At 41.9% G+C, this 72,089-nt stretch overlaps 1 protein-coding gene across 1 annotated transcript; it reads right to left on the reverse strand.

Annotated features, from left to right (window-relative positions):
* Nucleotides 1-19,365: 19,365 nt before the first annotated feature.
* On the reverse strand, nt 19,366-43,763 carry atxn10 (ataxin 10). The gene is made up of 11 exons (XM_079734751.1): nt 43,641-43,763; nt 41,323-41,508; nt 40,841-40,926; nt 40,478-40,574; nt 39,609-39,773; nt 38,786-38,866; nt 36,774-36,930; nt 36,233-36,341; nt 26,084-26,268; nt 21,865-21,928; nt 19,366-21,031 (listed from the first exon to the last, which is right to left on the reverse strand). The coding sequence occupies exons 1-11, from the start codon at nt 43,745-43,747 to the stop codon at nt 20,850-20,852; spliced, it is 1,419 nt and encodes a 472-aa protein (XP_079590877.1). The 5' UTR covers nt 43,748-43,763; the 3' UTR covers nt 19,366-20,849.
* Between the last annotated feature and the right edge of the window lie 28,326 nt (nt 43,764-72,089).

Consider the following 72,089-nt stretch of genomic DNA (forward strand, 5'->3'; position numbering starts at 1 on the left):
AACAAAAATATATTACCAAGACAAGGTGCTAGGTTGCCTGATGAATAAGAATGTTATTCCATAGGTCACAGAGGCCCCCAGCTCCGTTGCCATGGAGGCAATTGGATTTCAAAGAGGCCTGGACCATCTTCTTTCAATGGCTGTGGATGTTGGTGTCATAACCACTGATCGAGCTCCCTCTATACGAAAAATTATGAGGGAGAGCTATGGCCACATCCGTCATGAGTTTGACACATGGCATGTCAGTAAGGGTAAGTGACACATCTTAAACAACCCATATTTTCACACCATATCTTTTGTTATTTTTGCAGTTGGTAAAATCTACCCTTTTAGTTTTTTCTAGGCATGAAGAAAAACCTTCTCACCCTAGGCAACAAAAAATAAAATAGAGATCTACTGCCATGGCTAAAATTGATCTGCAATCACCTGTACTGGTCCTGTAGCTCAAGTCATGGTGATGGAAAGGTAAGAAGGAACTTATGTATTGTCATTGGGCAGGGGCACCATAGTGCCAAAGACTGCACCAAAGCAATGAGTGAAATGTTCAAATTGTGTAACCAAAAACCTAAATTACTACATTACATCTTCCAGGAATGTGTGCGTCGGTGGACGTCACTGCTGCACGACATCTATGGTGTGCATAGATGGGAGGAGGCTGGTGTTGAACATACATGTCGTCACGCACCATTGACGGAGGAGGAACAACGAAAAAAGAGGTGGTGAAGTCTGATTCTCCAGCTTTCCGGGCTGTGAAAGACTTAGTCCTGGGAAAGAATCTTCTGCGTGACTTGCAGCAGATGGTCATTTTCAAGCACACTGGTATGCCTTCAAAATAATTAACTTGAGATTTGGAGAAATGTTTTATTCCTATAGCTAAAGTAAGTTTACAACTATGCATGATTATATGTAGCAGTACTCTACTGTACCACTTGAATAACAAGACACTGTAGTTCTAGAAGTGGTTGTTTTAAATTAACTAACTTTTTGAACTATTTCTGAACACGTTATTATGTAATTTTGCCAAATATATTTTGATGGGTTAAATTGAACCTACACAGGGTCCATTGAGGTATACCACTCAGATATATGACACCATGCTAGCCCACACACAACTGGCAGTTATGGATAATAATGCAAATGTTGGCAGGCCACAGGCTAAAACAGCAGAAGGCCTGATAAGTCTGAGCTCATTGCAAAGTTTACATCCCGGTTCAAGGATCCTTGAAGCTTGACAACAATTATTTGTTTACATTTACATGTTTTACAGATTATTTTTGTATATAATAATACAATTATTTTAAAAAGAAAAGCAACATAGTTGCCGCACACTCAATCTCTGGTCTTGCTTATTTGATAGTGGCAATGTTTTGTATTTAGTATGTTAACAAACTAGTTATTTAAAAAACTTGGTTGCCACACACTCAATCTCTGTGGTCTTGTTTGTTTGATAAGGCCGAAATATTGGCATTAAACAAGACCAAAGAGATTGAGTGTGCGGTGATGAAGTCTAATCGTTAATTTACCTTTCAAGCACCTCTGAGATCACCTCTTGCACAATAAACAAGTTCTTGAAATACAAATTACTTTTATTGATAGGTATTATACAAATATTTGCATGAGCATTAGACTGTGATAAAACTGTCCATTATTCACATGAAACTTACATAATTGTCATTATCAAAATGGTCAGAATATTCTGTGAATGTCTTCTGCCTCCTTGAAACCTTGTTACTCTCCAGTGAGGGAGGGGTACTTCTTCCTAATGGCTTTCCACACACAGCTTGGCAGCACTCTCCTTACCCTGCGGCCAAGGCGTTCTCCCCTAAGGGCCCACTCCAAGACTACGCGATAGGCAACTAGTCTGCATTGAGGGGAAGGGAGACAAAAGCAAGGGTCAGAAATAGGCCACTGTGGTCATTTAGGCAACTCTAACACATTGGCTTGGTCTACGTAGCTTGCAAACACGCGTTACCGTTCATGGCACTGTATTTAAATAAGAATGCGTATGCCATTATAACATCCTTGGATAAAATTGCAAAAAGTGAGCACTAGCAGTAGTACCACTCTACCAGTACAAAACGAGCTATGATGAAAAACTAGATCAATAACTAGTTGATCTAGTTCGATAACTGTCCGTCTTGTCCCTCCAGAATCGGTCGCCTCTTATTTTCGGTAAACGGAAAAAAGTTCCCAGTACGGCGCGGTTGACGAGGAATGGGGAATCCTCCATAGCAGACACAGAGCGTGTTTCTATATTCATTGTGTCCAGGGCACGACGAAAAAGGTCACACTCCTGGCAGCATAAACATTCTGCTTCGGTGCCCGTGGGCTCACAGTACCCACAGGCACACCAAAAAATCCCTGCACACCGAGAGTGGTCTTCTTCCACCTGCGCATTCGGCAATCGACTTGTGTGGACTTTCTGTAAAGTCTGAGGTTTTTGGTTAGGGTTAGGGCTGGCTTTTTTCCAGAGACCCACAATTTTCACAGAGTAATCCCAAGATGCACCCTGGTTGAAGGTCTACAGGACAAGTTTCTATCACTTGTCAACTAATTTAGATAAAGTTTTTGCAACGGCTTATTGCCAATACGTTTCAATGGAGAATTTGATGATGCTGTGTGAGCCTTTCCTGTAGGGCTGGAGCCCCGAAGTTGATAATCATATGCGTCCTTTGAGACTCCCTTTGATATAAAAGAGACCCCAGGTCTATAGCTTACCTGTTAATGTCCTTGACTCACTCACCTATTGTATCACTTCCTATAGGCCTAGGGCTTTGGCCTCCTAATTGATAATTGTAGTATATTTGAATGCCCTCTTTCATATATATGACACCACCACCACTGGGACGTGGCAACAATTCTCCATATCCATATGGGGGGGGGGGGGGGGGGGGGGGGGTGCTTGTGGACAGTAGGGGTACACATCAATTGCAAGCACACTCAGGAGGAGGAATGACCTCTCACACATGATACTTAATTGTTTCAAATAACCCTGCCTCGTTAAATCAATATGCTTGGTGCTTTGCTTTCAAAAATAGGTTATTCACCTTATTCCGCCCGTAAACAAGGGGGGCGCCATATTGGTTCCGTTTTGTGTTCTATCTTCCGGTTGAGCAACTCTGTCCATTATCGTACAGTGGCACAATACATTAGCAATTTTAGTCGAGATGACCAGCATTATTTGTTCCGTGCGGGGCTGCCATAACAACTGGAATAAAAGACGGGTGTCCTTGCAACAATACTGTGTTGTACACGGGAAAACCAGGGCAGAATGTTGTGGGGCAACCTTCAATCTTCATCCTCCGCCATCCAGCGATGAGGACCGGCGTATGTGGCTAAAGGCGCTAAATTTGAAGAAACCTCCGAAAAAACCCTACTCTGTTCTTTTCATTTTGTGGACGGCAGACAACCAAACCAACACCCATACCCCGAGAAATGGTTGGGATATCTTATTCCTCCGGCGAAAAAGGCTCATCGGATGCTTGCGAGGCTCCAAGGTAAGATAACATTTTAGCACTAACAGCTATCAATATCGCTAGTCGTTAGCCAGCTAGCGTCTAGTGAGTATGATCAGCATATACCCATAACTATGCCTTGGATTGACCTCAAAAAATGAACAGCATTACAACATAAGATCAGGTCGAGGCTTTCTAATTTAATATCCAGGACTGGTTATGTTGAAAGGCAGTAAATGATTAACCTTATCGTTGATAACTTACTGATGTCTGATGCTGTTATTTCTACAGAACCCTCAACCAGCTCTGCAATCCAGGAGACTGATGGGTTGACTGATGGGATGACAAACCGTGATGCTTCTACACAGGGGAAGTATACATTCATGGAAGATCACATCTTTGCTGTCAGTGGCTCACTCCATTGTCCTCTCCTCCATGACCAGGCAACACAGTGCCCTGAACAACATCTTGTACACACCAAACTTCTCCGGAATGATCGGCTGTGTATACTGTAAATTGGGTTGTCAGTGGATGCCTTTGAGGCTTTATCCGACGACCTGAAAGAAGGATGCAGCATCTCTCAGCTACATCCCAAGGATCAACTGTTGATGACCCTGATGAAGCTTCTGCTGAATCTACTGCAGGACGACATCGCAGAGAGGTTCAGAGTGTCTCAGTCTGTGGTCAGTAGGATAATCTCTCAGTGGCTGGACTTCATGGAGAAGATGAGGTGCTATTTTCCATGGCTGCCCGAGAGAGGATCCAGGCAACGATGCCACAGAGCTTCAAGGAACATTATCCATTAACCACATGTGTAATCGACTGTTCTGAGACACCTCTTCAGAAGGTTCACAATCTGGACTCAAGAGGCAAGTCATACAGTCATTACTATGGACATAATACAATCAAGTTCCTCATAGCTATTGCACCATGTGGTTTGATTATGTTCATCTCTTCAGCATATGGTGGGAGATGCAGTGACAAGTTCATTACAGCCAACTCAGGGTTTCTGGAGTATCTGCATCCAGGTGATGAGGTGATGGCTGACTGAGGATTTGTTATCCAAGATCTTCTGTTTGAACGTAAAGTCAAGCTCGTCCTGCCAGCTTTCACCAGAAGAGGCCTTCCCTTGCCCGAAGAAGACACCACCAACACGAGGCGCATAGCCAATATCCGAGTGCACGTTGAGAGGGTCATACGCCGCCTGAATAACTACAGAATAGTCTCTCAAACAGTGCCCATTTACCTTGCCCCGAAATTTGACAAGATTCTGAGAATCTGTGTAGGTCTATGTAATCTTCGTGGGGACTTTATACAAAAAGATGAGGAATAAGATGTTCAATCAGTTATAAGTTAAATCAGTTGTAATGGCTACATGGTTAAAATGCTGTTCCTCTTGTTTATATTGTTCATTTTTACAAATCTACAACAAACTTATATAACAAAAACTAATTACATTAAAAACAATAGCCAATAAAATGTACAAATAGTAGTTAAAATATGTACAGGTATTTAAGTAGTATAAAGTAATCATTTGAATAACTGCATATAACGCTCACAGAGCAACAGGCAACCTTCATTATATTCGTCTGAAACAAAAGGAAGCATGTCTCTGAAATAGAATGCTCTTAGTTTAGCCACAGTCTGCACAGAAAGCCTCATCATATGGGATGTGAAGCATTACCTGTTTTGAATGAGACCAAATCAGTAACTTGCATGGCTTTAGCTTTGTGCAGAACAAGCCAATTTGTACTTGCATGTAGAAGCCGCGGGTAACAAATGACTCCTGTGGCCACCGCCGCATGTCATCCACCCACTCGGTGGAGTTCATTAACTTTGGGTGGCAAAGTACAATCCCTCCATCCAAAATTTTGACATGTTTTTTGTCTCTACCCACGTTAGCCTCTCCATCTTAATTCACCGGGTATTTCAATGTAGCTATCTAGCCGTAGCTAGCCGTCCGGAATTTTCAACACAAAGTGGAAGACAATAACATTTAAAAAGGGGCGTGGCGAAATAAGGTGAATAGGCTGTTTCACTATAAAATCTGTCCATGCGCATCTTTCAGAGCGATGATACAAGAGGGAATATGCAAGTTTCTGCCGGCGGTCCGCTGCCCACTCTCGCGGGAGACTCGGGTCTCGCGAAGCACCGAATTGCTTTACGGCACTACAGACCCACAAACACGGAACCGGCTCGATATAAACACAAGTAGCGAAGGGATTGCTACATTCATCATGGATCAGCTGACTAAAAAGAGCTGGCCAAATAATGCAGTACCCTGCACGAGAGCTGCTAGTCAGCATATATTTGTCGGTTAAAGAACTGTTACGATACTTGAACCTCCATTATAGCTTTAGCCATGTTATACCTTTGGTGTAGTTCACCGCTTGTAAACATGTTTGTAAAAAGATTGCTTTGTATTTTTTCTTAGTTACAAGCATTGGCAAACAGCATTGTTATGAGGCTTGAGGCTTGATGACCCAAGACGGCTCGGCCTGCCTGCCCCGGTACAGCCACCACCCACATCCGAACTTGCACGGGTACAAGTCCAGAGAACCCTCAAGAAGATGTTACACAATAGCCGTAAGGTAAAAAAACAAACCATGAAGAACTGTCAATTGCATTTCTTTCAATATCCAAAATAAGTATATTTTTCTAACCAAAGTGTGTATTATTGAACAAATGAAAGAAAGGTGGTGCAAACATCTTATTTAAAAAAAAATGGAAACATTTTAAAACCATATACAATTATATTTATTTTCAATGATTATTTGCAGGCATTTACACGTAAACGTAAATGTGTCCCTAATTTTCCAGACACAGCATCTGCCTATGACAACTCTCCTGCGGGGATTAGCGACAGCATACCGTCTCGATCTCTGAATCCATTTCCCTGTAATTCCATACACAAGGGACGTACTTGAGCAGATACATAAATGTACGATTGCTGCGCAAATTGTTTATGCTATTGTTATGTATTATGTTGGCCAACACTCTTACACTTGATCGTTCTGTTCAACAACCAAAGATAAAACAATTATAATCTAGGATATAACATCTCCCCGTCAACTATAAAAAAAGGATGGGTTTATTGTAACACATACACCCTGTCAAAATGTATAACCTTGTCTACTCTTTATGAACATCTACCTCGGACATGGCTCCACGCATTCGCCAGCTTCTTTGAAAACAAATGCACATGGCTAGCATAGAAGTGGATGGGGAAGGGTCGTCGACGAGTTGTTACGACAGTGTTGCAAAATATCTCCTCTGAAGCGCTCAATGCGAGCGCAAACCAAGAAAACAGCGAAGAAGTAGCCAAAGTTGCATAGTTCCCCTTTAAGGGACGTGGGTTTAAAAATGTGATAAATCGGATAGTTGTTTTGACAAATCAATAACTAGAGAGTGCGCTGCGGAGCCCAACCCCCACCTTTTGGAAAAAAAAATCACAGATTGAATTCTAATAGGTTTAATATTTAATTAATTAAATATATAATATATATATATATATATATATATATATATATATATATATATATATATATATATATATATATATATATATATATATATATATATATATAAATAAACAATTATTTAGTTAGAAATATTATAAGTAGACCATAGCTTTTATTCAATTATCGTTAGGGTTAGGGTTAACAAGATCTGTATCTAAAATTCAGCCTCTGCTGGCCCACAAGATCGTCTCGTTGTCTTGTTACGCGCTTTATAAGTTAATTATATTTAAACTATTATAACCATGGAGTCTATATTTTGTTGGAGTTTTCATTACATTCTCTCTCATTATATCGATATAAATACAAAGTGGAAAGGAGAGAGAGGGAGCCATAGAGAGAGACACTGATGCACTGCGGAGCCAAGTAACTGATGGGCTTAAGAGGGCCTCTCCGTATATATATGCAGTACAGTCAGGGCAGGGTACACTGACTGTCATAGGCACCGGAACCTATGAGGCCGTGGGGCCAATGTCCACCCCACTTTTCGTGGATAAAAAAATTATATATATTTTTTTTTTCAGCCTGTATTGATGAACTATTTTGTTTCTTAGTAATGTTTTGGCCTAATATTGTTGCTATACAAACAAACAGAGCATTGTCTCTGTTTGTCACTACCTTATATTGATTGAGTCTAAAACGTTCTCAACGATTCAGCCAATGAGAATAGTACAGCAGGTGGCAATCGCGTTGCCATGGCCCATGGGTAAACAAATGATAAGGCACCACCACACAAGTTAACTAACGATCGCTGTAGGCTTCAATATCAAGTAAGCACTTTATGTTTTATTTTTCTCTACATCACAATTGCATGCTTTAATAAAGTATTGTTTTTACCTACCATTACGAGTCTCGTTTGGTATAGTAGGGAATTCGCACAATGGCGCTGTTGCTGCTTGCATATGGCTGGTTCAGAATACACGATTTCCGTCCGATTTTGCCCCGATTCGTTCGTCGCAGACAAATTTGCGAGTCGTAGGCCTACACGATTTTGAAAAGTCGGCGATGAGACGAGGTCTTGTAATCTGACATGCTTGCGATCTGCAATTTTTTCGTCTGCAACGTTCGAAAACCCCACGTTGAAAGTTTGGCATGCCAGAAATTTGGGTGAATCGCATGACGTTTCCATTGTTGACATGGAGGGAATCCCGTGAACAGCTGGAGTTCACCGGCAGTGTTTACTAACTAGTAAAGAACTAACTAGTAAAGTAAAGACTAGTAGAAATGCGCGGTTGGCGCTCATACCCGCGGAAACCGTGGATAATCCATGGGTTAGGTGGATTGCGTGAAAAAAAGTAATACTTGGAGGAATTGCGGGCGGGTCGCGGTTGAACTAAATAAATAAATAAATAATACGCAGGTTAACATATTGACTAGACAAACGACAAATTATAATTTTCTATAATCTCCCTGCTTCTGAAACCCCCACCCAGCGCTCGTCCACTGGTTTTCCATAAGCATTCCACTGTGCAATCATCCTGCTGCATATGCCCTCACATACTGTTATCATTTCATGCTGGATGCTTTATTCTTTATAATAATCAGGCTACAATAAGACCCCGTTGGCTATGTTCGCTGACAACAGGGGACATTTCATAGTGGTTGGACACTTTAGTTTTTTTTTGTCGGGACGCGGAACACGCAACTCAAAATCGGGATGACATTACAGCTCATCTGCGCATCTCTAATAACTAGACTTCACTGCACTACGCAGAGGACCGCCATCATAATGCCTAGTATAGGAACTCGGGATCCATTGTTATTTACAATTTGTTGCTGCGTTGATGCTGCGTGAAGCACTGCATTAAACACGACTAAAGTTTCTACAGTCAAATCCAAAAGCCATCTATAATGATGATTGCGATGATGATGAGAATTATGACGATGATGATGACAATGAAGAAGGTTATTATGATGATTCAGTGTTTACGTTGGGGTGACGACAGATTATTTGGATCACAACGGTCCTTATTCACCTGGCAGCCATTTTGGCCCGTGAGGGGTACACAAACCCGGAAGTCGGACTCCGACGCATAAGATCCATGGAAGATTCAGCAGCACAAGCGATGGAACCTCCAGTGTGGACCACCAATCTTTCCTGTCTGCCTGAATTAAACATACAAAATGTGGAGCAATGGGCCAGTACCGACTTTAACATCCCTCGGGCTGTGTTACTCAAGGGATACAGTAACTGGATCGAAGGTTTTATCCACGACATTGAAGGTAAGAATGGCATTACTGCCTTTTTTTTATAGCTTGTTATGCTAGAAGTAGTTAGCTGTGATATGGAGTTGTTGACTGTCTGTACTATGTTCAATTTTATTTAACACTGAACATTTATTTAATCCACAGGTGAATAGGAGCCCAACACAAATATTTGTGAGGGCTAGGTCTTTTCCTTTTGTGCAGAAAAATTAGGCACCTTACATCATACAGGTATCAGGTGCTAAGTGGACAAACTGCTCAGTTCGCAGAGCAGTGCCACAGTTAAACCAGCTTGCTAAAAGTTCATTATGAGTTCATATCCACAATGTACCTTTCCCTGTCTGACCGAAAATAACATGTTGATTTTATCTCATTAACATGTTATCTGTAGCTGATGTAATATCACATAAGCCTCATTGATATCTACTCTAATATTATCTTGTTTCAAATTAGCAAAGCAAGACAGAGCTAGGTGAATGTTGCTACTGTTGTTGACAATGATAGTATAATGACAGTATAACTATCAGGTAAGTGAGGGTAAGGTAAGCATTAACATTCATGTTAAGATAAGAGTTGCTCAGTTCTTGGAGCAGTGTATCCAGGGTTGAGGAAGGTTCTTCAAAATGTAATTAGCTTACAAATCACTTGTCTGTTTTAAATTGACATAAGATGGAATGTCACAACTTAAAATAACACATACAGTGGGGCAAAAAAGTATTTAGTCAGCCACCAATTGTGCAAGTTCTCCCACTTAAAAAGATGAGAGAGGCCTGTAATTATTCATCATAGGTAAACCTCAGCTATGAGAGACTAAATGAAAAAAAAAAATCCAGAAAATCACTGTCTGATTTTTTTAAGAATTTATTTGCAAAGTATGGGGGAAAATAAGTATTTGGTCACCTACAAACCAGCAAGATTTCTGGCTGTCACAGACCTGTAACTTCTTCTTCTGAGGCTGTTTACCTGTATTAATGGCACCTGTTTGAACTCCTTATCAGTATAAAAGACACCTGTCCACAACCTCAAACAGTCACACTCCAAACTCCACTATGGCCAAGACCAAAGAGCTGTCAAAGGACACCAGAAACACAATTGTAGACCTGCACCAGGCTGGGAAGTCTGAATTTGCAATAGGTAAGCAGCTTGGTGTGAAGAAATCAACTGTGGGAGCAATTATTAGGAAATGGAATACATACAAGACCACTGATAATCTCCCTCGATCTGGGGCTCCACGCAAGATCTCACCCTGTGGGGTCAAAATGATCACAAGAACGGTGAACAAAAATCCCAGAACCACACGGGGGGACCTAGTGAATGACCTCCAGAGAGCTGGGACCAAAGTAACAAAGGCTACCATCACTAACACACTACGCCGCCAGGGACTCAAATCCTGCAGTGCCAGATGTGTCCCCCTGCTAAAGCCAGTGCATGTCCGGGCCCGTTTGAAGTTTGCTAGAGAGCATTTGGATATTCCAGAACAGGATTGGGAGAATGTCATATGGTCAGATGAAACCAAAATATAACTTTTTGGTAAAAACTCAACTCGTCGTGTTTCGAGGAGAAAGAATGCTGAGTTGCATCCAAAGAACACCATACCTACAGTGAAGCATGGGGGTGGAAACATCATGCTTTGGGGCTGTTTTTCTGCCAAGGGACCAGGACGTCTGATCCGTGTGACGGAAAGAATGAATGGGGCCATGTATCGTGAGATTTTGAGTGAAAACCTCCTTCCATCAGCAAGGGCACTGAAGATGAAACGTGGCTGGGTCTTTCAGCATGACAATGACCCCAAACACACCGCCCGGGCAACGAAGGAGTGGCTTGGTAAGAAGCATTTCAAGGTCCTGGAGTGGCCTAGCCAGTCTCCAGATCTCACCCCCATAGAAAATCTTTGGAGGGAATTGAAAGTCTGTGTTGCCCAGCGAAGGCCCAAAAACATCACTGCTCTAGAGGAGATCTGCATGGAGGAATGGGCCAAAATACCAGCAGCAGTGTGTGAAAACCTTGTAAAGACTTACAGAAAACGTTTGACCTCTGTCATTGCCAACAAAGGGCATGTAACAAAGTATTGAGATGACCTTTTGTTATTGACCAAATACTTAAATTCTTTAAAAATCAGACAATGTGATTTTCTAGATTTTTATTTTTTCATTTTGTCTCTCATAGCTGAGGTATACCTATGATGAAAATTACAGGCCTCTCTCATCTTTTTAAGTGGGAGAACTTTCACAATTGGTGGCTGACTAAATATTTTTTTGCCCCACTGTATCTACCTCTAAAATCCATACTGTTCAATCTTAATATGAGCTTTGCCACAACCCTGACTTTTTTGTACAATGAGTGTCCAAGATATTATCTTTCAAGTATCTTTCAAGTTGTGTTGGCATGTATCACAGCTGTAAACAACCTACCACTACCAGCATGTAGCTGTAATATTTTCATGGCAGAACATTGAAATGCCAGATGTACCTATATATATATATATATATATATATATATATATATATATATATATATATATATATATATATATATGTGTGTGTGTTATTTATTTGTTAATAGCAACTCTGAAGTGTCAAGTGTCTAAAGTTTGATTATCTTTTCAGGTGGAGCTGTCACTTGAGCAGCCATTCATAAGGGAGACGCAGTGCAACTGCAAAGCTGGCTTGGGACAGTGCAATCATCTAATCGGGCTGCCCTACACTCTCGCTCACTTCGCCAAGATGGGCTACACATCTGTTCCCCTAACTACTAGCAAGACGTCACTGCCTCAAGCCTGGCACGTTCCATCAAGAACGCAAGAAAAGTAGGATATTGAAATAGCATATTTTTTGGTTTGATTAAATTGATAATGCAGAATTCTACACAGTTCATTCAAAGTTCAGTTCATTTCTTTACTGAATGAACTGAACTTTAAGTGTCATTGCAGTAGAAACATACAACGAAATTGGAGTCTTAAAGTGCTAGAGTGATTCTGTGTGTGTGTGTGTGTGTGTGTATGTGTATGTATGTATGTATGTATATATGTATGTACCAGGTATGGGAATTACAAGTTTCTGTTGAGTCCGGATGGCTACAGGAATGAAACTGTCTTTGAGTCTGGTGGTGTTTGCTTTTGCAGATCTGTAGCGTCTGCCAGAGGGTAGCAGTTTGAAGAAGTGGTGGGCGGGTTGGGTTGAGTCCTTTGTGATGTTTAAGGCTCTGTGGTGGTAGCGTTTGTTTGCAATGATGTCCAGGGAGGGCAGGGGGCAGCCTATGATTTTTTGTACTGACTTGATGACCCTCTGGAGGGGCTTTTTTCTGCCGCTGAGCACCCTGTGTACCACAAAGTGATGCCACAGGAGAGTAAAGCCTCTGAGTGGCCTTTTTGGTTGTTGTTGTGGTGTTGACTGTCCAAGTTAGGTCGTCGGAGATGTGTTTTCCCAGGTATTTAAAAGAGTGCACTCTCTCCACTGGGTCTCCGTTTATGAAGATGTGTGGTGGATCCACTCCCTTCTCCCTCCTGAAGTCCATTATAAGCTATTTTGTTTTGGTTGTATTTAGCACAAGATTTTTCTTTTTGCACCACTTAAGTGCCACGACCGTCAGTCGTAGAACTTCACCTCTGTAGGCTGACTCATCATCCCCTGTAATGAGTCCCACTAGCCTGGCTATTACCAGACCAAGCCAATCGTAGATTGCACGTTGGTCTGGGGAAGCTGGCATCATTTTCTTCAGCACAAGAGGCGTGATCAACGGGCCTAGTTCAACTGACTTTGTATGCGATTGGCAGCTTGCCGTCGCTTCCCTGTCGTCATTGTGTTAAACCAGCCAATAGCGCGCCAAGGGGAAAAGCCAGCCAAAGAAAGAAATGTATTGCTCTTCAGACCCTTGTTCAGGGCAAACTCAATTCGCTGGAAGAATGGGAGGGGCTACCCAGGCTACAGTCCCACCACAGTGGTGCAGTTTGCAAACTTGAAGATGGCAGGGGAGAGGTGTGATGAAGTGCAGTCCTGTGTGTAGAGGGAGTACAGTAGCGGGCTCAGCACACAGCATTGTGGAGCACCTGCTCTAAGCATGATGGTGGAGGAAAGGTGGTGTCCGATTTTAACAGCCTGTTTGCGGTTGGTAAGGAAGTCCAGTATCCAAGTGCAGGTGATCGGCGGAAGGCAAAGGTTAAACAGTTTTTTATGTAGTGTGTGAGGGATGATTGTATTGAAGGCATAACTTTAATCAATAAAAAGCATCCTCACATACCTGCCACGGCTTTCCAGGTGTTCCAGAGCAGTGTGCAGGGCGATGGAGATGCCACCCACCCTGTTGATCGTTTGGACCGATATGCATATAAATGTGGGTCGAAGGAGCAGGGGAGACTGCAGCATTCTACGAGTGTCACCTCGAACCTTGCAAAGAAGGAGTTTAGGTCGTCCGCCGGTGAGGTGTCTGTGCCCCCTCCAATGTTGGTGCTGCCCTTGTCAGTTGGTCAGTGGCTGAATGCCACATTTCCCACATTTCCCCCTTGTTGCACACTTGACATTCTGCGCAAAGTTAGGGAGGGCTGACTTAAGGCATGCGGGGTTGAAGTCGCCTGCCACTATGTGAGCACATCTGGGTAGGTGCACTGCAGTTTATTCTGTAGGTTAGTCTGTAGGTAGCTAAGCGCTATGTTGGCATTTGCATCCGGGGGAATATAAACGGCCGTTATAATAGTAATAATAATACTAAATCATTCATTTTCTATAGCGCTTTTCAGTGACCCAAAGACGCTTACATAAAACACGAAGAGGGAGATGACAATCAGGGGGGACAAGCGGCAGACAGCACAACAGAGAACAGAAGCAAGGTGGAGTGTGATAGTAGATAGGGATAAGGGTGGTTATGGGTAGGGGAGGTCATAGGCTTGGAAATAGAGGTAGGTTTTTAAACAGGATTTGAATATGGGAAGTGAGGGAGAGTCGCGGACAGGTTGGGGGAGAGTGCCAGAGTCGGGGTGCTGTTCTTGAGAAGGCTCTGTCACCGAAGGTTTTAAGTTTGGATGGTCGGACAGTCAGATTGAGAGTGGAGGAGGATCTGAGGGTTTGGGAGGGTCGATGGGGGATGAGGAGGTCAGACAGGTAGGGCGGGGCCAGGTGGTGGAGAGCTTTGAAAGTCAGGAGGAGGATTTTGAAGTTGATACGTTGTTTGATGGGGAGCCAGTGGAGAGTGAAGAGAACAGGAGTGATGTGTTCATGAGACCGGGTGTGAGTGAGAAGGCGCGCAGCAGAGTTTTGGACCATTTGGAGTCTATAGAAGGAATGAGAGGTGATGCAAGTGAGGAGGGAGTTGCAGTAGTCAAGGCGGGACGAGATGAAGACGTGGATAAGGGATTCAGCAGCAGGGGGGGACAGGCAGTGTCTGATTTTGGCGATGCGGCGGAGGTGGAAGTAGGAGGTCTTAACAATGAAGCTGACATGGGGAACAAAGGAGAGGGTGGGGTCCATGATAACACCAAGATTGAGGGCCAGGGGGGAGGGAGTGACGGTCGAGGTGTCGATGGTGAATGAGATGGGTCCAGTTTTTTTGAGAGTGGATTTGGTGCCTGGGACACAATTCAATAGATCAACGTTTGTGCGCATGAGCATGAAATCGTGTGATACCGGGTTGGGTGGGCATGTCCAACTAGATGTGTGCTGGATAGATCAGTCTAACCAGCCTACCCAGTGGACTGTAGCAAACGTTGATCATCTATCCATCTGTAGGAGGAGCTCTGTTTTATCACTATTGAGTTTGAGGGAATTGAGGGTCAGCCATGCTTTTATTGTAGAGATGCAGGTATTGAGTTGGGTGAGGGGAGGATTTTGGGTGGGTTTGGTGGTGATGTAGATCTGGGTGTCGTCAGCGTAGCAATGGAAGTCAAGGTTGACGTTGCGGATGATGTGACCGAGGGGGAAGAGGTAGCAGATGAAAATAAGGGGGCCGAGGACTAAGCCCTGAGAGACCCCCTGCGTGACAGGAGAGAGGGTGGATGTGTGGCCAGAGAGCGAGACAAATTGTTGTCAGTGAGGTAGGAGGTGAGCCAGTCAAGTGCAGTGCCCTCAACACCCTGTTGATGCAGCCTTTTAAGGAGGATGGAATGGTTGACCATAACAAAGGCTGCGCTGAGTTCAAGTAATAGCAGGATGTTGAGGGCACCGGGGTCTGCAGAGGTGAGGAGATCGTTAGTGACTTTGACCAGGGCAGTTTCGGTGCTGTGAAGTGGGCGGAAGCCAGACTGAAGGGGTTCATAGAGTTTGTTTGACTGGAGGTGGGTGTGTAGTTGGGCGGCAACAATGGATTCCAGTATTTTGGAGAGGAACGGCAGGTTGGAGATGGGGCAGTAGTTGGAGAGGTCGGCAGGATCAAGGGTGGGCTTTTTGAGAATGGGGGTGATGGAGGCAAGTTTGTAGACAGAGGGAACATGACCAAGGGATAGAGACTGATTGAAGAGGGTGGTGAGGTGGGGGATGAGGACAGGGAGGCAAGCCTTGGTTAGAGTCGTTGGAAGGGGGTCTAGACAGCAGGTGGTTGTCTTGGACGCAGTGATGATGTCCAAGATGTGGGAGGAGTCAACAGGGGAGAAGGCAGTGAGAGGAGGGGAGGGCAGGTGATCAGGGAGGGGGGGGGGGGGGGACAGGAAAGATGGGGGTGGAGGGGTTACTGAGGGCGGCAGTCAGGGAGCTGTTTGTTTGGGAGATTTTATTGTTAAAGGCGAGGAGGAAACAGTTACAGAGGTCAGGTGAGGAGGGCGGATTGATGTCCGGCGGCTGGAGCAGTTTGTTGACGTTGGAGAACAGGATGCGGGGGTTCCAGTTGGTGCTGTTGATGAGGGTGGAGAAGTGGGCGGATTTAGCAGCTTGGAGGGCGTCGCGGTAGAAGGAGATGTGAAGTTTGTAGGCTTCGGCGTGAACGGTGAGGCTGGTTTGTGTGTACAGTCGTTCGAGTTGGCGGCCAGTCTGTTTCATGGTGCGGAGTTCCGGGGTGTACCAGGGGGCGGAGTTGGTGAATGAGACAGAGGAAGTTTTACAGGGGGCAAGGGAGTCAGAAAGGATGGAGTTGAGCATGATGGCATAGTCATCAGGGGAAAAGGGGGCAAAGTCAGGCGGGAAGGCAGAGGATAAGAGCAGAGGAAATGGTTTTTGGGACTATGGGGTGAAGGCAGCGGAGCGGAGAAGAGGATGCAGAGATGATCAGAGAGTGGGAAGGGGATAGGATGGGGGTTAGATATGGGTAGGGAGGCGGCGCAGACTATGTCCAGGATATGGCCTTTGGTATGGGTGGGGAAGTCAATGTGTTGGGTAAGTTGGAAACAGTCAAGAATTGAGAAGAAGTCAGATGTCAGTGGGGCCTTGGGCTGGTCAAAGTGTATGTTCAAGTCCCCAGTAAGTAGGAGGTGGGAAGAGAGAGAAGACGCAATAGTGAGGAGTTAGCTCAGATAGCTCAGAGAGAAAAGATGGATGAGGCTTCAGGGGACGATAAATTAAAACAGTAGTGATAGAATTGGGAAGGGAGAAGGCAAGGTGTTCGAAGGATGAGATAGATGGGAGGTTGAGGTTCAGTTCAGTGATGGAGAGGGAATGTTTATGGAGAACGGCAACCCCTCCCCCTTGGCCGGAGAGGCGGGGTTTGGCAGTGTAACTGTAGTTGGAAGGGGTGGCTTGATTGAGAGCATAGAAATCCAGGGGCTGTTGCCACATTTCACAGAGGAGGACCAGATCGATGTTATTGTCCAGTAGCAGTTCAGATATAATGGGTGATTTGTTGGAGAGGGAGCGACAGTTCAGCAGTGCGAGGGAGATGGATGGGGGAGCAGGGGAGGGGGAACGGAGGTTGTTGAGGTTGGCAGTACAGCAGATGGGGGTGACGGGGGGGCGAGAGTTAGTCCAGAGTGAGGGGATAGGTGAACCATGGGGGAGGTGTTGGTTGCGAAAGGGGCCGGAACTTCGATGGATGTAGCGGCATCGGCAAAGGATGCCGGCTTTGCTAGCTGCAGTGGCAGCAGAAGCAGGGAGACGATGGTTGTTGTTGGGTCGGTGAAGGGTAACGGCAGTGTAGGCGAGTGGGCGAGAAGTTGGTGGAGTAGAGAGGGTCCAAAGAGTCTGGAGTAGCAGGAGTGGTAATCCAAGGTGGAGATGTGACATGACAGCAGATGAAAGAAGTCTGGGTAGTGTATTGTCAATGGCTAGTAGCTGATTAGCTAGAAGCTGGTAGGCAGTGAGTTGTGTGGATGCAGCAGTGGACCAGGTGGTGGAGTTAGTGGAGTGGGTGATGTTGGTTGCCCCAGACCGTACCCGCGCGGCAGGCAAGCCCCACCGTGCCATGGCGGCACCCGACTAGGCTACAGCTAACGAGCCGGCAGGGAGTGGGGGCTCCCCCCATGAACGCCGGCTGGATAGCCAGACAGCTGGGCCAATGTTTTAAGCGAGGCAAGCAGTGCATGCAGACAGCCGGGTTAGCGAGGGATGCAAGCGGGTCAGTCCCGGGTTGGCACAATCACCACCACAAACACACAAACATACTCACCCGGGTCCAGAGCAAGCAATCCATACACTCAGGAGACAGATGGATCCAGCGATGATAAAGTTTGACCGGTAGACAGTTAGCTAGCTGGCTAACGTGGCTGATAGTCCAGGAGTCTGCACACGACTGACATGGAAAACAAAATCAAACCACGCACCAACGCTGGTTAGTTACATAAACGTTGGATCAGTCGAAGGTCAGGGGGTCTGCACACGACTGACATGGACTCTAGATCTGGTGAGCAGCGGCCGCTAATGGCCTCACCAGTCTTTGTTTATATATACACAAAGCTCTGCTCTTACCGATGGCTGAGTTCCTGTCTGAGCGATGTAGAGTGCATTCTTCGAACTGTACCACAGCGTCTGGGATTTCTGGTTGAAGCCACGTCTCATGATGATGTTCAGGAGTCAGGACCTGCTTTGCAGTCATCAGCAGCTCCAGATCATCCTGCTTGTTTACGACGGACTTGGCGTTGGTGAGGAGGATGCTCGGAAGCGGATGTCTGTGTGGTTGTATATGCATAAATATTTTATACTTTTGAAGATATTCTATTTTTAATTACTATTTTTTACAATGGAAGTCAATGGGAGGACGGAGGAGCCGTCCGCCCATTCTCTGACACTTACTTCAGACTTCGTAACTTGGTCAATATTTTATCGTGAACCTTCGTTGAAAGGTTTAACAAATCAACACACTTGTATCTTCAATAATCAAAAACAGGATTTCAATTACCTTTATACTTTTTTCAAAATCAGTTTTAGTTCCATGTCGGCTTGTTTTCAGTTTGTCTTATTGATTTACGCTGAGGTTAGAGCGCGAGGACGTGCAGGCAGTGTTGCCAGATTGGGCAGTTTTTCTCACTCAACTTGATTACTTTTTACGACGTTCAGGCAGCGTTGCCAGATTTGGCGATTTCCCCGCCCAATTTGATAACTTTAAATGACGTTAGGCTGGAAAAATGAGCATAAGGCGAGTACATACAATTTTGGCTATTTCAGATTCTTCAGTTCAATTCCTTTAACATTTCTGCATTTTTAGCAATGCTTTGCGCTTTTCATTCAATTGTCAATTTATTTGTCAACTATTTAATTTTTTTTAAATGGTGTGCATGTTTACATTGTTAACTCCATTTAGACTTTTGAACTCTGTTCAAATCCCATCACTTGATTGAAGCCATTTAACGTTTCTTTATGTAATCTATGTGGCTTTATTAAAAAATATTTTCAACCTCACTTTGTACTACAGCACTCACCGCATTTTCTGCAGGAAATGCATTTTATAGTTCTTAATGTTCTCACTTGCTGTAGCCTATGTGTATGTGTGTGTGTGTGTGTGTGTGTGTGTCAGTTCTAGTGCTACCACTTTGTACAGCTGATAACATAACAAATAATATAATTTTTAAGAATAAATGTGCCTCCTGCATGAGCTGTCTGTAGCTGAATTGGGCCAGCCTATGCTACTGTATTTTGTTATATTTTATATTGGTCATTACTTGGGGAGACAAATTTTCTGAGGTGGAACGTGGGATAAAATGTTTGAGAACCACTGCTCTACCATCATCCGAGCTTCTACTAGACAGTGATCATCCGTTCAGAGCATCTTGTGTTCAGTGTTTCATCTTTTCCAATTTCCCAACAAACATATCAAAACGTATTGCTACAGTTTACATTTTATTTGAATGCACCAAGTATGTTCTCAAACGGCATCAGATACACACATCACACAAATTTTGCTTTCCAACGGTTAAGGCACACATACATTAAAGCCGAGGCCTGCCGATGAACTAACACTGGCGTACAGCTGAAGAATGCAGTGGGAAAGTGAACGGTGGTAGCGAGCTTGGTAGGATAACATGCCTCTCACTAAAAAGCACAACAGGGAGCCAGGCAGGCGTTCTGTTAGCCGTCTGCCATACTGGCCACCGGAACTACTGACGCGCCATACAGCCGGCCCATAGTGTTAACACGTTTAGTCATTAACGATGGGATCCAGTGAAAACAGGGTAGTGCGGGGCGTGTGTGGATGTGTTGGGTATTATGACAATTTTATTCTGCAGTTCAATGGCTCCACTCGGTAGACACTACTGTCCACCTCTCCATACCGATCCCAAACCACAGCAGCTGGTGAGGAGACAGGAGTGTACATGGTGGCATGGCCATGTCCAAACGCACAATAAGAGCTGCCATATAATAGAAAAGGTAAGGCTGGAATAATATGTTGTGTTTAGTATTTAGTACGTATGGAATGGAGCTTATTGAGAGCAAATATGAGACTTTAGAAATAAATATGCAACATTGTTAGTATTAACACTTTCTAAATGTCTAATGCTTTTGCTCCTTATCTACACTGCATGCCATACAGGCTTTATAACCTGGTAATACATTCTAGTTAAGATAGTTATCCTAGTTTAATTAACTATCCTAGATAAGTGCAATGATTCAGAATTAGCCTGTTTAGAGAATGAGTCCAGGATCTGACTTAAAATACAGGTCAATAATAATAAATAAGGAATGTGAGCAGGTTCGTATGTTGGTTGCATAGCTGACAGTTAGTGGGGATTATATTATTCAAGTCGGAGTCCTAAAACAGTGATAATGAATTTAATTAAAGTATCATCAATTAAGATAAAATGTTACTTTATTCAATCTGTGTGAGATTAATAAAGTATTATTATATTTCAAGAAAATGCAAAAGGAAGTGTTGTCTCTGGATTAGGCCCTTATTCCAGAGAAAGAATATTCTTCACCACGGAGTAGAGAGGGTGCTTAACCTCTGGTAGAAGCTGCTTCGAGACCATTCGTCAACCCATGGGTCGGCTGCTTACCAAACACAACCTGGCCCAGATCAGACTGCTTTTGTGGGGTTCTGATAGCTTTGCACATGACCCTCCTCAGTCATTAGCTCAGAACCGCAAAACAGATCACATAGCCTAAATAACAGACACTACACCTAGACCATGTTATTGATGTTTGGATGGCACACTGACTGGCACTCCCTCTCTCCTTACCTCGGGCTAACTCTCTATTTATTCACCTCCATCTCTGTTCTTCCTCTCTTTGCCTCCCTCCATCTTTTACTCCCTCTCACCCCGTTTGTCTCTCTCTCTCTCCATGTCTCTGACTAGCTCCTTTCCTTCCACCCTCTCCCTCTATCCCTGTCAGTGTTTCTTTGTTGTTTTGAGCAGCAGTGCTCCATCTCTCTTCTCTACGTCAAGGCCCAGCTCACTGAGTACCGAGTAGTCAGCATTGCCACGGCGATCCATGGCGGCCACCAGTGCCTGGTTCTCTTGGTTTTGTTCCAAAATGTTCCTGATGGCGAAGATGCCCCATTGGCTAATGACTGCACACTTTGTAAAGGAAAACAAGCGGAAAATCTGACATTTCAAGGTGCATGAAAGACTTGAAATGTACAGAGATAATTCATGTAGGAACATATAGGAAATATCTTATACTCTAAGGCAGGGGTCAGCAACCTTTTTAACATGCAGTGCCAGTTTGACATTTTCTAGTTAATGAGTGTGCCTTAAGCAACAATATATTATATTGTATACAATATATTAAGATGAATTATGACACAGCGACCAAAAACATTTCCAGAAGACCTGGAATTGTACAATTTACATATAGTCCACAATCATGCATCAACATTTTACATTTTTTTTGGGTTGTTATATTTGCAACATGGGCTTACAAATTATAATTACATATCAGAAACATTCAGAAACTCATTCAAAAACATTTGTACTGTGAGAAATGTAAAAAACAAGAATATATGAGAATGTTGGAACCATCCACATCAATATCTTTAAGACATGTACAGCTTTGCAAAACCATGAGAAGGCAATGCATACAGGCCACTTGCAACAATATTTTAAATATTTTCTTCTCTATTACTCACAACATAGGTTTAAAAACTATTAATTGATCCCATTTCAGAAAACTGCTTTCTGTAACTGATTTAAACATATTTGCACTGGGAGGAAATGCCCAAAACAGAAGAAAAAAAATGGTAGCAATGATTATGCTGCCGCATTGTGCTGTGAATTCTTTTAATAATAATAATAAAAAAGTTTTTTTGTTTTTTTTCAAAGTGTGCCAATGTTTATGCTGCCCCGTGCCAGTGGTGGCACGCGTGCCTGGGGTTCCCGACCCCTGCTCTAAGGTAAAGGATACAGGGGTTGTTGCCGTCTATGCTGCAGTTGTCCAATATCAGAGGGATGCCGTCAAGTTCTCTGACCTAAATGGAATGAAGATCACAGTGATGCCATTTCAGCCAAGGTTCTAGTTTAGGCTGCCAAGGCAGCCTAAACTAGAACATGTGCACAGTAGAGCACAGACCTCTGCCAAGGCCAGCGACCTGAAGACCCCCTTCAGTAACATATCCAAACCCTAAGAATCATGGCCCAGGGAGGTTCACCAAATAGGTATGAGCAACCTCCCCATGACAAAGATCCTGATTGTACATTTTGCCATCATCAAGCTATTGCCAACATGCTAGCACGCTATGGTACTCAGTTATCGTAGACACTGCACTGCCAGTGCTCACAGAGACCCACAGTTGAGTCTCTGGGACATTGGTTAAGCTTAAGCGTGGAACACACTGACCTAACCGTTGGCATCTGAAACGTTTTGGGAGACTCGGATGAGTTTGGGAACAAATCTGTTTTGTGTGTTCAGCTATGTTGGAAGCTTTTGGAACCGCGCAGACGGTGTCTTGTCTGATTCAACTTGCAAAGTCTGAGAGCATTGGCGTCTGAGGATTGGAGCCATTGGATACTCTGATTGGTTGTGTGCTAGCAAATCAATGCGGTGTGTGGGAGGGGCGGAAGTGATGATGATAGACAAACCACTTAAACAAAGATGGCGCAGAGTGACAAAGTACACTGTCGTTGCAACGCATTTTTTGGATATTACAAATGATATCCATATTTTGAATGAATACAAATAATGAGCCAATACTGTGTGTGCTTTGTTTTTCTAATCTGATAATCTATGGCCTGCGATGATGCGTCGACTGCAAAAATTTGTCAACATAGTCGACTGCAAAGATTTAAAAAAAAACTACTTTGTACTACAGCTAATCGCTATAGACGCCTTAGTTGAAGAAGGATGAAGAAATTTCAAGAAACAAACTTCAAGAATAGCAGTCAGCTGCAGCATGCTCACAGCAGTACGAGAGGCAACGGAGTGGTTGGATAAAGGCAGTTGGCCGTTGGTTTGAGTCTGGACTGGTGTTTGGGCCCCTTAACATATCTTAAGGACAATTGTGTTGAGCAATAAGCAAGGCTAGCTGAAGTTGTATGCAGAATTCTGAGTTTCCCCTTCGATTTCCACTAGCGCTAGTGAGGTGTGTGTGAGGTGCACAGTGTTGATATGTGCATGCACGGTACTGATGTGTTGGTTAATTGTTGACATTCTCTATGTCAAGATGTAAATTTGCCATGATTATGTTCCAACCCACCTCCTCTTGCGTTGTCAATGCTTTCCGAAGTAGGGCTGTTGCCGATCATCCATTATATCCCAAAAGAGTATTGAGGAACTCCCATAGCTGTATCTTTGTGTTGTCCAACCCAGGTTAGCAAATATATACTGCAATGGCTAGGAAGCTTTCTGAATAGTGCTAACAAACCCAAAGGTTTTGATTCTGTTTACTCGCCACTGTGTATGCTTACATACCTGGTGTTCGGAATTCTCCAATATGTGACATGTGTTTGATATGTGTTAATTCTGTCAGGCAGGGTTAGGGTTATGGTTAAAAAAAGAAAACACCCTTGAACACTTACCCTGGCAACGTTTTGAAATCTTGCTCTGTACAAGACTGCCTATAACGCAGCCACTATCTTCACCAAGGATTTCAACCTGGCGCCTCAGTTCAATTCTGAGCATGCTTAATGCTAGTGGCGAATAAACACAGTAGAAACTTGTGGATTTGTTCTTAAGTAGGCATATTGGAGAAAGCTACCAAACCAGGGCAGTTTGTATGCCTTCACTTTTGTTGGACAAACCAAGATACAGCTATGGGATCTGTTAACAATCATTACAATTATAATGGATGTCATTCACTGTGTCCAAACCGGGAGGCGGCGATTTGAACAAAAATCATGGCTGATTTACTTTGCATTACTTTACATTACAATGTCATTACAATGTCATTGTCATGTCATTTATATATAACTATTAACCTGGGATATGCAAACCGGACAGATCCTTCAATGTCAGCGCACATAAAGAAATAATTCTGCTATTTCTGGCCATTCCAACTTGTTTAATAAAACAGTTTCTTCTGATCTACACAATAAAATATGGAGGCTACTTTCTATTATTAATTGACTTTTTCTCTTTATGCTGATAGTCTAAAGCCATTCATAAGCTAACACCTATATTATCAAACATTTTCTATTTTTTCTATGGCAGAATACAAATTTGCAGCAGTATGTTTTCAACAACATTTCTTCAACGACAATAATGACAATTAAACAATTGAGTGGCGTGCAATATGGAGCACCTATGAGCCCTAATTTATCATTGCTGCTTGCCGTAGCATCCATTACCGTAGCCAATTCCTAATTCCTTCTGTTTAAGCGTGTTGCGGTGACTGGGACTGGATGCCTGGTCTGTTGCGGTGACTGTGACTGGATGCCTGGACTTCCCTGACGGTTAACCAGCCAGCAACTCATCACCATAGACACTATTTACATGTATTTTCTGTTAACTAAATTATTTAAAATGTCTGCTTGTACGTCTGTCAATTCTGGCACCCATTGCACTCCTGACCATCCCTGGATCCCCCACTCTGCCTTCCTTCTCAAGGTTTCTTCCTTTCTAATTAAGGGAGTTTTTTCTTGCCCTCTGGGGGGCTAGGGTCAGGGGGGGTGTCATAAATATGCGTCCCGTTAAGCCTGTGAGACTGGAACTGTGATTAAGAACTATACTAATACAACTGAAATGAATGTGTTATATAATAAGGGGGAAAACAATTACGGCTGCTCTTTTCTGTTTTTTTAATAACCTGTGAACCGAATGTTTCAGCTTGAATCCGATGACTGAGATTGAAAATAATGTGTTTTGGTTTGAACGCTAGGAAAGAGATGGGTTTATTACCCCTATGGTTACGAACCGCGGCAACTTTTTGAAACTTATTTAGTACCGTTGTATGAAAATGTGCCGCACACCTACTATACGTGGCCGGGAAGCCTGACCCTCACACAGACATTTAATAAATAGCCGCTCATACAGAGCTTCAACATCCACACACACTGTGGCGGTATAGTATAGGTCTCCGAAAAGCTATACTTTCTCCCAGATGCCGCAGTCAACCATTGCCAAGACAGAGCTCCACACGTCCACACAAACCATGCAGCCAGTGCACCCTCGGCCTTAACATCTGAGGGCCTCGGAAAAGGCACTCAGACGACACGAACAGAACGCAACCTGCATTTGCATTGGCACGTTCATGGCATGTTTTTGGAAGAATGGCAAAAGATGTCTAAATTGGGGACTTATATCAGTAACCGTGATAAAATGGCTTTGATTACTATGTTGACAATCATATACAACAAATGACCACGTCTTAAATAAAATTGAAATAGTTTTTGGATTTACTGAAGACTGGACAGCGGTGGGAACATATGTTTGTCATGCCTTGGTTTGATATCGCTTGTGTGCGTGTCTTCAGGAACAACCTTCAAGGTGCAGGGATCATGGGTTACAATGGATTCAATTGGTTTAGTGGGATCTGTTGTGAAACCAGATACAGGTGGATTTCTGACCACAAGTTGACCTTAGAGTAGGTGCTGAGTGCAGGGCATGGGGCGCTGATCCGCAAGTGTTCTGCACCACAGTGCCTCTAGAAGGAGCCCCACTGTGAGTTGATGATACGGACTGTCAGCCTCCTACTACCCTGATGTGATCAAGCTGCAGGTTAGGTACATGTATCTATGTATTTAGTCAACCCATTCATCTATCTATAGCCACTGAAGTCCCATGTTGTTGTCTGCCCAAATAAATGTTTCTTGGGCCAGTGGCCTTGCCAGGCTGGCATGGATGTTTTGTGCTTGAACGATTGTAATCACAAAACCTTAAAATTGATTGTCAAATCTCAACACTGCCTAATTTCTTTTAATTGATACCGATGAATAACCTGTTACAAACAAAATAAAAACACAGAAAATGACCAAACCACCAGAATTGTCTAGCATAGTATTCTACTTAAACTGGCTCGTACCCTGCATAGATAGATAGCAGTAGAAGACGTGCATCTGCTTTGTGTCTGCTTTTGTTTTAATGTAATACACAAATATATACAACAACATATGATGACAACATTATTCATAAAACTTCTACATGAGTTATTATCTTATATTTATCTATCCATCCACATCCCCCCACGGACCTGGTTTTGGTTGAAGGGGTGACGATAGCAGAGGTTCCCAATGAGTCGGATGAGATGGGCCTTGAAGCTGACAGAAGGTGATGAGGGGTCACCTCCTCCAGAGGAGGAGAAAGAGGAGAAGTTCTGGGAGGAGCTGAAGACGTTCTTACTGGCCTTACCCAGAGCATGAACCTCCTGTAGGAGAGCTGCAGAGGAGGGGGAGAGTGAGGCAAGGGGTGGCAAATGGTTAGAGCTGGCAGTAGGCAGGACAAGATGCAAAAAGAATGCAGTGGAAATCCTAATGTTTGGTTTACAGTACATTGTAAACGGCTGACGAGAGTACTGACTCATCAATAATGTTAGCTGTTTTTGTGTTGATATCAACACAACATTTATTTGGATGTATCCGCAATATAATTCTCTTCTGGTTTCTGATTTGGTTGATTCTGAATGAACTGATTGGGATATTTGCATTGTAACATAATAATAATAATAATAATAATAATAATAATAATGTATACTTTGTCAGACAGGTCTGCAATTTGTTTTGTGTCAATTTAGTTGCTCCATTGTGACTTAACACATACATGTAACATTAATTGTCCATAGTGTACATTGTAGTTTACATCCCACACCACAAACAGGAAACAGAAAAACACAAACACATAGAAGACATAAACATAAAACATAAAAGTCCCTTCACCTTCTCTTTGATCTAGAGATTTATTCAGTGTTGAGCATGTAGATTGATTGATGCACCAAAGAGTGTTTCAGTTTGATCTTGTTAAAATTGGGTACTCCGATTCTGCACTTCAATGGTAACAGTTTGTAATCTTTGTTTCAGACATGGCTACTGTTAGAGACGATGTTGATAGCCAACCTTAACATGTTTTTATGATAGGCTGTTTCGTATATTGTCTGGAGGGGATGCCCCACAATCTTGGAGCAGATTTTTAATTGCTGTGACAATTTGGCTTTCAATGTTGTAGACAGAGTGTTGTACCATACAATATCACAGTATTGTAAAATGCTCATGAGTGAGGTGAAGGATAAATGAAGAATTTGACTGCTTGCCCAAAAGGATCTGAGGCGGTGGAGAAAGTACATCCTCTGTTTTGTTCTCTTGCAGACAAAGTCTACATGGTCTTTCCACGATAACAGGTGATCTATCCATACTCCCAAATACATGTAGGAGGAAACCTGCTTGATTGTTTCATTGTGGATTAGAATAGGGGTTCTGTGTGAGTCAGGTGGAGACCCAAACACAATATGGTAAAAAGCACTGCTGAGCTCACACAGCCCTGTGGGGGTCGTACATTGGTTATGGTGGTAGATGAGAGGGTTCTGTAAACCTTAAAGGGGACATATCATACCACCAGGTGTGAGTGTGATTAGCCATTACAAGCAGGTTTGAAAATGTGCAGCATTGTGACATCACAGGTGGGCGTGTCCATCTAGATGTGTGCTGGATAGATCAGTCTACCAGCCTACCCAGTAGACTAGCAAACACTGCTCATCTATCCGTCACACATCTAGGTGGACACGCCCACCTTTGATGTCACAATGCTGCACATTTTGAAAACGGCTTGTAATGGCTAATCACACTCACACCTGGTGGTATGATATGTCCCCTTTAACTATCTGGATTCTGTTGGTAAGAAATGATGCGTACCAATGGATTAGGAATGGGTTTATTTTCTACTCGATCATCTTGTTCACTAAAATATTTGTTTGTATTGTGTTAAACGCTGATGAGAAGTCTAGGAAGAGCGCCCTAGCATAGGTCTTAGGTTTATCCAGGTGTTTTGCTATGAGATGGACAAGTGTAGTGACAGCATCTTCTGTTCCACAGCCCTTCTTGTAAGCAAATTGGTATGGATCAACTCTTTCATAGTGTTGACCAGTGTCACGAAAATAAGCACGTAAGCTGTAATATGCGCACATAGCCACAAGGGAGAAGGACCAAACATATATGCTGTGATAACTGCTCATGGCCAAAAGATGGCAGCATCATCACACATATGAGGAAGCCGAAGGCGGGCTCTCAAAACCATAGCCAGTCAGAGCACGTAGGCCTACTCCACATCTAAACAGAGCAGGACCCCGATGAGGGGAGAGATTCTCTAGAGGCAGGGCAACCTCGGATGCTCTGCTAAGTGTCGCTCCGCGCGTGAATATACGATTCCCCTCCTTTTGCTTCATAGTAACCAGAGGCAGATAGAGTACACAGGTTCCTTACTTGAGTAAAAGTACAGATACCCCTTGCTAAATTTTACTCAAGTACAAGTAAAAGTACTACAGTCAGATGTCTACTTAAGTAAAAGTACTGAAGTACTTGTTTTTAAAAGTACTTGAGTATCAAGAGTACAAGAGTACATTTTCTAAATATTGCACTACTACTGCCACAGTGCTTACATTTATGTATAGAAACGTCCTACATGGAGTTATGAAAAATGTTAATACCTTGGAGAATGTAAAAGGAATTGAAAGCAAAATCAAGTCACTCATCTTTTTACCATGTTGCTTTATTTAACATTTCTCACTTGCCCACAAGGCAATAGCACAATAGTATACAGTATAACAGTATACTCAAGAACATAAAAGCAAATGCTCAGCTTACATAAATATGTAATATCCGAAAAGAAATGTAACTAAGGCCTTGATTAGAAACACAGAATCACACAAACAAACACATATTTTTGCTAAAGTCGTCGTTTGGCTGCTGCAATTAGCTCTGGCTCTGACATCATGATCTCGAACTGCTTCCTCAAACCTTCAAGAAGAGCATCAACAATTGGCTTGCAAAATCTGAGTGAAGGTGGCTGGTCTTTCAAGCTTGGTTGTAAGGGCGGTGATTGTCGGAGCCAGCCAGCCCATCTGAACGTTGACTTCCCCTTGTAGTATGTTCAAGGACTTCGCAACTGGACTCATGGTGGTGACATATTCCCCTAAAAAGCTGATGCTGGATCAGCTAATGCTGATCCTTAAAAACCCTGTATAAGGCCCGATCTGGGGATCGTGACATCTCTATAAAACAGTCTCAAGATTGCATTGGTTTAGGTCTCCAAGCATGATTGCCAACGCCTCAGGGTACTGGAGTTGAATGTCATGCACACAGTCAGCAATAGTGTGTGCTGCTTATGCCGCTTTCACGTATATATTTCCTCCAGGTATTGTCTAGATGAGTTTATGGTTGCAGTGCATGTGTGTGCGTATGTGAGTGAGTGAGAGAACTGTGTGCGCATATATCCCACCATAAGAATCCACATACTACAATGAGGAAATCTTCTCTATACTATAGGAGGAGATCCACCACATCCACACCATGGTCATATTCTAATCTGTGGTGACCTCAACACCAGGACTGGACAGGAGCCTGACACCATCAGCACACAGAGAGATAAACATCTACCAGGAGACAGGACCAAAACCCTCCCTAAAGTGTCCCACCAGATACAACTACGACAAAACTACAAAACAAGCATAGACTTTTCCAGAGATTTCTGGAGTCCCTCAATACAGATTTTTGAACTCAATTGATTCTATTCATGAATTCGGCCCACAGCATTCTCCGCAGGGAAAAGCTGACAACAATCCTTTATCCCGGCCATGATCATGTTTTGATTCAGAGAGTGCACAGAGAATGGGGCCTTTCACGGAAGGTCCATTGTCGTGTGTTGGTGAGCAAGCGGGCGAGATGGATTCAACGGGTTGCGCAAGGCTTGGTAATGAAATATGATTCACCTCATTTAAAATAAATTGTATGGATGGGAATCAGTTTCTACTTTGGATGATGATGTTCTCTTTGATGGATCATACACTCATTCATAAAGTCATTATATCTTAATATAATGACTTTCCAGCCCAAGTTGCATGAACATGGCCTGCTTGAGGTCACAGCACGTCTTTGTGTGGGAAACACTGCATTAGCTTAGTGGCTGGAATGAGCCACTTGTCAAAGTAGCACATTTTAGGTAAGCTAGATTGATATGGAAATATCATATTGCGTTTCCCCGGAAGTTACAGTAGGAGGTAGAGTGCATATGATGCCATTGACATGCGACTGACCGTTACCAAGAATAAAACTATGGATTTCTCTGAGTTTGAATATTGTTGGAAACAATTTGAATAATGTAATTACACAATTCAACAAAATATTTAACAACGGTCTAGTTATTTTAATATTTGAATGCTTAACCTCTTAAACCCGAGCGCCCCCGGGGGCGGGGGCAGCTGCGCCAACGTGTGCTGTAAACAGCTGTAAACAGCACCACCATGCTCCAACATGTCCATGGTGCATACCCACGTAACGGGAAGAAGCTCGGCTAAAAGCCCATGATAACCATTTTTACCTCAACGAAACACAATTTGAACACCAATCAACTAAATGAGCCCGTAGCAAAATATGCAAAACGTGCATGCGCGCATACTGGCCGCCGCCGATTTCGCTACTTCATGCCACCTACACAAACTATATGTCATATGAAAGCTGAGGCTCCACAGATTCCAATGATATAACTCTCATCACTACGACGAAAACTCACTGAACTAGCAGCCAAAGAAGAGAAAATAAATAAACAAATAAAAAACGTTATATAGTGTGATACTTTTGATTGGCGAATGGTGTTTTTTATTACATGGATTTGGGTCCCTCGATTTGACTGTCCCTCGACTCTATTGGCTCCGACGGTTTGGTAGAGGGGTCAATCATCCAAATCGACCAATGCATACCCAATATATCTTCCCGCGTTTGACTGGAAGGTCAGCATAATTCGCGCCAGAAGCGCAGAGAACAATCTCAGAGCAGACACCCGGCTAGTTAGAGACATACGCTCCTACAACACGCTTCTTACAACGTTTGCATTCCTGGTTAGCTAGTAGTTTGACAATTATTTTGTATTTTCTTGCCTTTTTTCCCATTTGTTATTCTTTTCAAATAAATAATGGCAGGCAGGAGAAAGACCTATAAGTTTGTGGAGGCATTTGCTATTATTACTAGCGACAGTGGGGCTACTTTAGTCCCTCTCGGGTCCTCGTCTGACGACAGTGACTTGCTGTTGCCAGAATTGGACACGGATTAATTGTACTGCAGGAAGTGCCAGGTCCCTTTGTGCTTCACTTCCAAAAAGAACTGCTTCCAGCAGTGGCATGACAGCCCTTAGTGTATATAGTTAGTTTTAGTTAGTTAGTTATATTTGTTCAAAGTTGCTGCCAGCATGTTTATATATATATTTATATACATGTTTATATATATAATCACTAGGGATATTTATTCCTAGTTATTGTAGTCTTTAGCTGCGTCTTTACCTTTGTTTTTACAGTTTGGTTTTATTATACGTTGTTCTCAAATATATCTGCTCCAGTTGGAGTCAAACTTAATTTCGATTGTATGGTTTTCTTTGACTGGGAAAATGTATAGAGGTCTGGGTGAATTTTCAAAACAAGTTAAAAAACTGTTGAATTTGGACGAAATGAATACCTATGGTGATATGTCAGTGAAATAAAATTAGTTTTACAGTCTGGTACCTTAGAAAGGTCAAATGGCACTGATGGTGCCCAAAAGTGCCCAAATGGCACCATTTAGTCCGCCTGGACCTACTTGTACTAAAACCTCTCTAAAATCACTTTATTCACTTTATTAGCATTTATCCTGGAACAGGGTACTCATCAGATGTTGTTATATGTTTCCCTAAAGGTTCTGGGCTACTATCCCATAGTTTCAAGGTGGTATTCACTCTAAATAATGTGTTTTCTCTAGGCGAAAATTGAAAATTGACATTTCTTACTATGTTCAAGCTGAATTTACTCTGACACAGTAACATCTTTATTGATTCTGACACCTGTGAGGGTTCTTTTTGAAACCAACTTTATTCATATAGCCCTTGTAGTTGTGGAGGAATACTCTATTCATTTTGGGCATGTCATTTCGGGCAGGAGGCCTGTGAAATAGGCCTAGGGCTTAACAGGTTAAAGGTCCCATGGCAAGCTGCTTTTATATATATATATATATATTACTGGGCCCCAAACACAGTATTTGAAGACGTTCCGGAAATTCAGCCTTGGTGCAGAATTACAGCCACTACGAGCCAGTCGCACAAAGAGCTTTCACCAAACGCACCGTTTCGGTGTCTGTAGCTTTAATGCAAATGAGGAGGAGAGAGGCGGGTCAAGGAGGAGGGTGGGGGTGTGGCCCTGAGCAGCTTGCGGCCACGGTACCATGCGCTCTGTTTACAGTGGATGTATCGCAATGGCGAGGCGCACACAGCCTTTGGCCCTGTTCTGTAAATATTCTAGAACACACGGGAGTCCTGGAGCTCTATCTGTACGTTCACATCAGAAGCGAATTGCACTGCAAAGACACTTTTGGTTGCTCATAAAGTATCGCTGCGAATATTTCTGTTCGCTTTTGTTGCTCAAGACGTACAATTCAATTTTGCAGACGCATTTAAAAGGAGCCGTATGCTTTTAGTACAGACAGACATATCAAAGAGTGAACTCCCATACACTTTGGCCATATTGCAGAGATGGTTTTGCTTGTTGGATAAAGTGCTTCGACAGCAAGTAGGACAGTGATTCCCCTCCAATATATATTAAAAAAAACTCCTAAAATGTAATTACAACCGAGAACAAAAAAACATTGCGTGCTGCGGTAGGCTAGGTCAAATATTATTCACTGATCTGCATCTGCAAATCATGATCTGCACTCATTCGTCGCACACTCAAACAAATTGACATCGGCGCACATGGCTAATTTGCATACGCGCACAGGACTGGCTGGCTCCGCAAGGCAAATAATGGAACATATTTATCTATCTATCTAGGCCTATCTGTCTATCTATCTATCAACGCGGGTCTAGTTTTAATGCGATGTATTTTGTGTATGTCCAGTCGACTTGTCTCCCTTGTTCTGTGTGGTCTTCACAGAAGACCACACAGAACAAGCTGAGCTGAATCACCTGTATGAATTCCTGACGATTTGTGTCGTTTGGTATTAATAAAGACTTGATTAGGCTATCTATCTATCTAGACTAATTAAAAAAGATCTCGTTAGCAGGCATGTATCACACCTATTTTACAATAATCTAAAACGTTTTATTATCTCACACACCAGGCCAACCAACCACGCGTGACACCTTCGCCCAGGCCAGAGCCTATTTGTTGCAATCTCTGAAATGAAAAAGGCTCGGATCTTACAACACCGGGTGCCCAGTTACAGCCGCGATTAATTTTTCATTCGACATTTTGTACAGAAGGAACCAAAAAAGAAGGTAGGAACCAAAGTGCCGGTGTTCGGTGTTCCCTGGGATCCACGCAAGCGAAGAGCGTCTACATTCCGTTTGGCTGTCAGTGTTTTGCCGCCGAAACGCGTCATAGTAATTGGCCACACACCCTAGCTCGATCCCTCTGCTCAACTACCTCAGCTGGACGTCTGGTACCGCCATCGCTAAGAGTGTTACGTTACACGTTTCGAGTTCGTATTAGGCATTTTAGAGCCCCCTGCAGGCCATTACTTGTATGCAGTCCTTTTGTAGTTTCTTAATATGTGTTCATTCTCATTAGCTGACAAGAGTCACATTGTTTTAGTCACGTGATCGGTCATTATTTCGGCAGCCATTTTGATCTGTCTTTTGAGCCAGCGATCCACACGGTGAAACATATCTTTCTTGTATCTCACGTCATCCATCCGTGTAAGCCTTGGAGAAGCTTTGTTTGTAAGTAACTTAATTCATCCATGTCTTATGTAATAATTTACGTTCATATTTCATTGTATTTCACAACTTATAAGTACATTTTTATAACCAATTTGCATTTTGGTTCATTTCCAGTTTCACACTTCTAAACCTGCAACAACTCGTTCAACGACTATCAATAAATGGACATACAAGTGAACGTCGACAACATCCTTTACGGACTTCCATTATTGCTCCTGTCTTCAAGTTTTGTGGGGAAAAGTGTTTAGCTGTCTGGTGATGTGTGCATCGCTACGCGCTCAGGTGCCAGAACAAAGAGCAAGCAAAGGTCGATCAGCGAAGTCACAACTTTTCTCTGGTTTGGGACCTCAGTGGTGGAACGAGCTCCCTACCGATGTCAGGATCGCAGAGTCGCTCACCAGCTTCCGCAAAAGACTCAAAACTCACCTGTTCAGAGTTCACCTCGACTCTACATAGAAACCAATGCACAGCCACCATTGAATGTTGTACGTCCTAGCACTTGTACATTGCACTTATTCAAGGTACTTTAATTGTGTAGCATCTACAGTAGCTTCTATCATTGCTTTACATGGGGAATGAGTTAGCCTAGCGATTGTAATACTTGCACTTGGTTCTATGAACATCTTTACTGTACCGACAGCGATATATTGTTTCACTTCTTATGACAAATGTACTTATTGTAACAAATGCACTTATTGTAAGTCGCTTTGGATAAAAGCGTCTGCTAAATGCCCTAAATGTAAATGTAAATGTAAATGCATAAAGTTCAGCCGTCTTCAACATTTTATGGTTGCTCTGGTCGTTCACCTTTTGCTGCTAGTAGCGTTTGACGCTTGTGTCGCTTTGGTCGCTCTTGCCCATAGAAAGTGAATGACTTCCGGTGATTTATCTATATCATATAATATATATATATTATCACAGCCAAAAGCTGTGTGAGCCTCCAGACGATATTATGAATCTCAAACGACTGCGTCGTTCTTCCACGTCCACATCAATCTGAAGTAGACTGAACCACGACATATAGGAGAAAGGGATTGTTGACCGTGGTTGTCTCCCGCCGGAGCCTCGCTGCCAAGGCACCACCGCCTCCTGCAGCGGGAAGCGGGGCTCAAGTGGGAGACATTCGCGGGCAACAATCCCCTTCTCCTCCATGTCGTGGTTCATGTACTTCAGGGAGCACAAGCCAAAGTTCCTTTCCCATAATTCCTTCTCAACCATGGCTGAGATAACCCCCACTACGAGTCTCGTTGTGGAAATACCAGAGATGAGAGTCTGACGTGTTATGCGCCATAACACCAACAGCAGAATGGTTATCCAAATAACAAAGAAGTGTACAACACTTGCGTTACAGTCCAGGAGCTCTATATCTAAATGACATCATATAATACATAGATATCTATATCATATAATACATATTATCACGGCCAAAAGCTGTGTGCACCTCCAGACGATATTATGAATCCCAAACGACTGCGTCGGGTTCTCCGACGTCTCTGGTTCTTCCACGTCCACATCAATCTGAAGTAGACTGAACCACGACACGGAGGAGAAAGGGATTGTTGACCGCGGTTGTCTCCAGCCGGAGCCTCACTGCCGAGGGACCACCGCCTCGGCAGCAGGCAGCGCTTAGGCACCACCGCCTCCTGCAGCGGGCAGTGCCAAGGCGGTGGTCCCTCAGCAGCGGGAAACGGGGCTCAAGCGGGAGACATTCGCGGGCAACAATCCCTTTCTCCTCCATGTCATGGTTCATGTACTTCAGGGAGTCAAAGCCAAAGTTCCTTTCCCCCAATTCCTTCTCAACCATGGTTGAGATAACCCCCACTACGAGTCTTGTTGTGGAAATACCAGAGACGAGAGTCTGTCGTGTTATGCGCCATAACCCCAACAGCAGAACGGTTATCCAAAAAACAAAGAAGTGTACAACACATGCGTAATCACACACACACACACACACACACGTCGCTCGAACGGTCGTATCTTATTGGCGGGCCAAGTTCTCTGGGCTGGCAAGGCAGAGAAAGGGGAGGTGGCAACTCCCCTTATGACGACATACAGGGAAAATTCCAAAACGGCGCGTCTGAGCTTAGTTCTTTCAAAGGTGGAGCAGAATGCCTAGTGCTCGTTTTACACCCAACACAATTTCTAGCTACTGGGGGAGCATAGGTTAGCTAGGGTAACTCATATCAATGTTAGAAAACCTCAGAAAGTGACATTTTCATGCCATGGGATCTTTGAAAGTTACGCATAATAAATTTAAGGGGCTCCCATAGTGCTGATGTCTTTGGGATCATGAAAACAACTGTCAATCTTGCAGAATCCAAAATTGGACGTAAGGTGATCGTCCAGTGTTTGTCAGAAAAGTATTCAAATATATGTTCTGAGGTCTGAAACCCCAATATTTTTCATAATCCTAACATTAGCAGGAGGGCAACCGCACCCTGGGTCGCAGTGAGCTTACCGACAGTGGCCTGCAACAGGCCGGCGTGGTCTTGCAGGAACATGAACTGCTCGAGGTCAGAGGTCATCTCACACAGCACGTCCAGCAAGCTGATGACTGTCAGCGCCTCCTAAAGGTCAAACGGGGAACCACACATCACTATGATGTCTAAACACAACACACTGGGAATTACAACTCACTTTGATGTCTCTACAGGATACACAAGGATCTACAACAGACTTTGATGTCACTATTGGACCTAGCTGCCTGTAGCTGCGTTTCCACCAAAAGTTAGAAAGTTTGTAGCGAAGTACGGCAGTTTGCGGATGATGGGGATTATGATAAGTGGTTGCGCATTGCAACAACACTTTAATACATCCATGTTTTGGGGACGTCAGTTTCCCTGTTACATAGCTAAAAGTAGGTATCACTTTTTCAGCACATATAACAGAAACACACAGACACACGAGGGGGAAGGGGTTCTTTATGGTCTAATGTGGACTGTGAATGTGAGTCAGCGCTGCACCAAAAAGGTTGTGTCATCATGTGGTGGTGGTCATACCTCGTCTCCGTCAGCAGACCCTGAGGCAAGCGCCAGGACGGCTCTGCAGCCTGTCTGGAAAGAAGAGGCCAGGTGGGCCGCCACGCCCCCTGGGATCCCACTGTCCCCACCACCCTCTTCCCCCAGCTGGGCCGCCAGCAACTCCAACAGGGTCATCCTATATTACATTAATGCATATACAGTTTATATCAAATTATGTGTTTTGCCCGCCAGACGTATCGAATTAGAAAATTCTAATCGGCGAGGTCTGGCGAGCACATTGCAATGGTCAGTACTGACGCAAAGGGTGAATTATGTCCTGCAGAGGCCACTTCAATTTTTTGTTCAAGCTTTGCGTGAACTCATATACTTGACTGCTGCAGCTCTCTTATTCCCTTGGGGACACACAGACCACTAATCAACCAACTCTACTCTGAATCAATTGAAGTCTAGTCCCTTTACCAAACCATCTGAGCAGAATTAATTTGGTTCTCAAATTAATACATGTTTAAATGTTGCTAGATAGTGAGATCAGTACTAGATGATCTGATCTGATGAATAGTTATTTTGACAAGCAAAGTACTACGCATTTGTCAAAATTTATTTTTCTCCACACAAACCACAGATTGACTTACACTGGGGCTACAGAAAGACATGCATGTGTGATAAGTGCGTCTCCAGTGAAATTATCTTGAGTTAAGATTTCAGTTGACGGGGCGCCCCGGAGGCTCACCGTATAGAGCGAGTACCATTAAGGCACCGTCCTAATCGCAGCGACCCAGGTTCGATTCCTGCACATGGTCCAGTGTTTCCCATACATAGACCAATGTGTGTCGCAGCGCAGAAGAATCAGGTACAGAATGAACACCGAGCGCCACAAATTGATTCTGCTTTTTATTTTATTTATTTTTCGCGATTTTGAAATATAAATATCGTTCCGTTCATTCATCTCCGCATAGCACACTTTCTCCCTGTCATTCTCGTTCACACACGCACACACACACAGACAAGCGCGCATACATGCCAATAGCGCGCGGGTACACTTCCACTTATTGGATAAACCCGCGTATCACTGATACACTGCACACGCACTGACAGCGGATTCTACTGCGCCTCCTCTCAACGCGCCTACAAAGGAAAACCCGAAGCAACGCGATATTTGCGATTAATGTGAAATGCGGTTATAGTTTACATATATTACGGTGTGTTAGACCCCCAACCCGTTGTACCGGCGATTTGAATTCGCTCTGCAGCAGGGACTGGAGACCGGGAAGAGGGCCGATCCACTTTGAAATGTATTTTGTGCACGATTGCTCGATTACGCGAATGAGAAAACGCGTAATCCCCCCCACCCCCCGTCAAGACTCCACGTCTGTGGAGCACTGTGGTCACTGTGGTCCTTTTCTGCATGTCCTCCCCGCTATCTCTCATACCTTCCCGTCTATCTCACTCTATAATAAAAAAAAATAAAAAAAGATTTCAGTTCACTGCCTCGACCGCATGAGCTGCAGCACAAAGAAAACAGCAAAATAGATTCAACTATGATGTTTGGGGACAACAATCCTCCTTTGGTACTTTTCATAGTTTCATATTTCCATACATCGACTGAAATAACACATTGTAATTCAGATGCTCATGTTCACTAAAATGTCATTTGTATGAAAAACAAAGGATAAAAATAAAGTGCTGTGTAGTTGTTATCATCCATGTCAGCGAAGCGGTTTCCCTCTGAACATTTCTATCCCGATTGAGATGACTGTTTGACCTCGTGTTGCCTGTGTCCCAGGGTAAAATTACATAAATCAATATATCGCATTTCATATCATTATATTACTAATACAGATTACATTTTGTAGTTACTCCAATTGTGATTGTACGCTTTGGTTCTCACTTGTCAGTAACTTGGATAAAAAAACTAATCTAAAAGGACTTAATGTAGATGTTTATGATAACATTAATTAACATTGTAATGTAATTTGAGAAAAAGGAATTAGCCGAGTTAAATTCAGACTGTGAACTAGGTGTAGAATCACCTCTCCAGGTGAGAAATCCCAGAGTACATGCTGGCCACCAGAGCTGAGGACTTGAGGAAGTGTTGGGTGGCGATCAGAACCCTGCAAACACACACTCCTGGTCAATCAATGACGCAAACCTGGTCAATCATTAATACAGTACACACACACACAAACACACCAAACACACACACACACAGTGACCGGCAGTGAGAATGTGAGAGAAAGATTGGCGTCCTCGTGTTTATGTTTCCTTATTTATTTGTTAAAGTTCTTTGGGGTCCGATCCATTTTGTTTAATTGTTCTCATAGCAACGTCTATGAATGAGATTATCCACAATGGATTTTATTACGTTGTCCGCACTTTGGATGCTGTTTTAGGGATAAATTGTCTCCGACTTTGTCAACGCTGCCATCAGCCATGAAAGGCTACACCAGGATTACAATGCTGCAACTGAACTGTAGGATAAAGTGCATGACTGACATCACAGCACAACTGCCAGATTATATTTTAACAGACCCAGGGGGGAAAAGGGACGACGAAGAGGAAGCGGGGCAAGCAGGGAGGTGTCAGGCAACGCTTCCAACGCTCTCCCGGATTCCTCTAGCCTCCATGATCCTCAGGAACGTCCAGCCCCTTTACACATTTACTTCATGTTTTATTTTTCAACCTAACAATTTTACTGAGTTATGTTGCTTTGCTGTTTGTTTAGCCTCCAAGTCTTTTTCTATTTGTGTGTATGAGGACTCTACACTGCAAACAAAAAACTACTTTTGGGTACAAAGTAACTTGAACACACACACACACACACACACACACACACACAAACACACACACACGTACGTCCAGTCGAGGTCGGGGTGAGTTCGGCAGAGCTCCATGACACGGAGGGCTAGAGGGATATTGTCGGGCTTGGCCAACTCCTCCACCTTTTCTTCATCCAGACAGGTGTGCAGCACCATGGAGGCATAGCTCACCACCTTCTCATCCTTTCCACTCAGCAGATCTCTGCTCCCACACAAAAGGAGAACATCTTGGAATCATCATGAACCACTAAGAGTACAACAAGTACAACCACTTGGACACTCTTTGAACCACTTAAAACAATGTATAACCAAATATAACCAGAACAACTCTTTACCAGTTAACCCTTAATTACTTCTAAGAATCATTTGGAACATCTTGCTAGCCAGTGTTATGACCATCCATAGAACAAATTAGAACCGATTACAATAAATTGACCGAAACTGAACTATTTTATTCTAGAACAGATGCTTCGATATTACAAGAGACTGCTAATAACATTGACTGGAGATAAGGTCAGTGACTGGACAAAAGTTTAGGGTTATGTATCGTTTTGAAGGGTCTACAGACTGTGTTTTGTCATTGCATTGTAAAGTGTAGAACAAATCTTTATCAAAACTGTTGCACTTGCTTTAGAGATGCATCTACAGGATGAAACTTTAACTCCTTATTTCTATATATATATATATATATATAAAATATTCAAAATCCCTTAGTTAACCCATTTGTGCCGGCTGCTGCGCGGCGCAACATTGTATCTACTAGATACAATGCTGCGCCGCGCAGCAGCCGGCACAAATGGGTTAAGTATAATATCTTAGCTATGAAAACAGAGAATTATCCCTGAATGAAAGAAGAAGAAATTAAATACGTATCACATGCAAAAGTGTTTCTACGGTGAGACTCACAGCATCAGGTGTGGGAGGCTGAGCCTCCAGAGCCTGTCCTTACAGAGCTGGTTCCCCACGGCCATGTTACCCAGGAACTGGAGCCCACAACGCAGGGCTGGCAGACAGACACACCAGGACGTTATTAAACAATACATGACAGCATGTTGAACCATACATGATAGATCATTTTTCACAGAAACATATGATACAACAGAATACCAATATAAGAAGACTGTTAATAATAGAAATATGAGTTAGTATTATTTTATTAATCTGCTTGGCACTGACTTAGTATTAGCTAAGTGATATTTATTAGCTTATATTTAGCTTGGAAAATTTGCTTGCATTAGCAAGTGAGGAAAGGAAAGACTAAAGACTTACGGTCCAGCGCAACTCCCCCGCACTGCAGATACAGACGCTGCAGCACACTGATTACATTCAGCGACTCATCGATGAAGCTCAGATCGCTGAACAAAAACAGACATGTGGAATTCTGCGGCAATTAATTGAATGCCTCTTTTCTGCCACCAGGTCTGAGGTTGAAACCATTTACAAATCAATCCAGATATGTTGATTCCAAAGTTGGATTGTCAGCCCAGCTTTACGATAGTAGATAGATAAAACTCAAGCCTGCCAGTTGCCGACCAGGGATTCGTACATCTGGATAAACACTTTATAGAACTAGTGGATACATCACCACTCAAAATATTACTGACATCTATCACATCTAATACAACATATTTTTTTCAATGTCGCCTTTCTTTTGAAATTGTGTAATGCAGATTTTAATTATTTTTACTGAGTAACGTCTTAAGAAAATTTGCTGTTTGAAACGTCCCTCATAATTGCTCAGTGGGTAATACCTGAGCAGTGCCTGGTTCCGGGGGCTCTGGACGCAGGCGTTCCTCTGAGCCCTGAAGCACTCAGCTATCAACTGAAGGTACAGTTCATCCCCTTCCTCCTCGCCTTCTCCAGAGGCCTCTAGCTCCTCTCTGAGACGGGACAGAAGGCTCCAGAGAGAGCAGAATACATCCTTCTCCACCTCCTCCCTAATCGGATCACAAAATGTCAGAGATGATGTGGAACAATGTGTAAAGAGACTAAGAAAAGTTTGATCGGTTATAATAAGCTTTAGAAAAGGACCCATAAAGGATACCGTATGGGTGAACAATAAATTGTAACCGCCACTCCAAGCTGAAACATCTGTAACCTTTATAATATGCAAATATTAAACAATAGCAATATAGTACCATTACCTTATGGAATCAATGCACGTTGTGCCCTTACAGAGTATGTGAAACAGTCAAGCACAAAATGAGCAACCTCAGTGCTACTACTATTGTTTATGGGAGTGGCAGGAATTTAGGATTTCAAGTATGTTCCACAGGCTCAGATAAACAAACCAGTACGCCCAGTAAAATACGTATATATATATATATATATATATATATATATATATATATATATATATATATATATATATATATATATATATATATAAGCAGATCTTCAGAATATTTTCAAAAGCAGGCCCCAAGAAGCAAATAAAAAATATAAAATAATGACGTTTAAACATTAGCGAAAGGATGACCGTGGTGATCTAGCCAAGAGTATGATAATGCGGGTCTTACGAATAGTCTGACACATCCGGAGACATTTCGGAGATATTCCCGAAGACATTTCACAGGCCTGGACAATAAAATGTCTTTGCGTGCAAACGACGGAAGTGTTTCCGTAGTGTAGCTGAATAATCATTGTTCATATTGCTACACCATATTTGTGTTTTTAGGGTGTAATTGTTACTGATTTTGGCCCGGAAACATACGATAATGCCAGAATAATGGCAGCCAACTGTTAAGAAAATTCTAACTCTGGATTTACAAATCATGGCCGAAATAACATGATTAAAGATAATAGCAAAAATGTTTTAAATTATTTGTTTTACTGATTTCAATGCAGTCAGATAAACAACGTATTTCCTAGGTTTTGTAATCTATAATTACTGCATAATAAGATCTTGCTGCTATTTTCGATTGCACGCAAAGCGATTTTTATTGTCCATGCCTGCGAAATGTCTCCAAAATGTCTACGGATGTGTCCAGATGTTTCCCAATTTGAGTAATGGCGCGTTCAGATCGTTCAGATGACGCTCAGATGTTTCTTCTTCCGTTCGGACACTGGGGCCAGATTTTGCTAACAGAGTTGCCCAGTTGGTGACATATTGCTTACTAGTGACACACATGAACATGGCAGAACATGAAAGTTTTATTCCATATAAAAGAATCAACCATCATATCACATACTTTACTATTGATTGACGTTGTAACCGTCTGTTGGCATCGACTTTGCTCAGTTTTAAACGTTGTGCAAAGGCGTGCAAACACCTTTATTTCCTTGTAGCCTATCACCTACTATCCTTTTGCTTTTATATATGAGAAGCACATTGTATTGCCACTGTAGGGAAGGCTACACTTGCCCTTATCTAAAGCTGGTTTACCAGTACAACGTTTAAAACTGAGCAAAGTCGATGCCCACAGAGGGTTACAACGTCAATCAATAGTTAAGTATGTGATATGATGGTTGATTCTTTTACATTGAGTCAAACGTTAACGCTCCGCCATGTTCATGCGCGTCGCTAGTAATCCATGGCACCAGCTGGGCAACTCTGTTATCAAAATCTGGCCCCAGTTGCCGAACGGAAGTAGAATCATTAGAGCGTCATGAGGTGTCGTACACGAGAACTTTCCGACGTCGCTAAAATGTTTCCCCCATAATTTCCAGCTATTTGAACGCACCATAATGACCTGATAACACCAGGGATAATACCGAATGCTCACGGTGCTAGTGACAGGGTATAATAGTTCTTTGTTGGAAAATATTCTACTTTGGTGTGCATCTTAGCATGAATTGTTACTCTTCTACTAATGAACCTTCATGAAAACCTGAAAAGGCGCAGTGCATTTTTAAGGTATGAACAAATTTGAAATAAATTACTAATATAAATACATTTAAAAATAACTTCAATAAATACCATACAATTCAATACCATCGATGAAACAGTCCATTTAACCGACCACATAAAAATGGCAACAGCCAATATCATTACAAGACACAAGTCAGAATGACTAATGATAAAGGCCGTTAAAAGAAGACATATCCTAGTAGTTGAACAAAATCAAACCTGTATTCTTGTCTCCGCAGCATAGATGTAAATGATTTTAAGATATTTAAATGGTTAGGGCACAACTTTTCATTTAAAAGTCCGGAAAAGAAGGAAGAAATGTCCATAGCGCTTTCTCTGGGGGCTGCCATGTTGGTAGCTGGTGTGGGCGGGGCTGGGGGGTCGTGTGCAGGCTTCCGGTGCGTTATGCTAGTGGCGAAGTCACGCCCTTTCCGGTAGAGCCCATGAATGGGTTTCAATGGAGAGAAAGTAATTATTTTCTGGTCCCAGTCTTTATATGCCCTGGATTACAAATGTTGTTTGTGGATTTAAATGATAATTGTTCATGTCAAGAGTTTGACCGTTTATTGCGCAATTGTTCATTGTATATTCTGTAGAGAAAACACAATGAGAAAGACTACATGTCTCTTATGTGCCGTCACGCTCCCTGCGACTGGCGTGGACAAGACCGACAATCTCCCCATCGGCATAACTGAAACTCTCCACATGCCCCGAGTTATAATGGTTTTCACCTCTTTCGATGCTGTTATTCTCCCCTTGGAAAAAAGCAGTGAAGTGGAGCAGAGAGATCGCCATGTCTGTACCAGAGTGATGGTGACGCATGTTATTGGCGTCGAGAGCAGCGAAGGGACTAGTTCACAAAGCGGCCTCACACTAAACCTAACATTATCAAACTTCTTGGCGAAATTTTTTAGTTTTCTTTGCATAAAACTTTATCATTTAAATCCAAAAACAACATATGTGTAATCCAGGGCATATAAAGACTGGGACCAGAAAATAATTACTTTCTCTCCATTGAAACCCATTCAGTTTTCGATCTCATAGGTCCCATGGGCTCTACCGGAAGGGGCGTGACTTCGCCACTCATTTTTGCGAGATCGAAAAATATGAATGGGTTTCAATGGAGAGAAAGTAATTATTTTATGGTCCCAGTCTTTATATGCCCCGGATTACACATATGTTGTTTGTGGATATAAATGATAATTTTTCATGCAAAGAAAACTAAACATTTTCGTGAAGAAGTTTGATAATGTTAGGATTTTTCCAAGGGGATTGAGTTTGATTTGAAATGTGCTGGGGACAGAGACGCATTCGGATTGTGCATTTTCAGAAGTGCTGGGTACAATGAGGAAAGATGCACTCTTTTTTCTCTCTTCAGTGCAGGTAATGAAAGGTTCTGAAAGACAGCAAACCCATGTAGCTAATTATTAAGGAATAAAATGTATACAAAATCTGTCTGGCACGTTTTATGAAGAAAACGTTTCCAAAGTTATGAGATATGACCACTATGTTCTGCTCCATGTATCCAATTAGTTAGGGAAAGTTAGGTTGTTTTTTTTGCCATTTCCTGAAATAATTTATTACCAATAGCTTTTTTTACCATATGTTCCAACACAGTAAATTCAATAGTGTTAAATTTACTCCTATAGAGTTGATTTTAACACTGTTTGGGATAACATATGGTCCCATTCCCGATAGTGTCAAGTTTACTCTAACACCAGTGTTAATTCTCCAGTGTATATTTAACAACAATAGGTGTAAAAGAATAACACTTATTGAGTCACACTTTTCACTGACAAGTGTAATTAAAACTTAACACTAATCATCTTTCTACATTTATAATGTTGTTTCAACACTACTTTAAATTAAAGGAAAATTGTTCCACCATTGTTATTTTTACTATTTTTAAGTCTCAAATTATAATAAAATACATTTTCAATATTTCAGCTTCAGTTCAGATTTTATTGGAGATGTTAACATGACTTCTAAATGAAGACACAATTCGGCAAAATATATTTGAAATCATCCTGTGTGCCATATGTCATCTGCAAGTCAAACGGTTTATGGTACACAAGTTCATTTACACTGACAATCTTCCATTCCTCAAAATCTTTGAAACTGACTTTAAATGAATGAAAATGTTAATCAAAACAACATGTATGTAGAACTACACAGATCAAAAGTACTTCTTCATCTTTAACAATAATGTCTCTGATTTGGCAAAACTTAGGAAGATCAATGTCAACACTACCTCAAATAATCAACTTGGGGCGATATTGAGTGCCATGGACTTTTTGACCATTTAACTTTCAAAACAGAAATTTCCATAGAAACATTCAAATACAATGCAATATTGTCATCCTCATTCACATCACACAGAGCAACCATTTTCCCAGGACCCTTTGTAATAGTGGTAGACGCCAAGCCAAACTTGTAGGCCAAGTAATTTTGATGTTTCATTGCTAGAGTCTTAGCTACATTTTTAAAACTTTTCCGTTGTTTTTTGAATTAATAATGCTTAGACTCATAACGGATTGACCACATGTGAAGAACAGACCCCAGAAGTCTTATACAACGTGGATAATGAATTAGAAAATGATGTTTGGGCAAAAGCCTTTTAGAGGGAAATAAATGTTTGAATAGCCTGTGATGTTCAGCTATGACATGTTTTAAACAAATGGTCAAACCTTCTGTTAAAATAGGTGAAAACACAATGTTGACTATTTGCACAAGTAGTAAAAGAAGCTGCCAGCACTTGTCGCCTCTCTGCAAAACATCCCCAAATATAAGGGGCATATTTCTGACAAAACACCATGTCTGGATAGCATTAAGCCCTAAATAATTTCCTTCTTCTAGTCTGACTCCAGGTGGTTTGTTCTTACTCCCTGTGTAGCCATAATTGAATGAGTCTATCCAAGCTTGTAGTTCTCTGTGTGAAATGAAGTCAGAGGTCAAAAATTCTCTGATACACTGAAGAAGTTAAGCTTATCAAGTAAACAAGATTGCTTAACACCATACAAATGAGTTAGTGTTGGGTTTGCCTGTATTGCTTCACAATGTTGCAGGTGTATATCTTTTGATCGTAAAGTCACACTGGGGTCATCCTCACAAAAGACAGTTTGAAACTTTTCCTTCTCAGTCAGGCAAAATCGACAGCAGTTACGGGCTGAAAATGATTCAACATATCCAAACAAGCAATGCAATCCAAGATTATCCCCCATTATTTGGAATATACTACCCCGTAAACAGCCATTAAAGCATTGAACTTCAATTCCCTCAGTCTTGAGTACTTTAAGGTCTGACAAAAGTGGCTCTAATATTGCATTGAACCCATATGTTTTAATATCTTGGGTGTGGAAGAGAGTGCATAGATATATGTTGTCCAAACATGAATTAAATTTAGACTGGAACTTTCTTAATCTAAAGTATATGCCTCCTATTTTATGAGAACCTCTCTTGGATCCCAAGGGATTACATGGTTCAAAGTCATCATCAAACAACTGTATTTTTAATGCATGACTCTCACTTGAAAAAAGTGGATGTGCCTTTATATATAACCCATCCTCCAAATCAACATACAAGCCATCTGGGGAACTCCTGACAGATTTGAGCATACTTCTCATCTTTGGATTTTTGAAAATGGACAGTAATGTTTGTAGAATAGGAACATGAGAGAATTTGTCTGTGATGAGCACTTGGTCATAAGTACCAGTTTTTTTGTTCCTCCTATTATCAAACCTGACTCCAAGTACTTTCTCTACAGGAGCAACAATTTCCCATGTCTCTTTGAAATAGGACTTCTGTTTAGAGACTGTATTAAGGGAGGTAAAGGGATTTTCAATTTCACTAAACGCTTTTGTGATTCCAGTATGCGTTTCATTTTCTGGGGATAAGCATTTTAAAGCGGTTTCTTTCACCTGACTTTGAATCTGTTCCACAAGTTCTTCCAATGATGACACTACCCCATCAACAGTATTTTGGCCTACTCCTGCTGACAGCAGTTGAGCTACAATAGCTCCACAAGCATCCTTGGTGTTATTATTGGTCACTGAAAGATCAGCAGTTTTGACTGAGGAGGTAGCCACATCGCTAAAACACAAATCACTATCATCATCACAAGATATTGACACATTTCTGGCCTCAGAGGTCTGTCCCTCAGTAATACTTTGAACTGAACTTTGTCCACTGTGAACACGATTTAAACGTTTTCTAAACGCTCAAAACGACCCAAACTCAAGAGAACAACCATTCTGGCCACATTTAAGGGAGAGTATTCCCAGGCAATAAACCATGAACACTCTTCAAGTGTCTAACAAGAAGATTCACCCCAACAAAACATTCACTACATAGAATACACAACATATTGTCAGATACCACCTGGCTTATAGATTAATGGAGCTCAACAGCTAATTTAGTGGAGCAATCTTGCTCTGAGTTCAGAAACCCGAGGAGTCTCTCTAACCTTTCCTATGTCTACTTAAAAAATTGTGGTCTGAATGAAAGTGTACATTTTGTACAGCGCATTGTTGTAGGATGTGCCAAATACAAAGTGAGCTTTGAAAAGTTCATCAAATGCTCCAACAGCACTCACAGCCTGACAAGCTATGGCTTGCTTGTCCAGTATGATGTAGTAGCCATGGATGCGACTTTTCTTGGTACCGGTGGCAAGAAGATAGGGCTGTCTTCTCTCATCGATGGAATCAAGGTGCTGTTGTATGCTGGTTCCTGTCTGTCGATGACACACTAACAGAACAAACAACATTTGTTCAATTTCGAGTCAATCTGGTTATTTTAATTGATTGATGAGCAAGCCAGCCTGAAAAGCATAGCACTGCTCATCACTGAGCCTCACAATTTGTGAAATAAATATAATAATATAAAAATCCAATGTTACACTATTTTACATGATTCAGTACATCTAATTGATTTATTAAAGTCTAACTGTAATATGCAATGCATTTACATAACTCTCATCCTACATAATCTGTACAATGTACACAAAGGTTTGGGGTCGCCTGCTCATTTCAGCATTGAACTCCATTATAACCAGCTTTATGAAATAATCACCTGGAATGCTCTGGAAGATTATTATGAGTGAATGAAATCAGCTGAGATGTGCTGAACCCTTATAGGATGGCTTTGAGAGTTGTTGGATTTGAATGTCTAATTTAAGGTGACTTTAGAAATTGAATACCAAGTGTGCAATTTGGGTCATCATTACAGAGGTTGGCTGCTTTAAAAGTTAAAAAAAATTAAACATTTCTAACACAAAGCTTAGGATTCATACTTCATACTTAATAATTCAAACTTAGTCGAGAGTGCTAAACAACAAAAGGGTAAACAAAGCATTATGGTTTATTTTAGGCTATTTAAAACAGCCAACTTTTGTTGTGTTCACACAGCATTTTGTACACTTGGAATTCTCTGAATCACTTTTAATAGATATTGGAAATGCTTTGTTCAGCTTTGTTGAGCTCATCTTGACTGATTTCCATGCGCTCATAATGATCTTACAGCATTCAAGATCATTATTTCATGACAATGGCTATAATGGAGTTTAATGCTGAAATGAGCAGGTGACCCCAAACTTTTGAATGGTAGTGTAAATACATGATGTTGCATATAAAATATCCTAAATACCCTGTATCTGGGACCAGACCATGTAAAATAGTATATCAAGCTTCCAATTCCACAGATATTGAAGGCCTTACTGCATAACACAATTGCACTGGATAAAATGTCTAATTCAATAGTTTTACCGTGGGATATAACATTTATTCACTGTTGGGCTAACCTTCTGAAACACCACAAGAAGCTTCTCTGCTTGAGCCGCCGCCATCTTGCCAGGTCGCTTGCGACCCTGTGCTGAAGGTGGAAATAGATACAGGAGTAGGAGGATTCCAGACATGTCACTGTCCCATCCTAAAACACACACAGACACACACAAAATAATATGACCAAAAGGCAGACTGGTCAAACCAAAGAATAATCTATTGCAGTTTAGATTGAACAATAAATGTATAAATCCTTACCCATATCTTCACGATCACTATTGACATGGTCAGATGATTCAGCAACATCAATGAGTTCTTGGAGCTCAGCTGTGCGGTGCAGTCCCTTACTTTGGGCGATGATTTTGTCTTTGAAGGCAGTGGGCCATCTCTCCTTAAATTTGTTGCTTATGGCCTCTCCAAACAGCTCCACAAAGTCCTGTTCAATCTTGGATGGAAAAAGAGAGTTGTTTTTGAGACCATAAATCTATCAATGCTAACTCGATTCTCAAAATATGTCCACTGTTTTTTAAAGTTTGGCCACTGTGAAATGTCTCTTGACATTAACCAACTCAAACCATAGATGCATGCATCCACCTGAAAATCATTACTTACTAGGCCTTTCACATCTTTAAAATGTGGGTATTCTGCCAGGACATCGCCACATCTTTCAGGATCTTCAACCATATTCCTTCGATACCGAAAGGTACTCCTCATTTTCTGCTTGACTGTTTCTTCATCAACACTATGCTTCATCAGGGAGATTACATTGACGCACTCTTCATCAGAGTGTTGTGAAGTGCCTGCAACTTGTCTTTGTGCTGTTGGACCTCCATCAAATGTCTTAATGAAATTGGTGATTTCCTGTCCGAGTTGTTTCTCTGGACTGTCTTTATTCGCCAACTGAGGTAACCCTGGCCGCTCTGGGAATCATAGTAATGTTCCTATCGGTGAAACAAAAGTTTAAAAGGCTGTTCATAGCTGCAAAAAGGTGAAGGGTCAACAAGTGAGTATCATTTATGGACGAGTTTGTGTGTTGGGGGTGCACAAATTTCAAACAACTTACGTAGCCATGTTTGGTTTGGGGATCCCTCAGGTATGGAAAGAGCTCGATAATTCCCCATGCATACATTTCTCTTATATGGCGTGGTGGCATTTTTCTGAGGAAACAAACATTCTGTCTTATAACCACATACTTAGCATAGCCTAAGAAGAGATTCTGTGTTCAATACTCATGACACTCACCCATGTTTCTCCATCATTTCAGCTACTAGAATGTTCACCATTTTCCGCCGTGTGCTGACTGACAACATTCTTGTTCTGTCATACTCCCTAATGACATTATCACTACCAGGTTCCTTGCGAAGTATTTTGTCAACCAACTAGGAAAACAACAATAAGATGGAGAGCTCTTATTTTAGCCTGCAGCAGTCATTGCACATGACTACCACATACACATGAATTTGTTAAGCTTCAACGTCTTTTCAGCAAAACTCAAGACAGCAGGATGGAGGACTTGCTGATAAATGCTTATTTGTGAGCACATGACTTGAACTGAATGGATCCGGGAGACTTTTGCGCATTAATTAAGAGCTTCTTCCGGTTGCCATCAGATTACTGTGTTGGGCAAATAGAACTTTGCAGGGAGCAAGCAGAGTTTTGGATTTCCATGGCAACAGGCCATGAATTATCTTTCATTTGGGAACTTTCTGTAGGTATATTGGTGTTCTGAGAAAAATGGCTCAATGGGCCAGGACACGGTTGAATAATTTGGAGCCAAAATGCCACAAAAAAGATACTTACAGCATGGGCATCAAACCTATTTGTTCTGGACCGTTTCCGCTGGGGACTTTCATCGCTCAAAATGACAGTAGAGTCAGTACAGTTGACTTACAGCTGGTGTCGACTGGCCAACAGCTGGTGCCTCAGAAACAAAACCTGCATAGCAATATTTTACGTAAAGTTTGACAACCATTTTCATCCAAACAGGTAAAAGAGCACCTCCAAGGTCTCCTCAAAACAACCCAAAGAGAAAGAGAACCCTAGGACATTCAGGTCGCGTCATCTGTTCTACCCATGCCCTATTTAGATAATTTGCTGATTCTTGAGTCGGGACAAAACACGTTTTCAAAAACTTTTTTTTTAAACGCACACTATATTAATTAGAGTTATATGTTTCTGCAGAGAAAGGTCTTAGCTATTTATCCATGTAAAGGAACAGGTTCTGAATAAAAACACACTTTTAACAAATAAACATGTATCCCTTCAGAACTGGATTTGTGTCAACTCCATCAGACACACTAAATAATTCTTCGAATCCAACAAGAATCTAAAATTCTGAAGTATGTTGTAATAGTGTTTAGTTACTCTGATATGTAATAAAATACAATATATAAACTTAAGTTGTGATTTCACACTATTCTGAAAACCCAGATTTCTAAATATTTGCATTTTCAAACTTTTTTTTTAATTTCAATATTGTAAAAACAAATTCCTTAAATAAATAAGACACAAGAGGATGTAGATCACATTGTCCTTTATTACAAAAACAACATTAACTGAAGGAAGAATTTTTTTTTCACCAAAGAATTAACAAAAACATACATCTGACACTGTTGACGAAGATCTGATGGTGTTGACGAAAAACTGACGGTGTTGACAAAAAATGTGTGTGCATTGCTGATTATTGAACAAATGTGCTTTTTAAACACTACTACTAAAACTACTCCTTGTTATTAGAGTATTGAACTTACTGTAAAGCAAATTGTAATAAACATATTGCACGTACACCGTTTCCAACTATCAAAAAAACAATAAGGGAAACCAGGGGCCCTCCTCCCCCTCTGTTTTTATGTACCTCCCCTACACCACTTCCTGCTCTCCTCATCCACCTCTTCTCTTCCTTTTCTACTTTGTCAGTAGTCATTTACTTGGTCTTCATCCTGATTTTCCTTTTTAAAGTGGTGTGTGTGTGTGTGTGTGTGCACGTGTGTGTGCGTGTTTGTGTGTGTGTGGTTGGGTGTGTTGGATGTGTTTTTGCCCTGCACTGCCTACTTCATACTGGGTGTGATCTTAAATTGACATTCCTTAACAACAATACTGCAGCACAAAATCTGTAGCTTAGAATCAGGTTCAATTAGCTTACTTAAGATTTCATTTTTGTCTAACCTGCACTTGTGCCTTGAGCAACAGGCGTCGGACATGCTCACGCTCTATGAAGTCCATCACATCAGGGGCTATGCTGTAGATCTCTCGTGTTCTTAATTGGACTGGTGATGCATTTCCCATTAGTTTCACTATGATGTCTTCAACTGGGCAGAAACAGACATCCTTCGTGAGAAGCTTAGGCTGGTACTTTGCTGTTGGACCATGGGGATGCAGAAACTCCACTTTCACATCGTGCTGCTCAGTATCCACAGCAATGGTCTTGGCTAGCCACCAGTGGCCATCATATACTACTGCTAGCCAGTCTCCATTATTAAGGCTGCTAACAGTCGTAACTGTCACAGTACCCTCGGGACCTTTCAGAAGCTCCTCATCCAACTCCTCCTCCATCACATCTTCCATTTCCAGATCCTCTTCCATCTCCCCTCCCATCTCTTTTTCCATGTCCTCCAACAACATGGCCAAAGGTCTTTTCTTCGCTTCCCTCCTTGTATCACTCTGCTGTTTCTCTGGGTAGCCATGGAAATAGAAGGTAGCTGGGCAGAAGCCCTGGCAAACCAACATCTTGCTGCAAAAGCAGGATAGTTGTCTGTGGTGGATCCTGTTATCATGTGGCATTACCTGATGTATTTGTCTTGTTGAGGGAACCTGTTTGAGAGGATGCATGAGAAGTGTATCGTACCTTTGCATGTCTTCTTCTGCAACGTGGTACAGCTGAACGCTCTTCAGACTGTTTGAGACCTTTTCAAAAAATGTGTGTCCATCTGTCACATCATTTCCTCTCAGGACCAGGTTGTCAGCTGTTCTTTTCACTGTTCCGCCAATGCCATCTGGTGCGCCCTTACCATGGGAAGTGGGGAAGAAGTTCCATGTTGTTCTTTCAAACCCCAGTGTAGGGGGGATACAAGACAGAAGGAAAAAAATCTTCTTGTTCTTATATTGTTTGCTTGGACCATCAGACCAAAAGTGCACGGTGGTAACCTGCGGATATCTCGTTTTGATATCTTTTAGGACTGGATCCATGTGTGTCCAGATTGCTGCAGCATCCAGTCTCTTTGACTCTGAAAGTGTGCAAAACCCTGCCTTTCCACCCTTAATGTAATACATTCCTGTATGCAGCGTTATCTGTGGCAGATTTTGTCCAAAATGGCAGGCCTGTACTTCAGATTGATACTTGCATCTCCAGGATTCTGAAAAGTCAACGTGAACAATTGCTGTACTTTCTTCACAAGTCTCAATTGTGTTTCTGTATGCTTTTGACTGGTTTTGCACTAAACACACATGTGTTGTGGTTTCATTTCTGAGTATTTGCTCATAGAGTTTGATGAGCTCTGAAAGACTGCCACTGTGTTGGACGAGTTTAGTGTTGATGTGGATTCCATTGACTGTGTCTTCTTGAACTCTCTCCCACTGCTTCCACTGAACATGGATTTTGTCTTGCTCTTGGGTTGTAACTGTACCTTTGTTTAGACATCGTGAGCAGGTGCGAAGAAGGCAGGCCTCACTTGCTGGAGAGCAACAAACTAATTGAAAACTGTCATCCAGTTTGTTTGACTTCACAACACCAGATATTCTAAGGACCTTGAGCATTAAGTATGCATTTTCATGCTTTTGACACAGACATGTCTTTCGATCAAATGCTTTTGGTGCTGTAATATAGAATGGCTTCAGAGTACAGAAAGAAGAACAGCTCAGCTTCACAGTGGGGTTCCTTATGAGGAAATCAGTGTGGAGGTTGATCATGGAGTTTGTCAGGATCATTCTCTGCTGCTTCATCTTATTCCTAGTGATGGTGTCAGTCTTATCAGTGGTCACATGTGAGAGTTCAGGACGAAATCCTTAACAGTCTCTGTTATACCCTTTAGGAATGTTGGCTTTTTCTTTGTCTGTTTCTTTCCTCTCATTAACATGTAGGTTATCCCAAACTGGTGGATTTGGTGAAGGAGACGATACTTTTTTAGAATCTTGCCTGATGACACACTTAGTGCTGGTTCCTGACGCCTTGGACCAGGAGTTTGTTTGTTTTTCTTCAGCTCTCTTCTTAGGATGTTGTGGAATAGAAGGGCTTTCTTGATTTTTGGATTCCTAATTTTGCTTCCTGATAGCATCTTCTTCGTTTCTGTGCCTGGGGATTCAAGTGGTGTTTTAATTGTAGCCTTTCTTCCTCGAGATATTATTTTTGTCAGTTTGTTTCGTTGCTTTGTTACCTTCTTAAGCTTCTCTTTCAAAGTTTTTATTGCTCTTGAATGCTTTTTTCTCGTTTTACTTCTCTCCCTTTCCTGTCTGAGAGACTGTCTGCTGTGTCTGATATTGTATTCTTGAATATTCTGATCTTGCGGACTATCTGGAGGGGTGGGAGCCTCCAGCACTGCATCTTCATTGGATCTTTTCTGTCTGGACCTTTTCTGTGCCTCTCTCCAATACTTTCTCAAATTCCTCTTTGCCCTGTCTCCCATCTCGTTTATTTGTATTACTTTTTTTGTCTGTAACTCTCTTCTTCCACCTTTGTCTTTCCTTCTCTTGCATAGCATGTTTGCTCTCTTGGTCACTGTTTAATTTTTCCCTTCTCTTTTGTTGGTACTCTCTATTTCTTCTCCTTTGCTCCTCAACTGACAATTTCTGTCTAGCCATGCTTTCCTACAATACAAATTGAAATAATGAAAATTTTACTTAAATAAGACTATAGAATCAGATTTCTATTTACTTGACATGATTGATTGATGGATGGATGGATGTAAAATCCTCAAGGTGCGGGATGTAGTTTTCATAACCAGATGTTATGAAAATCTACACACTGGCTTCTCATCTCTCTCTATCTCTGTCTCTACATATATATGTAGAGATATACATATATATGTAGATATATCTCTACATATATATGTATAACTCTACATATATATGTAGAGATATACATATATATGTATATGTGCTGGGAAAGTTACACGTTATACAATAATAAGCAGACCACTGCCTGCCCCTTCTCTACAAGTCAGATGTGTATGGTTAAATAATGTAATGCATGCTATGTATGTACATTTATGTGTAAATGTAACCCTGAAATAACATTTTAACCCTTTACTATATTCACAAATAATATTATTAGCACATTAAGAGGTTTTTGGTGGATTTGTCAACTCCGTCAGACATAAAACCTGACGGAGTTGACGTCTGACGGAGTTGACGTAAGGGCATGTATTTTCCCGCCAAAACATGTATTGTACACTGCAGTTAGCTAGTTTTTCCTCAGTTGCTAAGTGTCCCAATAACCACACTAAAATGCTTAAATTCAATCCCCTATGGTTTTAAAAAAGTATCTTAACAGAAATATGGTATTGACATGGTCCAGCTGTGACCATAGCAATATTGACATTGATTGTCTAAAATATCAAAAAATGTAAAACGTACCAGAGCATTTGTGGTAGTGTTGCATTCACCACAGACAGAGAGATGAAAAGGGGTCCTCAGGGATATAGCTGACCATGCTATTTCCTGATTTATTGTGGCTTATAAGAAAATCTGACGGAGTTGACAGAAACTGAAGACAACTTTGATAGGCCTTCTGACCTTCTAACCACTGACCATACATTTAAACAAATTTTCCCCAAAAAGATAAAAAAGCATATTCTAAAAATCACATAGGTATATACAATTCCTTTAGATTTAACTTTGTTAGTATGTTTCTTTATTATACACAGGAGTATAATCCTGTGTCCCCACTGCCAATTATCAACATGTAAAAAGAATTCAATAGCATGTCTATCAGCCTGCAAAAACCACAACAACCTGACATTGATTAGACAATACAAACCTTCAGAGACACCATCAATGGATAGCTCATAAACACCAGTATTTGCACCAATCACTTCTCCAAACACCTCCTGGTCAACCTCAGTTTTGGAGTCATCAAAGAGCTTCGCATTAGGCAATTGGCTGAGGGAGATGCCAAACTTCTGGAATGCTATGGGGAATACAAACATAATGAGCACATTTTCTCCAAAGCATATACCATTTAGGTCATTGACTTAAGGCAACAGCATTAGTTATGAGTTAGTGTGTTTCTATGCCATGTGAAAAGCTGTTAAAAGCTGTATATATTTGAATATTAATGTTAATAAACAGACAAACTTCAAATATGATTTTTGGGCAAAAGTCACTACTACACTGGTCATAATGCATTAAGGAATACTGAATATCAGTTCATTAAGTTGATTTACAGACCAGACAAAATCATTTCAATTAAAGTTAGACTTAAAACACTCAAGCAGTTTGAGCTTGGCTTCAGAAATGCTGATGAATTTCTGGATGCCTCTGAACTTGTCTTTGACCAACATGGTCCGTTTGCCTGGAAGGAGGGATTACAGACAAAACAACCTTAAAGGGGACATATCATACCACCAGGTGTGAGTGTGATTAGCCATTACAAGCAGGTTTGAAAATGTGCAGCATTGTGACATCACAGGTTGGCGTGTCCATCTATCCGTCACACATCTAGATGGACACGCCCACCTGTGATGTCACAATGCTGCACATTTAGAAAACGGATTGTAATGGCTAATCACACTCACACCTGGTGGTATGATATGTCTAGGGTTGCCACCTTTCAGAAATGAAAATAAGGGACGCCCACCACGGGCCCGACTCCTGTGGGGCGGGGCACCCGCAGCAGTGGTATGTTTTATTTTGTGCTGGTGTTTTTAGTAAAGGGGTGATCAAGAAAGCAATTAGTCATACTTAAAGCTTGAAATGCTTTATTACCAATTAACATTCTCTTATAAAGTGCATGAATGAATGAATGAATGAAATCTCTTTGTGTGGCGTGTGCAACAATGAACTTTTAAAATATAAACTAAATAAACTGAGAACTTCATGTAACTTTTTAAGTGCATAACTATAGGGACTCTCTTTGAACATTTTTACGAAAAAAAACTGTACAAAAAAACAACAAAAACACTTATGTAAAAAAAGAAAGTGCAAAACATTACTCCTTCCCTCAACATTACTCCTTCCCTCAAAACTGTTACTTATTTTTCCAGGTGTACTTCTTGTTACTCCTTGCAGCACTGAGTAACTCTTTGTCTTTCAAAGCGCTGTTGTAAAACTCTGAACAGGACTGCTCAAAGTTGAGAGTGATCAGAAGCTCACTTCTCATGAGCTCTGTGGGGCACCTGTTCCTGCAGTCACTCCATTTGTTGGCCATTCTGGAGAAGATCCTTTCCACATATCCAGTGGATGCTGGGATGCTCAGGATGTGGCTAGTGATAGACAGCATGTTAGACAGGTCAGCTACTTGAAAGAGAGCCACCCACCTGGCAGCCACACCTTTGGACTTCCATTCATCTTCAGCATCTTCTTTGAGCCTCTTCAGAATGGGTTTTGCTGTGGAGCATTCATCATAAAGTTCATACATGTTGACTTTATGGATGAGGTTGAGCTTGGTGCTCACCCTCTCAATGTCACTAAAGGTCATGGTGCCATGGTGCAGAGAGAGAGGTTGCAGTGAGAACAACCAGTTGTCTTCAGAAAAGTTTCTCAACATTTCTCAACATATGAGAGTGCTGTGTTCAGAAATGCAGTAAAATCTGCCCTTGCCATGTCTGCATCACGTGGACGGAGACGCTGCAGCTTCACTTTAGTTAAGTAGCCATAGAACTGGTCATCTCGTCTCTGTGTGAGCTTTTGCTTGAAGTTATCCATGATGGAATATAACTCAACACAGGTGGTTTCATCACTCTCCAGCTTCTTTACAACTTCCTCAAAGAGAGAGAGGATATTATTGCAGAAAAGAAGGTAAACCTCCACAATGTCTCCATCTTCCTCCGTTGAGTCCTCACTGAGCTTTAAAAATGCTCGAAGTTGTTTGGGACACTCCTCCCCCCGGCTGATGAAGTATGATTTCAGTGCAATCCAGGTTTGCATTAGCCGGGTGATGGCTGGATTAAGGGAGAGCCACCTGGTTGTGACATGTCGCAGAATTTCCTGGAACTCAACATCACAAAACCTACAAAACTCTTTGAGTGATTCTCTTCGTTTGGCAGATGTGGAAAAGAAGGCATAGACCTTCAGCACAACATTTTCCACATCTACAGTGAGCTGGTCAAGAGCATGATTCACTGTGTTGTGCACAATATGGGCATGGCAGTTTCCTTGCAGCAGATCTTTTTGTTTCTTCTTCAAGTTGGTGAAGACAGAGTTGTGAATTCCGTAATTCACATTTGTAATGTCTGCACTAAATGCTGTCACTTGATCAAACAATAAGCCACATTTGTCAAGCGACTGCTCTATGAGAGCTACAATCCCAGCAGCGGATGCATCTGCATTTTCAATGAAATCCAGCATTTTGTTGGTGACCCCGCATTCTGGACTGAAGTATTGAACAGCAAGGGGGAAAATCTTCCTGTTGCCTTTATTTGATGCATCTGTCTGAATGTAAAATGGGAGGGGTTTATCTGATGTTAGGGCCTTGAGAACATCAGCCACTGCCTTTGGAGCAAGGACATCTTTAACCACTGCCTCTGCCTTTGTTCTCCCGATAGTCTGATAGTTTTTTTTTTTTTTTTTTACAATTTTTGAATCCGGGAGAATCTTTTGATTCAGTTTATGTGCACAGTCAGCACTGTTGTAGCTGAGGTTGTGTCTGACTGTGTGGTACACCTGTGTCACCTCAGCTGCGGTAACCTAGAGGGGAGGAGTGGGATGACATATTGTTAATTAAATTGAACAGTATTTGTCTGCTGCCTGTCTTATGACTTGAAAGGAAGTCAGGTCATCCAAACAGTTAAACCCCACTATGTAATGATCACTGAACAAAAATATAAACATTTTGACACAGAATACACAGAAAGCTCTACAAACATTTTTAATCTAGGAAATGTATATATATTAAAGAATAAACGTTGTCTTTTAACAAATGTATTTATTTATTTATTTATTAACTTTTAATCCATTACTATGATTTGTTCTTTAAATGGCCATATATAATATTTAAATTGGCTAATACTACTGTATATTAAATAAATTATCGTTCATTCGACTTTAAAAACTCAACATCCTAAACAACCAAACCACAACAGTTTACTAAAATAGGCTCTGCCCATGCACTGCCATCTTCTGGCAAAAGCACAACCAGATAGGAAATCAATCACAACATAATGTCCCATACCGTATCAATCTCAGGAGATGATTGGGGTATGAAGAACTGTGACACTGACGCTTGGGTCTTCTGTGATCTTACGTGTCTGCAGTGTTGCTCTCCTGTTGCATGCTGTCTGATGTCAGACAGCCCACCGTGCGCCACTGAAAACACTCGCCGACATATTTTACAATTTCCTTGGCTGACGCTGTCCAGCCAAGGAAGTGCCTCTTCCCAGTCACGTCTGTTCTTCTGCAAGCGTTTCCGCTTTTGAGGACGTGGTGGAGTATCGGGTGTAGTGGACATTTTTAAAAGGCGCGGGTTTTGTGAGCAGCGCCAACCGTGACCACCACACGCATGCGCAGACACACAGAGGACCGGAGTGGGTCCTGCGTAGATCCCGCCGCAACAATTTTGCTGGCCTTGGTATTCCCTGTGTTTTGTTTTTATCATTATTGTTAGATTTAGTGTTTGTGTGTGTGACAGACATGTGTATTGGACATTTATGGAAATACAGAACAAATCGTGTACCGTATTGGTTCAATACGGGACGCAACATTTAATTGCCAAATAAAGGACGATTCCGTATTTTACGGGACGGGTGGCAACCCTATCGCCGAGTCAGGATCGTTTGTAACTCACTTTATTTGGTAAAGGTTTGAACTAGTATCTATGGAGCCAAAGGGGGGGAATTGTATAGGCACGCGTGGAGATACGCTTAGTATGGCATCTGATTGATGCGTTACCTGGAGCGTTCTGGCACCCTGGACTATGTGTTGTGACTTTAATACTGGGCAGGCATGGACTCAGTTATGTGCTCTGATTGGCTAAGCATGACGCTGAACTCCCGCCTCCTGGATACCCGTATGTGTACTCTATGCTGATCTCTCTCAGCTATGTGTGGGCATTGCAACTTGGTTTGTGGCTTGGTGCTGACGTCTTGTGGCTATGGGCGGGAATTACACATGTTTTTGTGGCCTTGAGCGTCTGGGTCTCTCGAACATTTTGACCGCTCGTATCTCTAGAATTGACACATGATGAATGGCTTCCTGTATGAGCTGGACGCCTACCTAGGCTCAGGATCCCTCCCTAAGATGAGAAAGAAGCCTCTTTAATTTGTAAGGGCATATGTGGCCTGTTAGTATGAATGTGTGAATTATGTTACAAAGCCCACCCAGGGACGGTTAGCCTTTAGCATGTGGGGTTGGTGAACAGTAAACTCATCACATTAGTTGTACAATTCATGGTCAACACTTGTTACATGACCCAAGTACCCTCTCATTTGTTTCATTGCATAAACTTTCTTCATTCAGAAGTTGGTTTAATGAATTGAAAGGTGATTAATGTACCCCATCAACATTAAACTTGTAAAGCTACTGCCACAAATCTAAACATCTATATAGACAGAACCATACGTCATCATGAATCAAAGCTGTGTTCAGAAATTTAGGCTCTAATTTTGTTGTACTCTCTATAATTCATTTTGGGTTACGAAGACGTTTGGAACTAAACATTGTGTTTAAATCAATATATAGTAGCCAAAAGAGGGTTTCAGAAAAAAATTGGTGAATAGCCTTCAATGAGAACACAGATTCTTCTTCACCAAAGTGTAGCCATACGATGCAATGGCGATATTTTTGTAAAAAAAATCATGGATAATTGTGTCGCAATTGGTTAGCGCGTTCGGCGGGCTTTATGTTGTAAAGCCCACCCAAGGACGGTTAGACTTTAGCACGTGGGGTTTGTGAACAGTAAACTCATCACATGAGTTGTACAATTCAAGGTCAATACATGTAACATGACACAAATACCCACTCATTCGTTTTATTGCATAAACATTCTCCATTCAGCAGTTGGTTGAATGATTTGAAAAGTGATTAAGGTATCCCATCAACATTAAAGATGAACTGAACTGAAATAATCAACATCGATAACGTGTTAGTTTTGACCATTATTAAAAAATGACACTCATTTTTTTTTTAATGAATCAATAGAGATTTTATTTAGCAACAAAAGAAAATGCGTCTGTTAGTATTAGAGCGCCAACATTTTCGATGACGCCACTGGCATGGTAGGACTAGGTCGTTAATACAGACACGCGAACGTCTTCTACACAATATGGCTGGTTATGCGTTTGAGCCTGTGAGGGACATGCCTGTAGTGCCCGACTACCACCCGGTGGAGAGGGATCAATTTCAGGCTCCAGCTCCACCTTCGGATCGTGTGGGTGCTGCCAGAGCATGGACACTGCCGTTGAATCGGTCTGCTGCCGAGAGGTCCCTGTCAACCTTGACCATCTAATGGTGGGATTAGGTTGCATAACCATGCATAGGTCATTTCGGATGCTGTGCGGCGAGAGAGAGGTTTTGGAAGTGGCCATGCTCTCTCTAAGGGACGTCCAAGCAGAGACGCTGGAGCGTCCCATAAATAGCAACCACAAGTCGAAAACGATCTTTCCCCCTCCGTTTTCCTTTGATACGTTTCAGGAATATCTCCATAAAGACAGACTCATTGCGGAAACGCATCGAGCTGTACAAACGCTGTAGTACCTACATATTAAAGGCGCTGGTTCTCCACAAAAAAAAGTGGAGCCGATCAAGCCTGAGCGCATCCAGCCTGCGCGCATCCAGCCTGCGCGCATCCAGCCTGCGCGCATCCAGCCTGCGCGCATCCAGCCTGCAGTGGCGCGCGCAGGCTGGATGCGCGCAGGCTGGATGCGCGCCACTGTATAAAAACATTCAAGTCGAGAAGGAGATAGCAGTTGTTTAACCTTTTAGATTGAGTAGAAATACTTTTTAATGTACAGTTAGTAATAATAATTACTAAAATAATAATAATAATAATAAATAATAATAGAAATAATAATAAAAAAAACTGTAACTTTCAACGCAACTCTAAAGTCGCTTCAGGCGTCCACACGAATCCTAACACGAAACCGCATAGGTCCGGTGCCTAATAACATGGTTATTAAAGACGTGGTTTCACCAGAAAATCGGTTCCGGATGGACGGGACCTGAAAGACATCTTAGATGCACTTTGGAAGATACACCCACGGATGAGCATAGATGCGAGGCGGATTCACGTTTACTTTAGGTGGACGTTGGAGGTTTACTTTCAGGTGGATGTTGATGGATATTGCACAGATGGATATTGCACAGATACGTCTTACTATGAAACTACTTCTTCGAGTTTTACTCCCTCTGCATCAGCAATCGGCTAGTCGGCGAACATCAGGGTGAGTAGAAAGAGACATTTGTGGAACTTCTGTTTACAGACCCGCCGTGGTTTAATTACCAGCTTGGAAACATAGATCTGTGATATAGTCGGAGAGTAATAGTTTATACACTTTATGGTCGGAGTCAGAGATGGAAATTAACTTTTTTGCCCACCAGGCACTGTGGCAGGTAGATTTAAAAATCTACCAGCCACTCATCTTTTTTACCAGCCACTTTTTATACGCTATATATTTTTTTAATATATGCGTACATTTTAAACAATATAATAGTAACACTAGATAAGAAAAGTGTTTTTCATACACATCATTTTTTCCATCAGAAGTGATTATTACTGTAAGTAGGCGCTACCAAGGAACTGGGTTGAAAATGTTACACTCTTACCGCATATGATAAACAATACACAGGTATCTAACATGTTAAGTCATGTTTATTTCAAAGGTGTTACGATGACAAGTTTGGGGATAATTCATCTATACAAAGTATTTTCAATAAAAAACAAATTGACATTAATAAAACAACATGCATGGCTACACCATCATAAGTCAATAGGAACATTTGTTTTTTCAGTGCACTGGCCTTTTAATTTCCTTTTAAAGTCTTCAAAACCTTCAGTTGCTAGTGTATTCCCTGCGTGCGAGGGCTACTGAATCGGCTGATCACCACAGCAGTGGGCATTCCAGGAGTGCCAGGCGCCATCCAGGCTTTACATGGGGATCAGATATGACCCGGTGAACACGGACGAGATATCGCCTGAGGGGCCCGACCTGTTCCAGCTGCAGTATGTAGAATAGTCAAGACCTATAGTAACACCTGTATCTAAGAGAATCAATATTCCTGTCACGCCGCGTCCTGCTACGCGGTCCAATACCTCCATCTAGTGGCTACTTGACGCCAGCGGTCCTTCTCCTGACACCAGTCTACAATCACCAATCACCATTCCATACTTCAGCCGGGGATCTCCTATCAGCCGGCGCCAGTTCGTCGTTACGTCTACCCAGTTAGTATCGGTCCGACCAGCACTCTTGAGACATCTGTTTCGTAACATATCCCCGTGGTAACCATCTCTCCTCTCCTCTTCTCTAGTTCTCTGCCTGCCTGTTATCGGACCCCTGCCTGCCTGACTACCCGCCTGTCGTCGAACCCTTTCCTGTCTGACTGCCTGCCTGTTACCGGACCCCTGGCTGCCTGACTACCCGCCTGCCTACCAATAAATCCCGTTTCCCTTACCCCTTCTCTGCCTCCCTGTGTTCAGCACTTAGGTCCCCACGTTCTGTTCCATAACAATTCCTGGTTCACTTGAATGACAAATTATTAAACAACCACTGGAGGGTTATGTTTGTTATTGCGTAATATTGTTTGGTTGCGAGTGTAACATGTTTGTGTGTCACTGCACTGAAAATGGGACTGTTACATTTCTTTGAGCAAGTTGGGACCATGTTCCTAACTTTTCGTACGGGCGAGTTGGCGATTGGGCGCCCGGAGGAGACTCACATGTGATTGTGCTAGTAACCTCTCCATGTGAGCCGCGCCCTTAGCAAAAAGGGACAAACATTGGGTTAATGAATTACAGGTCCTGATAACATCAAAGGAAACGGGAGCAACGACTACATCAATGTCCAAAAACCCCCACATACATATAGTGCACTAAGACATGAAGATCACCTGAGCCATTCAAATCCGTGCAAGTCTGCAGGGAATTTTTTTATCTTAAAATTGTATTCTTATATCCCTTATTTTTTGTACTTTTCACTTTCAATGCATGCTGAAAATGTACACCTTTGTGTTACACATACCTAGAAGTATTAGTTGGGATTTCTATGAATGTATTTATGTGCCTTTTAACTCTTTAATTGTATGACATGATTGTATGACACGCTGGTTATATGTATACTGTTGTATTGTTGACAGTGGCCTGTGTAACCTATGTGGCTGCCGTCCTAGGAGAAGCGATGTGGTTTTCCATCTACTAATCGGTTGGTGGTGTTGATTTTTTCTATTTTGATTTTTATATTTTCGGTGTGGTAAGTGGTGCTTATTGCTTAGAGAATGGTCATCTATGATGAACAAGGAGGGAATTGTGACGCATATAAGCTGCAATAACTGCACATAGCCACAAGGGGAGCAGGACGAAACATATAAGCTGTAATAACCGACATAGCCACAAGATGACAGCACAATCACACATGAGGAAAAGGACACTGCATACACACACATACACACACGCACGCGTTGAAATACATCGGCAAGGTCGATCCTTGTGTTTTAATGGCGTCACCGTCGACAAACTCTCCCAGGTAAAACGTTTCGTCTAAAGACTGTAGAAATTGGGATAAAATAAGTAAAGAGACAATTTCTGACGTTGACAAGCAACGGCAGTTCGTTCATTTAGTCATATAAAAACTTAAATTCAAACATCGCGCCGACCGGCATATTAACACAAGTCACGTGGTCATGAAGAGACCGCATCCCTATAACACAGAACGAAAACATGTCAATAACAGAGTATGGTGAATTATGTCTATAGAGTCCACCACAAGACTACACTTTGTTGCTCATATTTAATATTACTCTCCTCCTTGAGCCTCACAAAATGTCTTTACACTTTGTTGCTCAAACTTTTATTACTCTCCTCCTGGAGCCTCCCGAAATGTCTTGCGATATTGATATCCCCCCTCCCCCATGCGGACTGTTTTAGTTGTTTTATTTTTCTTATGTTTTGTGTGTATGCTATGTGTGACTGTAGGCTACTGCTGCCTGTCTTGGCCAGGACACTTGAAGAGATGTTTTACCTCATTGATTATTATTATTTTCAACTAACCAATAGTAGTTGCCGTGCATTTTAAAATGTTAATGCACTTTTCATCCCTGAATAACAGTAAAAGCTATTGAATAATTGATTTGCATGCATAGTATACTACACTTTCCATTGAACAATTACCCGTTAACAATTAGCCATAAATTGACTCATTTTATAATGTAATCAAATGCTCACACACTAGCTGCTTTCAGACACACGTGTAAGTCCTGATATTCTCCTGCTATTCTCCTGATGGGCCGTATGTGTGAACAACATATCCTGTCATTTGTACCCTAAAAATCTCCTGAATAATACTACCCCTGAGGTAATATTTTCTCTGTAGAAAATGTAAATTACCTTAAATGTGAATGAGGAGTAGAAAGTCGGTATTTCTCACATCACTTCAGTGGGCGTGTTGATGACGCTTCTGCATGTCATTGAGTGGCCCCCTAAATGATAATCAGCCTGTTGCCTATTGTTTGCTGAATGGTTAAAAAATATTTAAATGTTGGCACTGCTTTTAAGAGTCATTTGTGGTGAATGCTAAAAGATAGGTCTTATCATAACCCTAAAATTACACATCATACTATAAATTACAATAAATGAGTTCAGAGCTGCACGTGTATAGAAAGTGTTTTTTTTATTATTATTACTGACGACAGTCAGCTTAACATTATAGGGTCCTGTCCTTCCACTCCCTGTTTTATTATTTAAACACAGAAATCAACTACATTTGTCCAAGTGTAAGTTATAAGGGAAATGAAGCAAACAAATACCCTCTCTTTCTCCGGTAACGCAGTCGTTCGCGACGCCTTTCTTCTTTGTTGTTTCTTCTATTTGTCTCTAACTCATGCTCCAATCTTTCATCGATCGATGCTTCGGGTTTTGTGGATGCAACGGAATATATGATGCATCATTTTAGCAACATTTAGGACGATCGCGGGGGGAGCTTTCCAACCCTGGAAAGCTCCCCCATCCGTCAGCCACGCCTTCCGACATCCTTTGACGGATGGTGCAGTGGGCACGAGGCGTTATCCCCCCTCTTGTGAACTTAGACCCTACGTCATATCCCACCCCTTGCAAGCCCACCCCCCTAAACCCTCAGTTGATTCTACAGATGTTTAAACGACATCGATGTCTGCATATAAAGCATCAAGAATGAAGCACCCTCAGGGTCGAATCTCCTGATATACAAATGCGAAAAAATTTGTGAAAACGGCTTATAACTAGAAAATGATTATGCTTGCTTCATAGGGTAAGGAGGAAATTAATATGTTTGCTTCATTACGTTATAGGTGAACCAAAATGTTATACGTTGTAACATTATAGGCAAAATGTTATGATATTATGCGCTCAGAAATTTGTTACATTATCGACTGGGGTTTCCACATTATTGCTATGGGTTTAATTACAAAACGCGTGCGCGGAAACTCTAGTACATTTAATGTTCCACTAAGCTGAGCCCCTATAATACATTTAATGTAGCCACAAGGCCGAGCCCCATAATACATTTAATGTTCCACTAAGCTGAGCCCCCATTATACATTTAATTTCCTCACTAAGTTGAGCCCCCATAATACAGTTAAAGTTCCCACTAAGCAGATTCCCATAGTACATTTAATGTTCCACTAAGCGGTGCCCCATAATACATTTAATGTTCCACTAAGATGAGCACCCATAATACATTTAATATTCCACTAAGCTGAGCCCCCATAATAAATTTAATGTTCCCACTAAGCTGAGCCCCATAATACATTTAATGTTTCACTAAGCTGAGCCCCCATAATACCTTTAATCTTCTCAACTAAGCTATGCGTACTATGAATATTGTCTTATATACATATAGATCCATGTTGTCACTAAAATGAATAAAGACTGTAGCACATGTATGCTTTGTAATGTATTGGTTATTCTTATAAAATCATACAATAGAATTTGAAATGTCGGCGTAATGACGTGTTTTATATATGTCATCCACGAGCAGAGGGTGTTGAAATGCTTATGGCTGATCTAGTTAAAACATAACTGTGTAAAAGACAAACGCAATTCATTGTTATGTATTTAATATTATTTGTTATTTAGTTGAAAATAATTTAATCAATTCCCAATGCCAATCGTACAGCATTGGTAACGTTGGGCCTGGCAATCCAACCTCCATTAGGTCTACATTGTATTTAATCACTTGCCCAATATAACATTTTGATAGTAGCAACTATCCACTGGATGACGCCATTGTGCTTCTACACAACGCAAAAAGAGCGGCAACCCAAGTAGGAAATGTGAACCTGTTAAGTCGTAGAAATATAAATTATGATTTTCTCAACAAGAAAAAAGGACGAGAAGACACATATTCTTATCCGGATCCTGTTGAAAATACTTCCTGTCGAAGCAATGTTAGTGAGTGATTGTTGTTGGGTTAATCAAAAGGCCAAAGGATCTCACGGAGCCGCCCTACCCCTTAAGGCATCTTTAATAGGTAAGGCTAAGATGAGCTAAGTTAAGCAACAATTTGTGTTGATGTACTGTAGAGTGAACAAAAGTATTTTGAGTTTTTAATTTACACTATAACTAATATATAATTTGATATCCTAATCTCTATGTTAACACATTTCCTAGTATATAACACCACACTCCAGCCCAAACCGTTTTATTAAATCAGAGAATTAAGCATGGTTCAAAATGAAGTGAAACCCTTTGTGTTTCCATAATCAACAGGATGGTCAGTAAGTAGTAGTTTGAAGGTGTACATTTGAATCTGCCTTTAGAAAAACATAAAGTTGTTTTGTATGCTGTGGCTGATCGTGGAGTAGCATTTGCATACTGGATACAAGATGCACATCAAAACATAGTATACCATGTTTTCCTGCAGGCTAATTTGCATAGGCCTACTTATACTTGACAAGTCAAATGAACGTGTGAACTGAAAGCCAATGCTCTGGTGGGCGTTCCCCACAGGGGGACCAGTGCTGGTGTTGATTTAACGCACAAGCTGTCTGGGTTAAAAAAAAAAATTAATAAAAAATAACCACCCTCAATCTCTGAACATCAATAATTCACGGCCATCAACATTTGAACTAATTACGGTACACAGTTGGCCTATTTGAGATGGGGTCTGTTAGATGAAAGCAAATAAGTCATTCGTTTGAGGCTGCTGAAGGACGTCTGTCCGTGGATACCACCGCAATCGTCGGCCAGTTGCAGTGGGATCAAAGTGAGCCGGGGGAGACAAACATGCAGAGGTTCGTTTTTAACAGTTTGAAAGTTTTAACCTTCACTAAAAGCGCGTACGGACTCAAGCACGCTTGCTGCGTAGGCCTATTTAGACTTTGGCATGAGCCTACTTTCTAGTAAAACACATTGCAAATATTCTCATACATTTTTAACCGTCTCACAGACATTCAAAAATTGGCAAATCTCCATGCATTTAAGTTCATACTTAATACGTGTAGGCCTGCTTATGCCACTCAACACACACGCACACACACTAGTCTAACCAACAAGGACACTCAAGTGTATACACAATGTCGATGGTATAGGCCTTTTTACCTTTGTAGGTCATTGTATCATGAAACCCATGCTGGTTTCATGGTACAATGCCTGTATTGAGTTGTCTTAATGTTCATATGGTCAAGATATTGCAGTGGCTTCAATGTTTGGCTCAATTCCCCCCAAAGTCTGCATCCCTGACTGCGGTCTTCCTTGAAACGAGATGTCTATTTGCTGCTCCTTCCCCCTCTCCTCCATGACCTGGATCTGAATTCATTCACTGTACCTTGCTGTGGATTAGTATGACCTATTTTGTAACCCCATTGTTGTTCTGAATTGCAACAAAACAACACTTTTTCTCTTCCTATTACTTGAATTGCAGTTGCTAACCTATGAGGTTAAATATAAGATTTTCAGATAAAGCATTGTACAGGGGAAAAGTTGTTATGATGTCACACTATATAAATAAAAAAAGTATATTATTTAATGCAAAGTGCAAATGGAATACAAAATGTAAATTCATGTTCTCTCTGTAAAGGTCCTTCTAAATTAGATACAAGATGAAATGTAAACAATTAAATGCAAATGCCTTAAGGTAACAATTAATAGCATGCATAAAGTTCTCTCCTACTCTATAACCCTCATATATCAGTGTTTATGCTCTTCATGGTGTTGCTCTCAGGCAGGGAGCCCCAGCACAGCCTCCTGGTGGGAGGCTTGAGGGACCCAGCTTCTAGAGGAGAGCCCTTTTCTTGGCTCCTCTATACCGTTGTCATGTGGCCTCATGGTGGCGGGTATCTTTCACTAAAACTTATTCTGCAGGGAATCCGGCTCTTGGAAGTCCTCCTCCTCATGGGACGTCTTGACAAACATGCTCCTTGAACCACGTCTCAACTGGACAACTTTAAGCTTCCTTCAATCCATGCAGCCTTCCTTCCTCAGCTCTGCAATCTCAACTCTCTTGGAATTGGAGTTTCCCACCACAAAGAGGAAGACTTCTAAATCGTAGAGCGCCCCTCCTGGTCTGCTCTCCATTTCCTGCTCCATACTATAATGGAAACTGTCCACCCTCATATATGTGTGCCCTGGCTGTAGGAAATTCAGGGTGACGTCGTCAGTCGAGATGGTTTTGGAGTAAACCAAGGACACAAGTGTAGATAAAAGGCACCAGTTTTTACTCTGAGCACTACAATTGTCTACCCAGTAGACAATGGGCTTGATGTCCCGCTCCTTCTCCCATGCTGCTGCATAAGATAATAAAAATCACCAAATTTGCTTTACACTTTATTAAAGCTATTTTCTACAAAGAACAACAAAATTGAAGTTAAGGCCTTTTGCCTTCTCCGCAGTGAGTTGAGTGTACTGAACTCATTTTGTACTATAAGGACAGCCACACACCGCATAGACTACACACACACACACACACACACACACACATACACACACACACACACACACACACACACACACACACACAAACACACAAACACAGTCACACATACACACACATAAACACCAAATGGTACTTTGTCGGGCTGATCATTTAATGACTTGATATCCAAATGACCCTTGGGATGGGCCCACCCAAGAAGGAAGGCCTATGAATGCAATCCATGCATCCAACTGGACTGATTTGAAGTTTAATGGAGAGTTGAATAATGCTAACCTGAAAGTTAGCATCGCTAAAATGTAATGATAGTTGTAACATGTAATCACTTAAATCTTTATGATATAGCCTTCCTTCTCCTCCTCCTCCTCCTTCTCTTCTCTTGCCTTTTTCCTCTTACAAAGCGACTGAGACATGCCCTGGTTTGATGGTCTAAGCATACATTAACACTAAAGAGGTGTACAATTATTTCAACCAACAGAATTGTAAAAAGGTATAAATACCATGTGAAAATGATCTGGCGTGCGTCACCGATGCGGTCTGTCTGACAGTAGACTAGGAGATACATAAAGGTGATGATGTAACCGAAATGGCAATGGAAACATTTTCCTATTTTTGACATTTTCAGTTTTTTTTCTTTTTACTCTCACAAAGATGATCCGATGACGGACAGATGTGATCACATACCTTCCCCTGGAATCACTGCGGAGGGTTGAAACATAATGATGAATGTTCAGGCAATCCACGATTTGCTGATGGTGCGAATGTGTCCACCACTACCACCATTACGCCATATAGCTCAGTACAATGTAGTCACACATATGGCAGACATCATGAAAACCATACAGTGTCAGTGAGAGAAGGGAGGAAAAAAAAACACGGATGCAATGAAATTCCTATTTGGGATGGCTCAGCATTTTCATCAGAAGGGCGAAAACGGGCTCACCGAGTAGAGCGCGTATCATTAAGGCCCAGTCCTAACTACAGCGACCTTGGTTTGATTCCTGCCCATGGTCCTTTGCTGCATGTCTTCCCCTCTCTCTCCCATACCTTCCTGCCTAACTCTATCTTCATAAATAAAAAGCATAAAAGTACAGAAATAAATAAATAAAGAATGGCAAAAACATGCGGTGGCAAAGCAGCTTAGTGTAAGGAGCCGGCCGGGCTAATGTTGAGATGTGTGGCCGGCCGGGCTATTGTTGATCTGTGTAGCCGGCCTGGCTAATGTTGAGGTGTGTAGCCGGCCTGGCCAATGTTGAGGTGTGTAGCCGGCCGGGCTTATGTTGAGGTGTGTAGCCGGCCGGGCTTATGTTGAGGTGTGTAGCCGGCCTGGCTAATGTTGAGGTGTGTAGCCGGCCGGGCTAATGTTGAGGTGTGTGGCCGGCTGTCCTAGCTTCATATGACACGCCAAATCATCCCCTAGCGAGTAGGCTTATGGCATATCACAGGCTTCCTCACTCTCCTCTTTGTTAACCTCGTCAAGTGTGTCCACCGTTCAATCATAATTACCCTGAAGAGGACGACGTTGAGGAGGGGACAATGCTTTTTAATGAGCCGTGTAAATATCCCTGTGTGTATTGTGTTGGTTATGCAGTCTGTTGGGGTTGTGTCGCTAGTTAGGCCATGGGGAACATTGAATCAGGTACGAACATTTCATCTGTAGAATTGCCATGTTTCATGCTTCCTTTTGAAGATGA

The sequence above is a fragment of the Pollachius pollachius genome, assembly GCF_949987615.1.
Source record: "Pollachius pollachius genome assembly, chromosome: 4".
Taxonomy (NCBI): Eukaryota; Metazoa; Chordata; class Actinopteri; order Gadiformes; family Gadidae; genus Pollachius; species Pollachius pollachius.

Excerpts from the sequence above, each read along its gene's own strand:
- atxn10 (XM_079734751.1), bottom strand. The coding sequence starts at position 43,747 with ATGGACATTTCTTCCTTCTTTTCCGGACTTTTAAATGAAAAGTTGTGC. Across the intron at positions 40,575-40,840 it reads CGGGGGAGTTGCGCTGGACC|CCCTGCGTTGTGGGCTCCAG; the intron begins GTAAGTCTTTAG and ends TCTGTCTGCCAG. Across the intron at positions 36,342-36,773 it reads GGTCTGCTGACGGAGACGAG|GAGGCGCTGACAGTCATCAG; the intron begins GTATGACCACCA and ends TTTGACCTTTAG.